At 40.1% G+C, this 72,089-nt stretch overlaps 1 protein-coding gene across 1 annotated transcript; it reads right to left on the minus strand.

Annotated features, from left to right (window-relative positions):
* Positions 1-19,649: 19,649 nt before the first annotated feature.
* Slc30a8 (solute carrier family 30 member 8) lies at positions 19,650-59,838 on the minus strand. The gene is made up of 8 exons (XM_006982397.4): positions 59,768-59,838; positions 48,264-48,460; positions 37,353-37,499; positions 32,592-32,745; positions 28,219-28,369; positions 25,217-25,322; positions 23,246-23,380; positions 19,650-21,683 (listed from the first exon to the last, which is right to left on the minus strand). Exons 1-8 carry the CDS (start codon positions 59,836-59,838, stop codon positions 21,538-21,540), a joined length of 1,107 nt encoding a protein of 368 aa, XP_006982459.1. The 3' UTR covers positions 19,650-21,537.
* Between the last annotated feature and the right edge of the window lie 12,251 nt (positions 59,839-72,089).

Consider the following 72,089-nt stretch of genomic DNA (forward strand, 5'->3'; position numbering starts at 1 on the left):
TAGAAAGAAAAATACTTAATTGGTGCTGGCTTACAGGTTCAGAGATATAGTCCATTATCACCATGATAGGGAGAATGGCAACACACAGGCATTCAAAGGAGCCAAGAGTTCTACATCTACATCCATAGGCAGCAGGAAGAGAGAGTGACACAGGGCCTGGCTTGAGCATTTGAAATCCCAAAGCCCACCCCCAGTATGACCTCCAACAGGGCCACACCTACTCCAGCAAGGCCACATCTGCTAATGCCACACCTGAGCATTCAAATATGAGTCTATGGGGGCCATTCTTTTTCAAGCCACCACACTGTTTTAAACTATTTCTCTGAGGTATTAATCACATCAACAAAAAGTGTATGTAATGAGTTTATGACTGCTATTGGAGGGAGGATATATTTTCTACAGGAGAATGATCTTTGGTAAGTTGATTATGAGCCAGTGGATGGCTCCACACCCGTGTGTATATGGGTAGCACAAATTGGATTCGATGTGTTATTTTAAAAAAGAAAGAAAGAAAAATGACAGAAAATTGGGAAAGAGTGCCCGGGGAGGGGGTGTATAGGAAGAGTTGGAGATGAAAATGATCAAAACACATATTATGCATGTATAAAATACTAAAAGAATTAATAGAATATTACATTAATGAAAAATGTGTCTGAGTACAAAATAGCTTGGGCTATTTTGATCATATTCTATGAACATTCTATGAACATGTATGCTTACATTTTGTGTTGAGAGAGGTTTCATTCCTTTTGTGTATATATATGTATATATATATATATATATACATTATATGTATATATAGTAGTAGGAGTCAAACTGCTAAGTCATATAGTACTGTAACTTTAACATTTGGAGAAATTGCCAAATTGTTTTCCAATGTGGCCATATCATCTTCTATTCCAAAAGGCAACATTACAAGTTTACATGTTTTTACATACTCATCAACCCTTAACTTTGTCTTTTCAATTATAGCCATCTTAATGTATTTGGTTTGGTAGCTCATTTGGAAAATCATAGTTTTGATTTTCATTTCACCAATGAATAATGTACCTACCAGCTAGTTTTTATGTTAATTTGATATAAGCTAGAGTCATTTTTGAAGAGGAAACCTCAATTGAGAAAATTTCTCCACCAGATTTTTCTGTGCAAGCCTATGCTACAGTTTCTTAGTTGAAGGTTTATGTGGGAGGGCCCAGCTCTCTTGGGCAGTGCTACTCCTGGACTGGTGGTCTTGGTTACTATAAGAATGCATGTTGAGCAAGCCATGAAGAGCAAGCCAGAATCAGGACTCCTCCATGGCCTCTGTGTAAATTCCTCCCTCTAGCTTCCTACCCTGACTTCCTTGGATAATGCATTGTGATGTAAAACTGTAAACCAAATAAACCCTTTCCTCCCCAAGTTGCTATGGTCATGGTGTTTTATCACAGCAACAGAAACCCTAACTAATAAAAGTAATTATGTTGAACACTTTTTTTATGTACTTACTACTATTTGTGTATCTTTAGAAAAAATGTCTACTCAAATTATTGGTCTATTTTTTAAACTGGGCTGTTTATGTTTTTATTGTTGAATTTTCAGAATTCTTTACATATTCTATATAAATGTTCCTTATCAGATGTATGGCTCACAAATCTTATCTCTTCTATGGGCTACAATACACAGTAATATGCTTAATAAATGGTAAAATTGGGTATTCTTGCATTATTCCCAATCTTAAAGAGAAAGCATTTAGTCTTCCACCTTTACCTCAATGGTAACTTGGTTTTTACACAGATGGCATTCATCCATTTGAGGAATTTACCTAGAATTATAATGTGCTGAATATTCTTATTCATGAAAAGGTGTCAATTTTGTCAAAGCATTTTTCTGTGATGGTGAGATGATCTCCAATTTAATTGAAGCAAACGTTATGAATCTGTTTTCTTGGAACCTATATTCTAATTTTACTGGGTCCCTCTGAGTGATTCTCCATCCTTCCCATTTCAATCTAATGTCAAAAGCCTTATGTATATAATAGAATCAATGGACTATATCCCATCCCCAGTGTGACTGAAAATGGAGCATGAGGGCTTTATCTTCTCCACTCCATTTGTTTTCCTTCATAATTTAAAAAAGAATATATATGAGGTTGACTTTGTCAAACAAAGGCATTTCAGTTTCTGGTTCAATAATGAGCTGCACAAAATTTGAATTTCTTATTTTTTAAGTAGAATATGTTGAAGCATATTCAAAAACTGAAAGGTTTTTTTTTTTTTAAGGATGTTTGATGGTTGCAGAACATAGCATGTCGGGGTTGCATTTTCATTTCTATGGCTAATGAACCTTGATAATATTGCATTATTCAACAGCTGGGAGGTTTTCTTCTAAAGCTATGTGGCCATCATCATTACCATTATGTGAATGGTATGTGAATAATATAATTGAATTTCTCAAATGAGGCACAATTCAGTATTTCTTGGGGGCAGTTAGGTTAGGAGACATGTGGGGAAAAATAACACCTGATATTACTTTATTTCCAGTGTGTTCCCCTCAGCCTCCATGTCATCATCTTGTAGTTTAGCACTACTGAGGAATTTTACTCCTATGGCACCACATAATGGAATTGAGAGCCCCCTTGTCCCTCCACATCATCTGCCATGTCGTGCTATTCACATAGCCATATGAGGGAGATAGGCTAAGGAGGAATACAGGATAGTTTTAGAGCCTATGTTGTAGAATAATACAACAGGCATGTATTATCCTACAACATGGGCTCCAACCTTACTTTTATTATGTATTTGTTTTGGGTAAGTCATAATCTCTGTTTCCCATCTTTCATCTAGAAGTCATTATACACATCATGTTTTATTGAGAGCTGAATGAGAAATATATTTGTCAAATTGGTGCCTGACACCTTGCTAGTTGGGTTTTTTTTTTTTTTGGATATGTATTACTAACATTTTGTTATTAAGATGGTCATCTGTGAGAAAGCAAGGTTGGACCCCATTTTTTCCCTCCAGCAGCTAGCTCAGTATCTCCTGTCCTTTGTCCAAGACTTTTGAAGAGGTATGCCAAGCTCAAGCTGTTATTGCCATATAGATAATTCAGTATTTACTGAATACTGGAGATGGCACAGCCCTGTAGAAAAACAAAAAGAGGTAGGGGCAGCCTCTCCAACCCTCAGTGGAGCAGAAAGCCTGGAGCTAGTTAGACAGGACTGAGAACTGCACATCCAAATAAGACCACGTGCATCATCTCAGCCCAGCTCCAGGGAAACCGAGGGGCTTGGGGCTGGACCAAGTTATTTGGCCTTCAATCAATTTAACATTCAGTATCCAAGTCCTCCTGTCTAAGATGCTCATTTCCCCTGAAGAGTCATGTGAGGTCCAGAAGCCCACATCAATCAGGCTGTTTGTTTTCTTCTGCCTCGTCTCACTTATGTCAGCTGGATTGATATCCAGGAAAATAGGAGACATTTCTTTCTAAATAAAGAAAACCCTGATTTGAATAAACACCCCCTGCCAAACACTCACTTTAAGAGGCTTCAACACACTTTGGAGCTTATGGCTTAGCTACCCTGCTAATACTACTCTTAGAATGCATGCCAGATTCCTTCTTTGCAAAAAAGAAAAAAAGTTGGCAGGATTTTTGAAGCCAACTGCACCTTCTAAAATCACTTGGTCCTTGACCTCTTACCTTCTTAAATTTTGTTCAAAGGTCAAAGATGTCCAGAACTATGGGAAAAACATTAGTGCAGAGGCTATTGCCCCCACAGGTTAATTAGGATTATATGCTAAATCAGAAAACACACTCTGTAATTGCTTTTTTTATTTTATTACATGACTACAGCCTAGGTAAATGGCATTTGGAGAAGTCTAACTGTGTCCATGCTCCTATGGTACGATAAGCAAGACCATCCTACCAAAATGTTGTCCTACAAACTTGACCGATTTTATGCAGGGTAAAAGTTCAGACCTGACCCCATGCTTCATGCTGGAATTACTTGACTTTGCAGACACAGTTCTGGTTACAATTGCTATGATCCTCTTCCATGAATTGGTATTTTCTCCCTTATTTCCATTGAAATTTCCTTCCAAACATTGAGATCAAATAGTGTCACAGGAACTTCTCAGGAAACAGCTCCTCACAGTCAGATAGATGAATAGAAAATCGTCTGAATAGGCTGACTCTTCAACCAAGCAAGCAGTCAGATGTATATTTTCAATATGTGTTGGTGGTTACTAGAGAGAATGGACATCTGTACTCCCAAAGAAAGAGGTAGAGTGGTTGTATAGTTTCTATAATATAGTACTGTGCACAGCATCATTGCTAAAACAAGGACAGTACCTGCTCATTATATGATGGTTGGCAGTTCGCAAAGGGCTTTCACCTCTGTAATCTCATTGGCCTCCATAGCAACTAAAGAAACTAATGAAGACCAAAGTTCTTATTTCCAACTGAGTTTTGCAGAGGAAGAATTTGCCATGACGGAACTGGTTGTGTTGGTACCTATTCTGTGGCACTTCCCATCACCTGTCCCCACATGCTCCAGCTACACCCTTCCCCTAAGAGTTTAATCAAAGATTAGTAAATACTGTCTGTGCTTTAGGACAAATTGTATAATTTTTCATTCAGAAAATCCTCCAATGATAGCTTAGAGCCCAGGAGCCATGATAGGTTCTGTGAGAGGGGAAAATCAGTAAGAGAAAATCATTACTTAGTAAGAAATAAAAATCTAGTTGAGAAAGTTAAAAAAAAGATATCATTATTTTTGAAGAGCTCAAAATCTTGTTTTTGAAGGAGTCAAAGTCAAAACAATAAATTTGATAAAATACCTACAACATGTTAAGGAAGGAAGAGGCCAGACGCCAGAGAAGATACAGAAATAGTTGATCTCTATCGGGGCCTTGAAAGGTAAATGGAAATCTGAAGTAACAAAAGGAAAGGAAGAGATGAAAAGGTATTCCAGAAAGAGAAAATGATCGAAGGCACAGATCCAGAGACAAGCATTTCCAATTGGTGAAAATGAGGCAGCTCAGTGAATCACGGAGATGAGATGAGAGAATGGAGTGACAGACGATGACCCCATAAAGGGAAATCCAATCTCAATCCAATCTGCTATGTAGCTTTTACTACTGAATCTCATCGACATCAGATCCTAGGAATGAGCCTTCCTATCTATGAAGGACCTTATAATATCACTATAACACTATTACATAATAATAATCAAATAATATAGTGAGTAATATGTGGCCCCTGAATGTCACATATTATGTGATGCTCAAACAGGAGGCATTGTGTACAAAAACTTCCGAAAAGAAACTGTGTCTGCAGGGACTGATTGACTGATTAGAATTTCAGTGCTGCGGAGAGATTGGAATGTTGCAGGTCCAGAGACTAATTATTCCCTTATCTTGGGCTAGTTCTAGCCTCTAGAACAACATTCCTTGCCCACCTGTGTGTCAGAACTAATATCCTGTGACTAATAGGTTAAAAACCTTTTGGAATCTGTTAGTTTAGCGCCAACCCAAAAGCTCAGAGAGCATCTTGGGACTGTAGGAAAGCTTCCCCCCACTTCTCTATAACTGCCTCTCTGATATACCCAGTCTTAGTTAGGGTTTTTACTGCTGTGAAGAGACACCATGATGACCATGGAAACTCTTACAAAGGAAAGCATTTAATTGGTCCTGGCTTACACTTTCAGAGCTTTAATCCACTATCATCATGGTGAGAAACATGACATCATACAGGCAGGCATGGTGCTGTAGAGGGAGCTGAGAGGTCTACATCTTGATCCACAGGCAGCAGAAGCAACTAGTACCACACTGGGTGTAGCTTCAGCATATGAGAATTCAAAGCCTACCCCTCCAGTGACACACTTCCTCCTACAAGGCCACACCTACTCTAACAGAGCCGTACCTCCTAATCGTGCCACTCTTTATAGGCCAAGCATTCAAACACCTGAGTCTATGGGGCCATATCTATTCAAACCACCACACCATCAACATATTTTAAACTTGCCTTGATTTATTGTTGCAGGAGAATTGTTCGTCCAGCCAATCTACTGTGTCAATAAAGCAACCTTAAATCTAGGACGGAGTCAGCAATTTGCTGACCTGGATTAGCCATAAAGTTCTTGGAGGGCTTTGCGGGTTGGCTAGAGAGGACAGGAAGAGACTCGGGAGGAGTTTGCAGGAAATTCCAGTGCTGGAGGATCCAGAAAACATGGAGAAAGGGTCAGCCCATCATTGTGTTTTCCTGGCATTTTCAGGTCTTATTCTCAATTTCTGCCTCCCAAGTTTTTATTATGCTGGAACAAATTAGGTAATCGTTTCATCTGGTAGCTGCAATGTATGACTTTCTTTGTTCTTCAAAACTATAAAAAGTTCACAAAACTGCTTCCAAGTTGGAACATGGAATTTGAGGTAACCTACATCTGTGTTTTCCAGGACCAGGGTCACTCAAAGTGGCTCCAAAATAGACCCATACTCCCTTTTTAAAAAACTAAATTTTCAGGAGAAAACAAGGTTTAAATCTGAAACAATGTTGAGATTCTCCTGAAGCCCACACCTGTCCCATGGTAGATGTACATAGAATACAGGCAGTTCTTCCTTGGTGACCACATGAAGAAAATGGATCCCTCTTGCAGACCCCAGATAGAAAGCCATGCCTAAAAAGGAAAAACAAAATAAAGAACTCCAAACCAGGGTTGGGCTTCTTGGACCATAACCCCATTTAAATGCTGGTTGTGACAAATTGCCGGAAAGCTCTTATGAGGAGATACATCTCAGGGTTGTGGGGATGGGATCCCCAGATGTCCATTCTACTTTTCAACTCTTCTTGTGGCTTCCTGTGGGCCATTTCCATGTGCAATGCTTTGCTTTCTCCACGTGGATCTTTTAATTATAAATACTAAATAGTACATACTTAGTGAGACATTTCATTACAAGAGGTTTGTGGGCCTTGGTAAATATTTAATGGGTTATTTGAAAACATATGTTTCCAAACAGCACCGCCTTAAAGACTTGCAGCACGGCCGGATCCTGCTGTGGTTTCCATCCATCAGAGAAAGGCTTTGCACTTACCACAAGGTCTCAGGGACAGTCTTTGCCTGCTGGATTTCACCTGTGTATCCAGACTGCTGCTCTTCTGCAGCTTTTGCTCTCAATGCTCGAACACGCTGTCTTCATTTTCTTTTCTCTGAGATAACAAGTTCTAACTTTGGTTTTTATACATGCTAGCCTCTCTCTTCTGCAAGTACCCTGAGGACTTGCTCCTTTTCCTCAGTCTCTTTATATGGCTGGACCTTCCTCATATTCAAGTTCAGCCCGTGTCACCTTTTTTCAATAGGACTCCCATGACCTTGTTATATGTGCAGCTGCCTTCCTGTGCTGTACTCCTGATCATTACCACATTACATGGCTCCATTTTATTCCCCCTGTCACTGCCCCCAAACTGCCTCACTTAGATCTTAATCGGTTTATTATTAGTGTCTGTACTGGTTACATTTTTATTGGTGTGATAAAACACCATGTCCCAGGCATCTTTTAGAAACATTTATTTGGACTTGTGGTTCCAGGGGGATGAGAGCCCATGATGGCAGAGTGGAGGAGACACAGCAGCTGCAGCTTAGAAGCTGGGAGTTCAGAAGTCAGAATTTCACACCCAAATAGTTCAGTTTCATGCGCCTCCCCAACAAGATCACACTTGAGGATCCCAAAACAGTGCTACCAACTGGAGACCAAGTATTCAAATAGCCAAGAGAGTGGGAGATTTCTCATTCAAAACTACCATAGTGTTGCTCACTAGACTGTAAATTGTCAGTGTAATGCCTGGATGTTCCAACTTAACACCAGGCTTTATGCAAAACTGGCACTCGTTAAGGTGTTCACTAAATAAACATGTTCACGAGAAAGCAAAGGCATGTTGGAGGTAAGTTAAGGTCTGTTCTCCACCGGCACCTGGATTTCTATTGGACTTTTCCAGGTGTGGTAGGAAATGGGTATATACAGTGCCATTTCCACTCCATTTTAGGGTATAGGGAACGTTGAGTCAGATTTACCCAAACATTATCCTCAGCCCCTTATCCTTCCTTCAACTCCACCATATTCTGCATCCCACATCTTCACTCTCCCTGTGAATTCTGTGAGTGGAAGAGAAAGTGTGTACTCTCATCCCATGTTCTAGGATAATGCCTTAGCGTAGCAAGCATTTTTAAAGTATGATCTCTGAATGAAATTTCCTTTTTTTGTATTTTATAATTTAATTTTACATATCAGCTATGGATTCCCCTGTTCTCCCTCCTCCCGCCCCCCTGCCACCTTCCCCTCCCAGCCCACCCCCGATTCCCATCTCCTCCAGGGCAAAGGCTCCCCTGAGGATTGAGTTCAACCTGGTAGACTCAGTCCAGGCAGGTCCAGTCCCCTCCTCCCAGGCTGAGCCAAGTGTCCCTGTATAAGCCCCAGGTTTCAAACAGCCAACTCATGCAATAAGCACAGGACCTGGTACCACTGCCTGGATGCCTCCCAAACAGATCGAGCTAATCAACTGTCTCACCTATTCAGAGGGCCTGATCCAGTTGGGGGCTCCTCAGCTATTGGTTCATAGTTTATGTGTTTCCATTCATTTGGCTATTTGTCCCTGTGCTTTATCCAACCTTGGTCTCAACAATTCTCGCTCATATAAACCTTCTTTCTCGCCAGTTGGACTCCTGGAGTTCCACCTGGGGCAATGAAATTTCTTATAAACCCATAAAATCTGTATAATAATTCCATCACTCTATTTTTAAGAACTTTATTTCTATCTTCTCCATCTCTTATTTATTTATATCAATTCCTTAAAACAGTTCTACATTCAATCTACTCTCCTTTTTTAGTTTTTTTATGAATGCTTCATTGAATACTCTGTAAGGAAACAATGGGCTTTTATACTATTTTCAGCCAATATACATTTTAAGGTTCTAGGATATTTTTCCATTATTTCATCATTTAATTCTTCAACTAAGACCATACATCTCTTAATTAGATAATATATATCTTCAATATGTTCTATCCTTGTCATCCACACATTCACAAGCAGCGATATATTTCAAACAGAAACAAGCAATCACGTCCTTAGGCTATGCTGTGTTCCAGCCACATTAGTTACCTAATGATTATAACAAACTTGTGGCGTAGATGCCATTAGCCCAATTTAACTCTGAGGAACTAAACTCTGTTTCAGAATCTGTCCAAAATCTTGCAGCTCAAAATAAAAATGTAAATCTAATGCATGGCGGAGTGAGTCTAAGGCTAGAGACCAAATGTAGATATCTGTGTTTACAATGAAACATGAAAGAATTAAAGTGACTCACTGTTTTATTTATAACAGAATAGTCTCCCAGGCAAGATGATTTCATTTTGAATAAGGCAATTCATTGAAAGCTACTTTCTGCTAAGGCCTTGTGCTAAGTGCTAACGTGCAAAACAAAATAGAAATTCATAGTATGAAAAAGAAAAAAAGATTAAAAAATCAAAACAACACCCCTGTGACAAACACAGCAGCAGGAAAAAGATTGAGAGGGATTGTTCTGATGCTAGTGATGAGGTTGCTCTGAGGTTAGTGATGATGGTGCTCTGATGTTAGTGCTCTGATGTTAGTGATGATGGTGCTCTGATGTTAGTGATGATGGTGCTCTGATGCTAGTGATGATGTTGCTCTGATGCTGGAGATGGTGTTGCTCTGATGCTGGTGATGAGGCTACTCTGATATTGGAGATGATGTTGCTCTGATGCTGGTGATGAGGCTGTTCTGATGCTAGAATGATTTGCACTGGGTCAGAAGTCAGAAATACATTAACTTGAAATTGGATGGTTAGGATTTATTGAGAACTTACTGTAAGAGGTGCATCTTGCTGAATGATTTATGCACAACTTCTCATTTAACAGTCACAACTACACCAAAGTGACTGTTTTTAGTTCTTTTTTTCAAGAATAAAATTGAAACAGAGACCATGAATCAGTTTGCTGGTCTTCACAAAGCATCAGTATTACAGGGGTTCCTGTACGACCATGCAAACAATTTTATATTTTATATAAAATATTGGCTGTAGACTAAAGAATGGAAAGGCAAAGAGGCAAGGAAACAACACTGAAACAGCACAGGCAAGAGGTGATGTTGCTATGGTTAAGGAATTAATAGGGCTCAGGAGCTTCAAGGATTAAACCCTAAGGGGCTACAGACCTTCCCTGAGGAGTGGCACTGTGTCTGGTGTCTCGGTCTGCAGAGCACTGCCATGGAGCTACAGTCCAGCACTTTCAAGAGAGATAGCAGCAAGTTGCTGCTCTTCTCTGGAGAGGGATGATTGAGACTGGCTCTGTGGATGTCGGGCCAACTTCAGAATGGAAATGAGAGGGAATGAGAAAGAACCCCACTGCCAGCATGAAAATGCTTTGCTAGATGGATTCCAAGCAGGAATCCAAACCAGAAGAGAGCTCTCTTGTCCTCAGTCCAGGCTTCTGGCTTCTGGCTTCTAGGGCCTGCTAGCAAGGAGCAGCCAGCTAAGGAGGAACGCAGTTAACACAGCCCTTCTCCAGGATCTTGAAGCTAAGCATAGATGAATGAGTAGGGAGTAGAGACAACAGGTTAGCAGCAGGCACACCCAGGCAATCATGCTTTCATTATGTCTCTTCACCCGCTATTTTTTCCAGATGATTATTTCATTCTTGATCTCCCTATTTCAAATTCTCAGTGTCTTCTTCATTGACACACTCAGTTGATAGACTTAGTTCCTGTTTCATAGACAACAAAAAACAAACACAATGAATCGATCCAAAAAGAGTGTTGGATTGAGTCCACCAAATGCCCCGTCTGCCAGCAGAATTCTGGTTGTGTGGCTGTTCTGTGCATAGTTGCTCCTTTAGAACTTAAGTCATCATTATGCACCAGATTTGGGCTTTCCTTCCTTACTGATGCATGCTATCTCAGTCATACTCTCCTCCCTCTCTTGCTCAGAAATCATGAGCTTCCTTGCATCTACCAGCTCCTGTTTGGTTAGGTTGGGACTGTGCGGTTAGTGTGGCCAATGGACTCAGCAGACATGAAAAATGTCAGTTTGAAGATAATCTAATTTAAAACTGTAAGATGAAGTTGACACGAATGTTTCTCTATCTTCCCTCTGACCTCATGCTGCAACTTAGAAGAGAGCAGAGCCCCTCCCTATACATCCCTGATTGTGTGGAGACATCAAGAGTGCTATTTCTTTAACTTCGGCTCAAACTCACATAAACAGCTCTTTATTTCTCAACTGTTGGTTTATTAAGCTTCTTGTCTCAGACAAAACTCCTCATCTTGTCATCTTGTCCAACCTACACACACACACACACACACACACACACACTCACTCATTCACCTCTTGATTTTTCCAGCTCTATTTCTGAGTGGTATCCAAGAACTAACATTCAAAAATAAACACTCATATCATTGCCTGCTTTTGCTCCTAACAATGCAGACATTGACTTTTAGTAATTGAAGGAGGAAAATGAAGTGAAAGACTTCCATGTTTGGGAGTAAACAGGAAGAAGACATCAGGAAATGTGGCTGGTTCCATGATTTGATTACAGCTGAGCAATTCTATTAGGTAATATATTTCACAGGGGAGGATCAGTGCAGGTGTGTTTATTTCTCAGAGTTGATGCCTAGCACATAAATATGAGGCTTTTTAGGACCCCTAGAGTCTAGAAATTCAGTAGTTTCTAATCTAGGGTAGGAATAGGAATCTTTGGGATGAATATCAATTTTTCTAAAGCACTACCGTGATCCCTGCCATTGTGTTTGGCTTGTATTTTATCTGTATTAGAAAGATGAGGTAAACAAATGAACTAATTGAGTGAATGAAAACTCTCAGGGCTCAGGGTTAGATTTTTTTTCCAACTCCACATTTCTAACATGTCTCTGTTGTTGTACAGATGTTTCTACTGAGGTAAATGACAACCACCTTCAAAGGATGAGTAGTCAATTCTAGGACACTTGAAAAAAGTACCAAAATAATAGCAATAAGGAGAGGAGGAAAAATAATTGTATGTTCTCATCACCCAGTGTCTCCATGTGAAGACATGTGAAAGATGTGATCAAATGTGAGATGCTGAAAATACCCTCTGTTGCCTCCTGTGTAGAAAGGACTGGAAATTCAATGGAGGGGGCGGGACTGCTTCTTGTTGATAAGCTACTACAGCTGAGAAATATGAACTATCCTTTCCCATGCAAACTGATTCAAGATGCTGAATTCTATAACATCCTCCACCACACCAAAAGAGGCCTTATCCTTCAAGGTCATTATTGGTCAAAATACTGCTCTAAGGAAACGCCGATATGTAGTATTCAGTTTTCCATTGTAACATTTTGCCATGCCACAGGCAATTTTAAGTGGAAGTAGGGCAGTAAGAGGTTGTTCTTCAGTTCTCTCAAATATTCTCATAAAACATGGGAGAGTGCATAAAAACAGGAAATTAATTTAGTAAGTCCCTTTTTGAAGATGAGGTTAACCTTCAAACATGGACCAATTCACATGTCAGCCTTGTTCCATTATACAGGCTAACTTGCTGTGGTTTAATATCTTCAGCATAACTGATATCCTTTAGCTATAATATCTATAATATCTCCAACCACACCTAAGCATTACAAATCTAGGAAAGTAGTATTTTATGGTACAATTGGACTGTGAGCAGTAGCCATGTCATTTTGATGGCTATAAATAGGACAATTATATTGTTAGCAATCATCTATGCTTTTGAAGAAAGGAAATGCAGGACAATTCTATTGATATAATATCTCCAGGGCTTCACTAATACTCCTAAAAGGGTTATACTTTGACATCTCTTATTTCTTCGTAGCTTTTACATTTGAAGTTGTTTCTAACAACTGTCAAGAATTACCACATGACCTCTGACCCCAATCTTCCTCTGCAACTGGATTTTGATACCTTTGACCCGGATGAGTTTAAAAATGAACTCTATTCTTCAATCAATATCCATTTCCCTAAGTCAATCAGTTTATCAAATAGGCTCTTTCTACCAATAAAAGATTGAGAGCTGCAAAGAAATTTTCATAGCAGGATTCCTTGTTGGAATGGAAAGGATTTTCACCATGACTTTGGTTATTTAAAAAAAAAAAGAAAGAAAGAAAAATTAACCTGAATGCTCTTCTTCTAAATTTATTCTAAACAACATATATTAACATTTTAAAATAGAACTTAAACAGGTGCCCAGTAACAGAGTGGCAAGCGTTAAGTGTGAAATTCAAAAGTTAAGAAACTAAACCACATATGGTCAGTGTTTTTTCTTTAAAACATCCGCCTGTAATGGCCTGTTAAGTGGCCCCATCACTGTCAAGTCAAGAAAAACTTGTAAAACTTGGGAAGTGGGTTCTCACAGACAACATTTGTTTTGTGCTTCTAATGATGGCTGTAATTAGTCATTTAAACAGATTGCCCTGTGATCCAAAACTGGGGGAGCAGGGGGATGAACTGAGAGAATAATTTCCTGAAGGCATTTTTTAAAGCTTAATATGAAAAACAAGGCCTTTCTCTTTCTCTGTGGAGGGATCTTTGGATCATGCTTCATTATGTGGAAACGGTTCTGGAGAACAACCAAGACTCTATAAAATAGATGTGACTGAGGGTAGACCTTTTTCTGTGTGTCACCAGAATGCTGGAAAGGTTTTTGTTGGCGAGAGGACAGAAAAGTGATCTAATATTGCAATTGGCTAGTTAGGAAGTAGAAGGAGATGATGTACTTGGTGAGAATGGATTGAAACAGAGCCTGCGAGAGATGGCTCGCTGTCTAGGAGTGCAAGTGTGAGAATCTGATTCCATACCCCATCACCCAAGGAAAAAGCAAGATGTGGCTGCCTGGCCTTGTAACCCCAGTTACCATAGTGGGTGGAGACAGGAGGCTCTGGGGTGTGCTGAATGCCAGTCTAAGTTCACTGAGAGAATCTGTCTCAAAAGAGTAAGGCAAAGAGTGATAGAGCAGGATGCACAGTGCCCTCGCTTAGCCTCCAAAAAGTATTCAAGGTCAAGAACAATGGCATGCACATATGCACATTCGGTGAACACACACACACACACACACATACACACACACACACTACAAAATATAAATAAATAAACATTCATAGAAATGGTTTTTAAAAGGAATGAGGAGTTGGGACAGAGATGGGGGAAAAAAGAGGATGATTTTAATAAGACTTAAGAAAGCTATCACTAGAGTTGGTCAGTTCTGGCTGTCTCTCGACCATTGCCAGCAGTCTTTTGTGGGGGTATCTTTATGGATTTCTGTGGGCCTCTTTAGCACTTTGTTTCTTCCTTTTCTCATGTGGTCTTCATTTACCATGGTCTCCTATTCCTTGTTCTCCCTCTCTGTTCTTGATCCAGCTGGGATCTCCCACTCTCTTTCCCTCGACCCTCGCCCTTCATTGCTCCCACTCATGTCCAGGTTGTTCATGTAGATCTCAGCCATTTCTACGTCATTGGGCTATCCTCGTGTCTTTCTTGGGGTCCTGTTTTCCAGGTAGCCTCACTGGTGATGTGAGTAGCAGTCCAGTCATCCTTGTTCCACATTTAGTATCCTCCTATGTGTGGTAGATGGCCAAACACCCTAATAGTTGTGCCAGAAACCCCATCCAAGGACTGAGGAATCTGGATGCAGACATCCACGGCTAGGCCCTGGGTGGAGCGCCAGGAGTCTAGCGAGAAAGAGGAGGGTTTATATGAGCAAGAATTGTTGAAACCAAAGTTAGATAAAGCACAGGGACAAATAGCCAAACGAATGGAAACACATGAACTGTGAACCAAAGGCTGAGGCACCCCCAACTGGATCAGGCCCTCTAGGTGAGACAGTTGATCTGTTTGGGAGGCATCTAGGCAGTGGTACCGGGTCCTGTGCTTATTGCATGAGTTGGCTGTTTGAAACCTGCAGCTTATGTAGGGACACTTGGCTCAGCCTGGGAGGAGGGGACTGGACCTGCCTGGACTGAGTCTACCAGGTCCATCTCAGTCCTCAGGGGAGGCTTTGCCCTGGAGGAGGTGGGAATGGGGAGTGGGCTGGGGGGAAGGGGAGGAGGCAGGAAGGGGGAGAACAAGGGAATCTGTGGCTGTTATGTAGAACTGAATGGTATTGTAAAAGAAAAGAAAAGAAAAAAGAAAAGAAAAGAAAAGAAAAGAAAAGAAAAGAAAAGAAAAGAAAAGAAAAGAAAAGAAAAGAAAAGAAAAGAAAAGAAAAGAAAGCTATCACTGCCCTCTTGGAACTGGACAGTTGCACCTCTTGCTAATAAATGTCCCTTGAGAGACTAATTCAGTTTCTACTTCAAAGATGAGAGTAGAAATTTTCAGGGGCTGACAGGAAGAGATTGGGCTGATTTAATTAGTTCATGACTTCCTCAGCAGGAAGCATTCTCTCAGAAAACGCCTTTATCTCAGCAAGTCTCAATTACTCCTTCTTATGGAAAGGCTGTTTAATTTTCACCAACCACTTTGCCTGTCTGTGGTGGTGTATGTGGTGATGACTGAAGAGCTTCTAAAGAGCTGGATGATTTAAAGCTGTGTTTGTTGTTTGTTCCGTGTGTGTGTGTGTGTGTGTGTGTGTGTGTGTGTGTGTGTGTACGCATGCATTCTCACATCCTCACCTTCATATGTGATTGATAATAGCTAATATGTCCTGAATGATGACTGAACACTTCACACAGGTCTAACTCTTCTAACTGTCCCAATGTTTTAGCTACTCAGACACCTAGAGAGGAAGGTTTGGCCACTCAGGAAATGGAGAGTCAGAGTATTTAAGGAACTAGCTTGAGAGTTGACCAGGCTAAAGAAGATAAAGGGCTAAGATCCAAACTTAGGTGACCTAGCTTTCAGATCGATGATGTTCCATGCAGAAACTTTCTTTTAGTCATGTCCTTCAGAATTTCCATTTTCCATCTGAAACTAAACATATGGAACACATACATTTCTCTTATGAGCCCTACCATCACCACAGAGCCCTAGCTGAGTCTCAACTCTGTGCTGGATGAGGGAGAAGCACATTAAGGATGGAGATGGCAGAGCAGCTGACCTGATTTCAGTACTCAGAAGAATGAGGCACGCTGCTTTGATAGAAATGACGTTTTGAGAGCTGGAGGAATAAAATGCCTCAAAGCAAGAAACCTATACTGTTCCACTCCCTTCAGTGGCTCAGAATTCTGACTATGCTAAGGAAGGGGCAAAAGGTGAGCCCAAACTTCAGAACGCCCAGATGACATGCAAATATGCTTGCCAACATCTGCTTTTTCATCTTAGTAGCTTTAAAATTGTAACTTTAAGTTGTCTTGCAGTTTCCCATCCATCATTGGAGTGAGTTGATTTAAAGACGTGGAATTTCCAAGAAATAGACACTTTATAGGGTTAACTGGAAGCCATGAGACAATTCCTTTGGTAGACATATCACCCTCTCACCTCCATGATTGCCTTGCATATGGTGCATTTTTATATAAAATAAAATCTTACCATGATTTGAAAATGCACTCAAACCACTGAGTTTGCCAGGCCATTTCATCATTAGTACTCTTACCTGCACAAAATGTGAAAATAAAGAACCATTCCATAGCTCTTGAGACATAGGAAGCAAATTAGCATGATCCAAAACATTGGGGAAGCCAGATGTGGCCAGAGACATGAGAAACCTGAGAAGATGCCTGGATGTGCTCATTGAAGAGGGGAATACATCGATTTGTCTTCACAGAGCAGGGCCAGATATCAGCAGAATGCTTAGTAGCCTGTCGGTGGAGCTGACTGATCTGAAGAGATGTGACCTCCTATGTCAAAGTCAAAGTGTTCTTGGCCTTCAAAATTCCAGAAAAAAATACAAATATAAATGAAAAAGCAAAGGCAAGGCCCACCGCTAGCCTCAGAGGCATTGCCTCAACAATCATTAATGCCTTCTGAGTTACGAGCATCCCGCTGGAGGCTGGCAGTGACATTTGGATCATCTAAGACTGGACTGCTGCTATTCTGTACACAATAATCACCATAAAGTTGCAAAGTTATATGATGTCAAGAATCACAGAGTTGAGAGAGTCCTTTCCCATAAGCTCGCAGCTTTTTAAATAGAAGAATAACAGAATAACACATGTGTCTTTTTCACTTTTGTGCCTTTGTCTAGAATGGTCTGTTCTTAGCTGCTTGGAAGCCCATTATACAATTCAAAGTCCAGCATGGCTGTTCCCATGATGGCATAATAAATCCTGACGCTCACTCAGCAACGCTCCCCATTCCCTTTCATGCCTTACTTCATCCTATAACGTGAGAATCTGCTGTAGTAATCTAAGTATGTGTCTGACACACCTCCTCTGTGGCTTCCAGTTTGTGCCTCTTCTTTAGCTTCGTCTCTAGATGATTTACATAAATGCCAAAGTAGAAGTGATAAACCATGGCTACTGACTTGTGATTTCCAAGACATTGGCCTGCACGCTTTGATTTTAATTGAATTGCCAGACAAAGTGTGAGTTAGCACTGTGGGTTAGAAGCATATACTATGACTAATTCTTCTTTATAACCCGATTGTCAAGCACAATGCCTGTTGCAAAGCAAGTGTTCAGAGCAGACATGTGGAGTCAATGAAGTCAATGCAGCTTGATTTCTCCTTTTAGGTTAATTATCATTTTGACAACTTGGAGAATCAACTTTCAAGTTTTTGTATGCTCTTCTTGGAAATCTCTAGGTTACAAACACATTCAATGGTGGATCCCAAGATATAAACACTCTGGTAGACAAAAATACTCTTTTTTGAGTAGCATCTCTTTGAAATTTTCATGAATTAATAGCCTGTTAATAAATAGGTTAGAATTTAAAACTAGAAGGATTTACTGTCAAGAAAAAGGAATAATAATTAGAAAAATATTTTGTATATTTATACACATGTCCAAATTCAGACTAGAAAAAATGATCTATTTTAAGGACTGTGACCAATTTTCTAATAACTTCCTGTACATTTACACCTCCATAAATTAACATATTCAAATGGAGCATGTGTCCTCTCCTTATTAGAGTAAGCTCCAGTGTTTAGAATTATATGATATTATACAATCAAGAACTTGGAATAATATAGACCTTTCTAGCCAATTGTCCTTCCTGAGGAGGTCATGGGAGAAGACCTATAAATAACAGAATACAAATCAAAATGCCACTTGATTAATTAATATTTGAGTCAGTATCCTATAACTTGAAGAAATGTTTTGAGTGCTAGAATATGAAATAAGCCATCCATTTTTCTGTCATTTAAACAAGTCTCGAGATGAGCTTATTCAATCTCCCTATGCAAATAATGGAATGAGAGAGAAAGATGAATGGGCACATTTGCAGAGAACCTGTTCTTACCTACTCAACTCTGTGCTCACCAGAGTTGAAAGAAAGGGAGTGATCCATGCCTGGGGCTAGTTCTCAGAGACATACTCTACCTAGTTTATGCACCAAGGGGAATAGAGAGGAAGATATGAGCCCAAGTTTCTCTGGCTTTGATATACCATAACTTTGGATCTCTCTCTCTCTCTCTCTCTCTCTCTCTCTCTCTCTCTCTCTCTCTCTCTCTCTCTCTCTCTCTCTCTCTGTGTGTGTGTGTGTGTGTGTGTGTGTGTGTGTGTGTGTGTGTGTGTGCGCGCGCGCGCTACATCCACAATTAACAAATGCAACTAGGTCCTGGGGATGGTACTAAACACACTACCAAGCACAGGACAACATTCCTCACAACAAAGAATGACTCAGCCACAAGTAAGAACAGTACTGTTAGAAATGTGTTTGAGTTTGCCAAGAAAGAGACCACCATCCCAATCAAAGTCTCTCAACAACGCAAAACTTTACTGTTGATCAAGAGGGTACCCTGCTCACTAAAGCAGGGGAGGAAGCACATGGTGAATTCAATTTTTAATCCTAATGCAGGTGGCAGCTGTGCTTTTTCCTCATTGGCTGGCATCTGATCTCACAGTCTTCCCCCTTAGAAACTTAGCCCAAAAGAAATGGAGGGTAGAGGGATCGACCATTTTAATCAGATAGAGTAGCAGGGCCTTTGTACATACAAAGATTTTGCCAGATTTGGGGGAGGGGATTAAAACATTTGCATAAAAGTCTTACAAGGCGGGGAGATAAAAAAAAAACTTTATAGTAGTTGGCAGAAAATCTCGTTTTTAGTATTTATTACAGTGCCGAGAGTCAGAGACAGTGAGGTAGACTGCTGCCCACAGGAAGGACCCTGTTCTTAACATTCATTAGTCCATGAAGCTCAGATGTGAATATCTTCATAACCATAGAAACTTCACTTTCCAATGAGGAATCTGAAGTTCAGAGAAACAGGACGAGTTCCAGGTTAGAGATGTGGAAGAAAGCAGAGAGAGACGGAAGCCATGTTTTCTAACTCACACATGCCCTCCACCCCACGGCCGTCTCTCCCTCCACCCACACCTCTGCAGCTCCTCTCCTGCACAGCTCTGTTGTTCACCGCACGACCCAGATCCATCTTTCATCAAATCACAACCTTTTCAATCTGCTCTTTTCTCTTCTCTTCGCCAGATTTTTATTCAGAGTCCAGCTCAGTGCTGTCTGAACAGCAGAGCATGGATAGGATACATCAAGGAACCACTGTCAGAGCTTTACTTTTCAAACCCCACATTTTATTCATCATATTCTTATGAATAATACAAACTAATAATTGGTGCACACATATGCAGTAATGACCAACTGTTGGAACAGATTATTTTGTCAAAGTAAGAGAGAGGGGGTGGATGGAGAGAACAAGAGTACACAGGAAAATACGTTCAAAGTGAAAGCATAGGTAGGCATAAGGGGAGGGCAGATCTTGCATTCTGACTTGGCTTCTTTCTCTCTCCGGCTTCCTTCATTTCACAGTCTTTAATTCACCTGTATAGTGCACCATGGGCAACAAGGGCCTCCCTCAAGTTCTTCAGGGTGCTTACTCACTGATTTGATTCTTCTAGAACCTGGCTCCTCCTACATCCCACCTAACTAGCACGTATTTGTTGTTGTTGTTGTTCCCATCTCAGCTGAGATGCTGGTTTCTCTGAGCAATTTTTCATTGACCTGCCTCAATCTCACAGCCTCTCTTTGTGTCACTGGCTAGTTCTTCTAGCGTTTCTCAGTTGTCTTCATCTACACACAGTCTGTCTCCACCACAAAAGGAAAAAAAAGAACGCTGTATGGGCAAGTGTTACGTCAGCTTCATTCACTGATGACAGTTTGAACAACCCCACTAAAACTAACACTGAAAGCTAATGCTCCTGGTGGACTCATGAGGCAGAAGCCTACCCTGACTGTGGTTTGGGGTGGTGGAACCTTGGGGAGGTGATGTCCAATGAGAATACAAAGATGGGGCACTAATTAAGTGGGACTGTGGCTTTGTACAAAGAGGGGCAAGAAGTAAGCCAGGATGTTCGGTCCTCACATCCTGTGATGTTCTGCCCTGCCCAGGGACTCTATAAATGTCTATTACCATCCCCCAAAGCCACTGCTCATGAAGAGGCTTCCCAGCCTCCAGAGCCATAGGCCGCATAAACTTTCCTTTTCAGTTACCTGGTGTAATTCAATTACAGAAGTAAAAAAGAAAGCTATTCCCCAGTCCTCATCCTAAGTCTGGTATCAAAAAATATCTTTTGAACGAGTGAAAAAATAACATTTTAAAATTACCTATCCTCTTTGATTTTTGGTTTTATCTATATTAATAGTATTAAGTTGAAATTCTAAAAGTTATACTGTTAGAAAATGCAGTACAGATTGAACAACAGTGATTTATAAATATTGCGCAAAACTGGACATTTATCTTAATTCTTTGACTTAAGTCCTTTCCCTGTAACCTGAATAAGAAGCATCCTGTTCCGTGCCTCCTCATTTTCTTGCATTATTAAATTACAATTTATGAAAACATTCAAAAGCTAGCAATTTCAGAGCTTTTTCCTTCTCCCATACCGTTTGCAGAGAGAACTAAAATAGAATTCAGTAGCTTACACATAGAGCACTGCAGTAGTGTAAAATATAATTCAGTAGCTTACACATACAGCATCGTAATTTACATGCAAGGTTAAAAGAGGGAATTACACCATTTCATAAATAATGAATGCCTGTTTGGAGATAGTGGAAGAGTCGAGTTCTAATGCCTCAAGATTCTGACCAAATATTTGTGTCTCATGCTGAAGATCCCTGGAAAGGCATTCCTGAATTCAGGTATACCCATTATTGTAGGGAAGTGAACCATTTATTACCTGTGGTTGCAAACATCTGCTATTTCATCTCCCAGTTAGGATTAATCTCTGTATATATTCCTATGATTGGAAACAACTACTGATTATGATCTAATCCAAGAAACTGATGAATCTTGTGCATCTTCATTCATGGTGGGTGTGGATAAATAAAAAGGAAGAACATGCATGCTACATTGCCATGATTTGCTCATATCTATTCCACTGGTTGCCTCACTGCCTGTTACTGAAACTTTGCAGCAGTTTCTCATGGCCTGTGAGACACAGGAAGCTGGTGGTGTGGCCGAGCTAGTCCTGTGGGTCTTCACAGAAAAGGCAGCTGGGATCCTGGTCTGATGCAGATTCTATTTGGATGGTGAGGGAGTGCAGATCAAAGCTAGTGCTGAGGGCTCGAGCAATCCCTGTCCGGACTGACTGGCTGTCCTGGCTAGCAGCTGTTGATGAAGAAACACAGGAATATTAATGCAGATAATACATTCTTTCTCTCTCTCTCTCTCTCTCTCTCTCTCTCTCTCTCTCTCTCTCTCTCTCTCTCTCTCTCTCTCTCTTCTCTCTCTCTCTCTCTTTCTCTTCTCTCTCTCTCTTTCTCTTCTCTCTCTCTCTCTTTCTCTTCTCTCTCTCCCCCCCCCTCTCTCTCTCTCTCTCACACACACACACACACACACACACACACACACACACACACACACACGAGGGAGAGAGAAAGATGCAGGAACTGATTGATTTCAGCTGCAAGGGTTCGGTGCCTGATGGGTGCTAAATGCTAAAGAAGCATTTGGCTCTAGCACTTAGCTCTGTTCACACAGACAAGGCAGGGGAACGTGAGTGCAGTAAAGTGCCCCTCACTCTGCGTACTCATCCTACTCAATTACCTCTGCAGTATGGCATTCATAAAAGCTTCATATGGAAGGAGCGACAAGGCTTGGAAAGAAGCAGGACCAGACTGAGCTATTGTGTCTTACTGGGCGCTGCTCACCAGCCCCCACAAATCCCCCTTTTGTGGCCCTCGGATTTAATTAGAATTTATATCAAGACAAGTGGCAGGAACAAGGAAATATTTAGAGCTCCCCCAGACCTTCCCTAGAGCATCCACCTTCACTGCCCTCCTTTTTCCTGCCTTAAATAATATCAGAAGGCTGCAAAGTCGCTCCCCCCCCCCCGCCCGGGTAACCTGATTGTTTGCTATATTCTTCCCCTTGGGGTGAGAGATTGGTAGGGAGGATGCTGTAAGTTTCCTGAAGTCATATCTGAGCCCCTTGGAGAGGATGGGGACATCTGACAAAGCACAGCCTTCAAAAGACTGTCACTGATATCCCCGTCCCTTGCCTCTAAGTAACTTCTTCAGTCATCTTTTAACAGCCTAACATAGTACCCCTGGCCTGAGCTTTCTCCTAAGAGAATGAAAAACCTCCTACCTCCCATTTCCCCCAGTCTGAAAACTTATCGTGGACTTAATCCCCTTCCACTTGAAAAAAGCAGGCTTGAGTCTATTCTATGAAGTTGTTGCATGGACAATGGGTGGCTGACCATCTTTCAACACATCGATTAGCCTGTGGGAATTTCAAAGCTGAGCTTCTATTTCCCTTCTTTTGTGTTCAGGGTCAGAAAACCATCTTTTACACAGAAGATACTCCATTGAGATTTTATTTTTGTTGTCGAATTCATTCCTATTATTTAGACTGAGATGGCGCCCAGACAAACAGGTGGAGTCATTTTTTTTTCTGAGGCCAAGGGCTTGAAGTTGGGGAGATATTTTAGCCGTTTGTACTGTCTCTCTACCCTATGCAATCAGCCCAGAGGATGCCATTGGGATCATTGTTGCTATGACAACATTGATAAGTGGGTTGGTTTTCAGAGACGCTGGGTAGAGCAACACATTTTTACAGTTGTTTTGACAGACAATAGATAGTAAGGGCAGCTCTAAAAGGAAGAGAAATGACTGAGGTCTCAGGGTATGGAGTGAATCTTGCCCGGGGTGTTTACAAAACTCACTGACCTGTAGCAACATGAACAGAGAGAATCACTTGGTTCACTGTAAGCGACCAGATGTGCAGATTGTGCACAGACATCACACCATCAACTGCGAGGATGAGCTCTTTCACGCTGTTGTAACTCAGGCCCTTTGGAACACCTGTCAAAGGAAGAGTATGACCCTCTTGTTACTTATCTGAATGCGCTTGCTTGTGAAGGCTAAGTCAGCTGCACAGTTCAGCAGAACACCAACTTGCATCGAGTCCCTTCTTTGATTTTTTTTTCCTCAAATGTTTAAAAATCAGACTCTGTCAAAGGGTTTGTTACAAATCTCAAGTCCACAGAGAAAATACAGAATTTACTAGGCAACATCTAGCAATAGTAATCATCCTAACAGTGCTTTTATCTTTGCACAGTCTCTACAAAACATAATGAAACAACATGGGGTTTGGTATTATAAATCTTGGATTTACATTCTAACTACAATTATTGTGAATTTCCTCAAATTGTGATGCTTCCCTGATCATATGCATAGTAAAATATGGCCAGTAAGAGCAATGCATGCATCATGAATGATGTGGGGACTTCATGGAACAAGCCTGTTCTTTGTAAATTATAATGCTATGCAATGTCGGTTGTCCAATAAGTCACCCCAGGAACTGTGCTAAAAGGAAATGCTAACATTACAATGATAGCTTATCACTTGGTTTGCAAATTCCCCATTGTTTCGGCTGCCCAAGTCAGCATTCAACATCTGGGTCACAGACTATCATAAATTGACCGTCATAACTTGACCGTCACTCTTCTTTCTAAATGAATCATGTAGAACACATGGGAAGATGGGAAGACCACCAGCCAATCAGTTTGGTTTTTATTTTTTTCAAATTTATTTTTGACAGGTTCTCACTATGTAATCCTAGATGGCCTGAATGTATTATATAGTCCAGGCTAGTCTTGAACTTGTAACAGTTCTCCTGCCTGTATCTCCCAACTGCTGGGCCTTCAGGCATCTGCCGCAATGCCTGGCTAATTACCTGTTCTTTGGGACTGAACTAGTCTCGGCATGTCACCCCTAATGACAGAGATGCAGTCTGGGAAGCTCAGAAAACAGCCGTACCCCAACTGTGTTATGCCAGATGTAAAGAAAATCACCAAAATACAGAATAGAGGAAGGAAATGTGCCCAGCAAGCTTTAGTCATGAGCTACTTTCTTGACCATGAGAGTGACTACTGTCATCTATTTTTGATTAACTGGAAGACTCATGGAGCCAGGTAAAGCAGAAGAATGTATGGGTCACACTGGTTATGTGCGATGAGGTTAATTAGCAAAAATCTGCTTTGGGCTAAGAACAAGCTTGAAAAATCATTTCCCCAGCTTCCTACTGGCCTCTCTTCCTCAGCCATGTTAAAGTCCCATGCCTCTTCTGTTGTAACACAAGCTGTTCTATTCTTTCTCATGGTTTAGACAATTCTCCTTTCACTCATGTGTAGCTCCTCCCCGATTTTAGCTCCTCCCCGATTAGGAGAGGGCCAATCACTGCTTTGCTCAGCTTTGTAAGTCGAATTTTAAGGACATGATCGCACAGGGTTCACCAAGCACTTACTGAACAAATAAATGTCATCACAGTGTCCCTGTACTTCGAGGTACATGAGACCAAAGTGTTCAACTATAATGCTAAGAGAAAGACTCCACTTGTATTTCTTAGATATTTTGCCAGTATACTTGGGGACATATTTATAATTTTTTCAATATTTTCCTCTAATGTTGTATTTAGTATTATCCTTGGTATCTTTACATTGCAAGACAGAATTTAACACATACGTATGCTGTTTCTATTTGTTTCATATAAGAAAAAAAATCAGATATTAAAAATCCTTATCACCCTAATTTTGCCCTATAATACAAATCAACAGAGAACATGCTTGCAGTCATCCCTTTATGATCAAAGGGGAAAGGGAACATCAGTCTTAGGAAAAATGGTGAAAGCATCCCTACCTTCCATGAGTAAGATGGAGAAGTCTTTTAAGATCATGATGGTACTGACCAAAACCAGGATGGAAAAGATAAATGTGCACACCGGATCAGCAATTTTGTAGTCTGGCTGGAAAACACGGCAGCTTCGGTTAACTGAGTTCAGACTTTCTGTCAAGAAACCCAGCTAATAAATTAAGTGAACCTCTCTGAGTCCTTCTTTTCCTACTACCCATTTACCTTCCTCAAAGGCAGAATGCTGTTCCTGGGGACTCTGTCACAGAAGGAGCTTTAAATTTCTAGTGACTAATGAATGGAGGCTTCTAAAAATGTGCTCACAATAACTTAAGAATTAAATTTAAGTGTTCTCTTAAAAGACCCTGATTTAAAGTTTCTCAAATTAATGTGAGAACACTGTAGTCATGAAATATGTGAAAAGGTGGTCACACTAGCCAATGCTATTCAACCTTAACCATGAGTTAAGCATGAGTCTTGATTCTTGAGCCCTCCCCCATATATATAAAATCTTCCTCTCTTTCTCTTTCCCTCCCTCCATGAATTGATATCCTTGATACTGGAGTGAAATATGTGCTATTCTGATTGCAGTGCTGTAGTGAAGCTCACGGACACAGAAAGGTCTGAGCTCCACTTCCCTTGGGAAATGTAGCATCAACCTAACCCTTGTGTGGGGACTCGAGTTAATTTTTTTTGAAGTTGTTACATGGGATTTTATTAGTTACACAACAAAGAAAGCCATAATCAAAGTATTTACCAACTACATGGTGGAGGCCATGGACAGGCAGTTAGAGCAAAGCTGGGAAGATCCCACTATAGGTTTCAGGTGCTATCTGATGACATTCTAAGGTTTGGGATTGCTGAAAACTAGTGGTCTGTTAAGAATGCATTGCAAGCCGGGCGGTGGTGGCGCACGCCTTTAATCCCAGCACTCGGGAGGCAGAGCCAGGCGGATCTCTGTGAGTTCGAGGCCAGCCTGGGCTACCAAGTGAGCTCCAGGAAAGGCGCAAAGCTACGCAGAGAAACCCTGTCTCGAAAAACCAAAAAAAAAAAAAAAAAAAAAAAAAAAAAAAAAAAAAAAAAAAAAAAAAAAAAAAAAAAAAAAAAAAAAAGAATGCATTGCAAATTTGTTTTTTTATTAGTTGAAATAGATTGTTTAATACAATCTATTCCGATTATTGGTTCCTGTCCCCCAACTCCTCTCAGATCCTTCCCACTTCCTCACCTACCCAAATCCACACCCTTTCTTTCTCCCTCTCATTAGGATACACATAGGTACCTAAAATAATAATAATGACAATAATAATTGATAAAAACAACAATAATAAAAGATAAAATAAAACAAACAGAATAGGCCAAGACAAACAGAAGAAAAAGAGCCAAGAAAAAGCTCAAGAAACATAAATAGATGCAGACACACACATACACACACACACACACACACACAAACACACACACACACACACAAATCCCATAAAACACAAAAACAGAAGTCATAATATATATACAAATGATCTGTAAGATTTTTTTAAAAAGTGCCCTGACAAAGCATTATGAGACAAAGAATCTCCAACAACGCCACTGATTTCATTTTGTTGTGGCATCTACTCCTGGGCATGGGGCCTGCCCTTCAGAATGGTGAAACTCCATTGGAGAAACTAACTTTTCATGTATGAGTTGCTTACCAATTGGAAATAGCTTCTGGGTTGGGGATGGGGCTTGTGTCCTGTCCCCTTCTGAGCACTGGGACCACACCAGGCCTAGATCTGAGCAGGATGTGTGCATGCTGCCACAGTCTGAGTTCATGTGTACACGGGTCCCATTGGGTTTAGAAGGCTTTGTTTCCTTGGTATTCTCCATCCCTTCTGGCAAACTCAAACTGTTAATCTTCATGATTTTAAACTGTCTTTGCCTTTGACTTGAAGCTTTTATTTTACTTTAAAAGTTTTTATTTATTTACTGACTTGAAGTTTTCAAGGTGTATTTTCTCTATCTGAGTTCAGAATTCTTTTACTTCCACTTATGTATTTGAACATTTTAGGAAAAAAAACCACTATTCTCTCCAAAATGAAAAATCATGATAGCATGATGGAAAAAGGCAGAGCTGAATGCTGTTTTGGGCCCCACGCTCTCTGTCCCAAACACACGTCTCTGTTGGTAAGTATTTACATGTTTAGGATAGGAGACCTTTCTCCTTTCTCATTTTGACCCAGAGCTTTGCTTTGGGGAAAAAGAAGCTCCTCCCACACTGAGAACAATGCAAATAGGTCCATGAATCAGGTGTTCTATCCTTTCCCAGCCACGCAGTAGGCACAAGTCCCAAACTCAGTAAACCAGACACCCTCCCATAAAATGTGATTCTCAGAATGCTGGAGAGATGGCTAGCGGGTTAGGAGGGAGTGCTGCTCTTGCAGAGAACCTGAGGTCACTTCCCAGCACTCACATCAGGCTCCAGAAAATCCAAATCCTCTGATCACTGTGGGTACTGGCACTCATGTGTACATACTCACTCAGAGACACATTATTGGACTAATTTATAAAATAAACATAAATAGATCTTTAAGAAATATGACTCTCGGCAGTGACAAGAACAGGAGAAATATTTGATGAGACACATTTATTTCAGCATGATACCCATTGATTCCAAACTGTGCCCTTATTTCTACCTTGATTTTTGTCTCTGAGTTCATTCCATACTTTCAGCCAATTAGTATAATTTAAATAAACCAGAGATCTCATCCATTGCTTACATCTAAATACCCCGAGTTGTTCATGGTTCCATTGATTTATATCGTAACACCATGTCAAAAGGAACTTTCTTGAAAGACTCAAAGCCCAACAGATAAAGACAGCTCTTTAGAATCTGAGGTATACTAAGGATTCAGTATTTGTTAGTTTTAACTTTGTAAAGTGATTTGTGCAGGTAAACACAAGCTGCTAATATTGGTGGTGTTTGAGTCTTAATTTTGATGCTACCTCATCCATAGAATTACTATGATTACTAAACATACCTTAAAGTAGATAACGAGAGCACTAATTAGCACACTGATGCTCTGAAATACATCCCCAAGAGCGTGCACAAAAGCTGCTCTGACACTGGCATTAGCTTGTACATCCTTGTGGTTGTGGCCAAGGTGCCGTTGGTGCAGGATTGCAGTTAGTCTGAAAGAGATAACAATGTTCCTGACACACATACAATAAGCCTTTAAAAGCCTACACAGCAGAATGGATGAGTCACCAGTAGCATTTATTATCTAAACTATCAGGTAATTAAAGTATCAGTGCCTTATGGTGTACCATGTTGGACTTATATTTGATTGTAAGTATATCTTAGAACTTTTAAAAACTCCTATGGTGATATTTTATTTGTACTGAAATGTGATTTTATTTGTATGTTAATAAATAAAGTTGCCTGGGGGTCAGAGCTAATAGTAAGCCATAGCGGAGCTGGGCATTCGTGGTGCACGCCTTTAATCCCAGCACTTGGTAGGCAGAGCTAGGTAGATCTCTGTGTGGTCAAGGATACAGCCAGCATTAGAGACACACACCTTTAATCTCAATACCAACCATAGAAGACCTGGAGGTCTGTACAGACAGACAGTGACGACAAGGCAGTCATGTGGTTGGGTTTACAACCAATGAGAAGGCAGAACAGAAAGTCTATATAAAGACAAACACACAGGAATTAGGTCTCTCGGCTGAAGAAGATCGCTGAAGCAGGAAGGGTAAGGCTCTTAGCTCTGACCTCTTGGGCTTTTATCTTTACATTGGCTTTGTGTTTCTTATTTAATAAGACAGTTACTTCTACAAACTCCCAAAAGGAAATATTTCAAATATTCACCTCTGTTTTCCTGGAGAATTCACCAACATAATGCTACACTGTTCCACACTAAAATTGAAAAGCATTACTGCTCTCATGAAAACCAAACATTGGTCCAATTAGATGGCTGTTGGTTGCCCCCAACATGTAAATGCCACTATTGCAACCCTGAGTATACCTTGCTGGGCTTATCATTATGGTTCCTAAGGCTTTATAGCTGGCTCAGACTATTGGTGTTATCTCCCTTGGCAGCTTGTATAGAACCTTCAAATTCTATGAGAGTTAGTCCACCGCGAGGAGGCTTCCAGGTCAATACTAGCTCAGTTCCTCCTGTATACAAAGCACATGATGTCTTCAGCAATAATATCTTCAAGTTCTGGGAGGCAAGCAAGGATAGCAATAGCTTATATTTTTGAGGAATCTCTTGATCTCCCTTGACCAGCACTCAAAAGGAGGTTTCTCATGTCTGATACTGGTGTTTTGTTATACAGTCTATGGCTTTCAGAGGGAATTTATCAGTCTACGTGTCTATATATTTATGTGCTCATGTGTATGCCAGTGCTTGTGTGTGTGCCTGCTCATGTGTGCATGTACTTGTGGATACCAGAGAACCACCTTGGTTCAGGAGCTATCCACCCTGTTCTTGAGACAAGGTCTCATTATTGTGAGACTCAAGGATTTGGCTAGGCAAGCTGACCAAAGGACCCCTGCCTTTGTTTCTCCAGCATTGAGATTACAAACCACTATGCCAAACATTTTCTTGTGGCTTCTAGGGGTCAAATTCAGGAACCCATGCTTGTGATGCAAGTACATTACTGACTGAGCTATCTATCCTGCTCCCAATGTTAGAATCTTTAATTTTTTAATTGTGTTTAATTTGGTTTATTTGAGTGATTATTTGAAATCTGAATAATTTTCTAATGGCCAATAAAGAGAATACTAGGTCTGCATATATACTTATTCATACAGTGACTGAAATCATCTGATCTAGTATAAAGAACTTGTATATGTACACACACATATTGCAACATATTGCAAAATTTAGCCTGACTCTTTCAAGCAAACTGAAAAAGACATCACGTATGGGCAAAGTATCTGTTAAATCTCAGGCCATCACCAAAAGCAGAATCACAGATATCCATCAAGATTTGATCATTCCATAATGCAGTTTTCAGATTGTCAGTATTTGGATAAAAATTCACTGTCAACTATGAGTTACCATTCCACACGCCCCAGATGGCCTGATAGGCTGGCAGTCTATGGATCTTCTAGATCTGTTATTTATGTTCATCACATTGTCATTCATTCTTTTACTTGTTTTATTTTAAGATGATGGGGAACACATATTTAGGCACTGTTGTTTGTACCACAAACTGGGCATGATATCTCCCTAGCATACATGTATGGCACAGATAGCAGGGATCACACACACACACACACACACACACACACACACACACACACACACACATTTATGCTCATGTCTACTAAAAATAGCCACTATAGTTGTACCAGAAGAGGAATTTGGTTTAGATACACACAGCAACTGGGCTGAATTCACAAATTATGCAGAAAAACATTTCCTTTAGGGCTCTGTCTACAACTTTATCAAAGACTCTTCACAGTTGTTCTTGGAACTTTCTGTCCTGGTTTGGGGTTCCCAAAGAGCAGATTTACTCCCAAATTTCAATTCTGATATCTCTGCATATTTCAACAATACAACATCTAGCAGCCCTTGAAACTTACATACTCAGTTCCTGGAGGAAACGTTCTAGTCATTCTGTCCCTTTATCCATAAATCACCACCTGCTCACTTTCTTAGGGAAGGCCGGGCAACCAAGCAGGCTGTCGTTCTAAGTATGAAAAGTACTTGCAATGGTCAGGGCAATGCTGAAAAGCAGCTACAGTAAAAAGAAAATCTGGATGGTATCTATAGTAAAGATCAAGATCTACCCTTAAGGGCCCAGATTTAATGTAGTAGTTGGCTGGGTTGATCTGCCATCTTTGCATACCTACATGAAGTGTGACTCTTTGGAATAATACTTTTGTTCTCTCTACTGCCTCCCGGACATACTGTTCTCCTTATGTGAAGAGGGTACTATTTACCCCCAGTGAGCAGGACACATGTTCTGAGTGTTTATCTCCTAGAGAAGACAGACTCACATTCATCTGTCTGCATTCTTTCTTCGAAAGTGAAGCTAGTTTCAAGTTAACTCCTAGAAGATAGGATCTAGGCAATGTCAGAAGATCATTAAATACCATCTTTAACTTTCAGTTCAGATATTGTGCATATAAACTATGAAGTAAAAATGGAGATGTCTAAATATGACTCATATAATAGCCTGAGGGAACATTTTCAAACCATACAAGTTAGTGTACCTACCAATTGCAAAGATCCCATCATGCCTTCGCTTAAAAAAATGCTGTGTCCTTTCTATTTCTTCAAGCACTGTCAAGTCTTTGATGTCAACTCTCCCTTGTGAAATGTATCAGTCTGTCTTGGAAAACTTGGTGCTAGAGGTGTTTAAAACTTTGAAGTTGTGTGTGTGTGTGTGTGTGTGTGTGTGTGTGTGTGTGTGTGTGTGTGTGTGTGTGTGAATTTTCACATAAAATTTACCTGTTAAATATCCTTGATTTGACTATTCAAAATGCTCCAACGTTCAGAATCTTGAACTTGAAACATATTCCAAAGTTTCAGGTTTCAGGACATTTTAGATTTTTGGATCAGGAATGCTCAATCTGTATAATATTTTCATTTTACTGAATTACTAAATTACCAAAATGCTTTAGGAGCTTAAAACAACATGAATTCATTATCTTAGAGTTTTGGAGATGAGAAGTCTGATGTAGGTTTGGGAGACTGAATTCTTTCTGAAGGCATTTGTGGAGGGATTTCTTTTTCCCTAACAACTTTTTATGTAGTAGCATGTTGTAAGGCTAAAATAGAGTTTGATGGAAGGAAAACCCCCATTTTTGATTTGGTTGAAATATACAAAGGTGATGGCCACTTTATGAATATACAGCAAGAGAGACCTTAAACACAGAATCCACACTACAGTCGATAATTTCTGAGGTCTCTGTCAATTCATCAGTCTGAGAATTCATAATCTACTTACCTAATGAAAGTTTAACCATTTGGAAGCCACATCGCATGGGTCATTAACAACATAAGAAAGTAGAGAGGATGGAAACTCTATTCCAAATACATGGATCTAGATTCAAATCCTAAATCCTCACTACCTAGTTAAAATAACTGAGCTTCCCTTTCATATTTGGTGGGGTTGAAAGACCACAAAATTCAATTTGATATATACATCACAAGATCCTTTCCCACCCTCTGGCATGTTGGAAGCTTTCAAATATGGTAGCTAGTGGAAATCATTGTTTTAAAACTCCTTAATCTATAGTGATCGACACTATTTTCAATCTTACTGGCACTCAAATACCATGTCAGAACTTTGGCATCTTCACAGACACAGGAGATTTTTTTTTTTCATTTTAAAAATATTTCTCTAGATAGGACTGAAGATAAGCCAAATAGACACTTAGCATGGGATGACTTACACAATGTTGGCTGCCACTGCACAGCCTGAAACAATGATCATGATGCTTGCTTGGATCTGGTAATCAGGATACACCAGGCGCTCACAGGCAAGGTACACCAGCACACCAGTCACCACCCAGATGCAAAGGACAGACAGCAGGGCACCAAGGATCTCTGGGAGTCAAATTCACAGAAAGTAACATGAATATCACACTCACATCCCCAACTCCCCACAAAAGAGTCAGAGACTCTTTGATCCTCCTGCCTATGAACATGACCTCAAACTGTTGTTTTTTTGTTTTTTTTTTTTTCAGGGACTCATGAAGCAGAAGTATGAATGGATTTGAGAGCTGAGATGAGGCACTTTAGCACGGTATCCATAAAACACGAACATCAGAATTCATTATGCTCCCTGTTACTGAGTCATTTTCAGCAAATTTTTAGAACATATTAATTGCTGCCTGCCCTCCCTGTTCTCCTTGGGGATTTTAATTTACACAGGTGCTAAAATGATGGAAACTTATTAGAGCATGAAATAATGAGATATGACGAGTAAAATGTGTTTAGAAACTCTTCATTTCACCATAAAACATTTACAACTTGCCAGCACTGGCACCTTTAGAGGAACAAGCTAGTAAAAACGGAAGGCTTCAGAGTGTACTTTACGAAAATGGGTTTCATTTGCCAACCGGACATATTGTAAACACAGGGGCGAACTCAAGGGGTTCTCTGCACTCCAACTGCTTTTTAAGAGCAACTGCAAGGAAAAGAAGCATCAAAATGGAAACATTTGCATTAATATTTGAAGATAAGAGCGATCTCAATGTGCTTGTTTAAGAAAGAAAGTACTTTAGCTCACATGAACCTTCCTTAATACCTTTCCCTGTCCTCTCACTCAGCCTCGTAGATAGATTTTAAAAACCCACAAGGGTCTAGAAATACCCTGTGAGCCACTGGTCAGGCAAATTCTATTATGCTAGTCTCTGCTCTCTGCCCTGGTCTCATTGTGTTGCTATGACAAACACCAACTTATGGGAGGCATGGGTCTATTTGGCTTAACTTCCAGGCCACAGTCCATCACTGAGGGAAGTCAAGTCCAGAACTCCAGCAAGAACTTGAACTAGGAAGAAGGGAGGAATGCTACTTTATAGCTTATGTTTGGCTAGCTTTCTTATACAGAGTAAAACCAGCAGCTTAGGGAATGGTGCCACCCACATTAGGCAGGGCCCTCCCACAGCAATCAAGAATATCCTCCACAGACATGCCCACAGACCAATCTACTCTGGGCAATCTCTCAGCTGGGAGTCCCTTCTACAACACTCCCTTCACCTTATTCCTACATATTAGGTCCTATTAAGGCAGAATCATGTACTATTCCTCACTGTGTGGCTATCACTTCCTGGACTTTAGCCATTTATGTACGATCTTCACTATTTTGACACGTTCATGTGCCACTTATTGATCTTAGTCATTTTGCATTTTTCTCACAACTCACTTTTTATGCTTAGATTCTTCCTAAAGTTATCCATGAAATTACAAGTTTGATGTGCTACTGTATGTTTCATGCATAATAGAATGCATATGTGATTATTGCCCGTGCAACACTCAAAACATCTGATGGTCTATCCACGGAACATTTTCACACTCTGGGAAGTATTAATTCAGAGATTTAGGACTTGACTTCAGGTATCAGACCCACATGGTATACCTATGACTGTCTATCTGGATTTATACAGATGAGAGTTTCTTTATCTATAAGGTAGAGTTTTAAAATAGCATATGGATACAAGTTGGCATGTATTGTGGCTTGAATTATGTCCCTCAAAGATTTGCATGTAAAAAAAATGTAATTCATTGGTTGGTAATTCATATTGTCACTTTATTTGGAAATGAGGTCTTTGCACCCGACTAGTTAAGATGCAATCATTTTGGTATAGGATGTTCCTATAATCAAATATGGCTGGTTTACTTATTCTAAGGGGAAGTGTGGAAATAGACATGTATACAGAGAGAGTACAAGACAATATGAAGATCAAAGCAGAGATATTTAAGCCAAGGAACAGCAAAGACTGGCAGCAAGCCATCAGCAGGTCTGAGAGAGTTATGGAACTGGTCTTCACTGACAGACCTCAGAAGAAAACAACTCTACTCATGCCTTTATCTCATACTTTTGTTTTTCTAGACCTCTGAGAGAGTAAATGTCTCTCTGAGCTGTCCAGTGGGAACCTTGCTGTTAAACGTGGTTCAGGGAAACATACACCATTAAACAAACTCTCAAGAATTACTATTTAATTAGTTAGATTGTTTAAAGTTCCCTTTGCTGAACTTAATGAGAATCAGGCTAAAAAAAATTTCTGCTTAGCTGGAAACAGAGACTGAATTCACAGATGGTGAGTAGTATGGTTCCTATCCACCGGGGGATCTAAATCAAGATATTCAAGTTGAGCGTGTCCCATCCTAAGCCCTTGTTTAAAAATGTCTAGTGAGAGAAGAGCTAGGTGAATAAAGCCCTCATACCAAGCTCAGGGATCAACAGGCAGATCTAAACATTAGGTAGGGATCCAAAATCAACTAGCTATAAAAGAAACATGTGAGGAAACATGGGCAAGTGCTACCATGGTTTCCAAGAAACCAGCTAAGCAAGGCCAGCAGATTGGCCAGACTGGGCTGTAGATTCACATGGCCCACCTACGTCTCTAGGTAGTGCTTCACATGGTAGCCACCAATCATGTACAGCCATTTAACTAGACATACAATTAAAAATTGTCAATATGCCATACTAGTTACATTTAAAGTTCTCAATGTTTATATCATGCACTGTATTTCAAAATATTTTACCTAATAGCAGAGAGTTTTATTGAATATTCTTGGCCTTTTAGAATACTAGGGCTCATAGATTTCCATCATCAAGGGGACATAGTCTAAGCCAGTGATTCTCAACATTCCTAATGATGTGGCCCTTTAATACAGTTCCTCATGTTGTAGTGGCCCCCGATCATAAAATTATTTTTCAATGGTACTACATAACTGTAGTTTTTCTACTGTGATGTAAATATCTGCAGTGCAAAATATCTGATATGTGATCCCTGTGAAAGGGTTGTTCAAGCCCCTCAAAGGAGTAGAGAACCACAGAGGTTAAGAACCACTGGTCTAAACAATGATGGAAAATTCTGAGTCTACTCTCTCTCTCTTAAAAAGAAAACACTCTAGAGAAACATAACTGTTCTAATAATACCAGACGGTGTTGAATACATATAAAAATTTGTACTGACAAAGGCTGAGATCTCAACCAAACTCACATGGCTTCCAAGTGTCCAGGGACGGATACAAGAGTTCTCTAAACTCATTCTCACAAACTTTCTGATGCTGTTCATTTCTCATCTTTCTGGATGTTGAAGGGAAACCAATCCAGAACACCTGCACTGATAAACTGCTTCGTATAAAGACAGAGTTTCCTAGTATTCTAACTTCAAAAACCAATAGTTCACATTGTCAGTGAACAAGCTGTGGTTTGTGGCAACCAACATCTTTCACTGTGAAGGTTGGCCGTCAGGGTTACCCGTGCATTGCCATTAGATCTCCTTTGCCTTGGCTTCACAGCCAGTGCGAAATCATAGAGCTGTAACTATGTATTTCCAAGACTGGCACAAAACATTTCAACAGAAACTCCTCCAGCTAATATATAAACTCCTCCTGCAGAGAGGGGACATCCATCTGTGATGTATGTGGATGGGTGAGGGGGATACTGTAAAAAGAATCCATAGTAAACACTTTCCAGAGACTGACTGCATCCTGGGCAAGAGCAGGCAGTCACTCAGAAAAAGAAACAGCTCTGAGAAAGGACGAAAGAGTGGATTTTATGTCCTCCTCTTCTTTCTCATCATCAGCATTTTCTTCCACTTTATTGTTGCTGGTGATTAAGTGAACATGTATTCAGCTGTGCCATGCATTCTCTGAATGGCTGTCCCAGTGCATTTTCTGCTGCTATAATAAAATACTACAGGCTAAGTAATTTATAATGAAAGGACTGTTTTTCCCTCCCACTTCTGGATGCTGGCAAGTACAAGACCAAGGTTCTTGAAGTTGGCAAACATTTCTATGCCACATCATAGCACGAGAGACAAGCAAGCAAGCATGTGTGAGGCAAGGGAAAGAGATTATTGTGACCTCACCCTTCCTATCAGAATTCCGCTCCCACGATAACAGCATTGACCCACTAATGAGAGCACAGCTCTCATGACTTCATGAAGTCCCATCTCAACACCTTGCCAACAGTCATTAAATTCCAACATGAGAATCCGAAGGCAGCGTTCCAGCCATAGGAATGACTAAATGCTGTGTGTAACTGAGAAAGCCCCATATCTCAGGCCTGACTCCCTGGGGAGAAGTCCTTCACTCCCGCCACTCTCTTGGACTCTGTGACTCTAGTTTGTAACGTGGCAGAAGCTTCTTTGCCTTTTTCATCTCTCTCAAGGATGCAGAGTAACTGAAAGAACATTTCCTAGTTGCTGCTACACAGAGACCCTGGGGATGGTGCAGCTGCTAACATGATACACATATTCTTGTTGTCCCATAGGAGGGAAGGTACTTCGATGAATCTTGCTGTCAGCTGAATTAATGTTGAGAGCACACATTCCCACATGGTTATTTTATCCTGAGCACCAAACTTGTGGCCCGGTGGGAATTTTTGAACAGGGCTTTGCACTTTACCTTCCTTTTTTTAGCGCCTGTTTGACTCCGCATCACTGTGCATTCATTAATGCACAATCATAGACCTTTACCTGCTCGGTACCACCCAAAGGTCAGCCGCTTGGAGGGAGGCCGTGATGACAACCATAAGGAAAAGAGACTGAGCAGGAAACTAGTCAGGTCAATTAAGAGATGAGCAGCATCAGTGAGGACAGCAAGACTCCCAGCAATGTATCCACCTGCGAAATGCATAATAGCACACAGGGTTGAAGGTCCAGAATGCAATTCCACTCATATACATATTAAACATTGTTGACTCACACAACTGGAGAAGAAAAAAAAGTTATCCAAATAAAATTAATCCACTTCTTTTTCCCAATTTGAAAAATAACTGTGACCTTAAAAGTAGATAAAATTGAACATGTAAAAATGAATGTTAGGCCATTTCTAAGGCTGTGGAAACACAGAGATAGGAATTATGAGGCCAATAGAGACAGCATCTCAATTAGGCTAGGCAGGAAGCCTCAGAAATAGGCCTACAAGTATATACGGTTGTGGAGCTAGATTCTCAAGGTCTCATAATCCAGGTTGTACGTAGACTAGACCTTCTATCTGGAAAACAGTGTTGCATCAGCCCACAGACTGGTTATCTATTTGTAATTTTACCGTCGTCTTTTCTGCTTCCCTTTGTTCCGTTGAATTATACTACCCAGCTGCACTGGAGATTCGTGTTATAAATAGCGGGAGAGCAGAGCTGAAAGGGGAAACGGAGGCACGGTGCCGTGGACAGGGCAAAAGCGATCCCACGAAACATAGGGTAGAGAACCACGGGCACGTGAGCCCACCTAGCTTTTCTGGGCATTTGTGACATCTCTGTCTCTTCCCTCTAGCTCTCCTTTGAAAAGACCTCCAGCCTCTGAAGAGAAATGAAAGGAAAACTGTGTCCTATCCTTCCCGAGCAGGGCTTCTTGTTGGAGAGCAATAACCTTTATTGCTCGTACCACCTCTTCCCAGCAAAGAGCGTGTGCTGACTGATGAGCTGTTCCCCGCGGCTGTTTATTGCCTTGCGTACTCCAAGGCGGCAGAGACTGTCAGTCACCAGACCCTCCATCATCAGACTCACCTTGTCTCGCCTAATGATTAAAAAAAATTACAGAGATGGCTCATAATTGCAATAATCCCCACAGACTGGTGGCTCGAGCTGTACTTAATAACTGGTTTGTCAAAGTTTAATGGTCTGAAGCAAAGGAGTCTTCAAGCTTGTTACTGAGCTGTCGGCGCAAAACGCGAAATGATTCATTAGCCAAAAGGCAACATTTTGCTAACAAATCAGCTGTCCTTCCAATTATCCTCTAATGTTCCTCGATCCGCCAAACGCGGTCCTCATAATAAAGCTGTGTTAATAATGCATTATTTCTTGCCTGGAGAATGACTACATGCAGATAAGCAGCATGCTGCAATTTCAGCCATGAATGATGAGGATTCTATGCGCCACGCTGAAATTGCCCACTAAATCCAAGGAAGAAAGTCTTGGAGAAATTCCTTAGCAGGCTAAGCTAGACAGGAAGCAACTGGAAACGAAGGGGGCTTGCTTTAGAAGAAACATGTTAATGTGGAGACCTGGGACCCCACAGTCATTTCCCAGCCATCACAGCTGGTAATAAGAACTATCCAGAACATTGTGAGCACTGCTGAATGGAGCATGTGCCTTTGCATCTGAAAGCATGGGGTATTATTAACCATTAATTCAACTATCCAGCCAGCGTTTATTGAGCCCTTGCTGTGTGTGGTAGCATGGGCAAAGTACACAAAGATAAACAAATTACAACCCCTGTCTTCAGTGATCTCTAACACGGCACTGAAGACTTCCTTCTGGGCTGGGAATAGAGAGCCTGGCAGTACTGAGGAACTTTCAAAGAAGTACTGAGAGTTAACAAGAAAATAATGAGGTTTCATGAATAAATAGGAACATGGAGAAAGAAATAAAGAATATGCCACTTTTCCATAAAAACAGGAGATGCAGCAGATCAGAGGCCTATAGGAAATGAGACCCCAATGCTGGACTAGAGACAAAGGGACTATTCCATGTCAAGCAAGGGAAGCTGAAGGTTAACCTATGGGCTGAGGAGATCTGCTTAGGATTTTTAGGCAAGGCCAAGGCACGTTTTGGTTTATGTTGAGAGAGATCTTGGCCAGCAATTTAGAGGCTGACTTGGAGAGACATGAAGCTGGTGGTTAATACAAATGAATCTGGAATGATTATATGATGTAAACTCAATGATCTTTCTCATATGTGTATACTAGCTTTTAGCATGTGGAGGTGTGGGGGGTGTGTGGGTGTGGGTGTCTGTCTGTCTGTCTGTAAAAATGGGTGTAAGTGTGCACAAGCTATGAAACTAGAAAGAAGACCATGAGATTAGAAGAAAAGAATTATTGAGGAAGGGGAAGAGGGCAATACAACACAAGACAAGAAAGTTGAAGGGATGAGATAGAGATAGAAGGGTCTAAGTGGGGAATAGGAACAGGAAGGTGAAGTGGGGGCAGGAATCAATAACAAGAACAAAATGCTTCAGAATACCATAATGAAACTTAATACATTGTGTGCTAATTAAAAAGACCCACACAACAGTAATTGCTGAAGGGAACTATGGTGAATGGATGGAGCAGAGTGTTGTCACTTCTATTTTCAGTCATGGCAAGATGTGTGCAGAATGAGCTTAGATCAAGGCAACACAAGCCCAGAGAGGTCTCAGCCCTGGAAACAGATCACTTGAGGTCCATGCAGTGAAGGAGACCTTTGAACACTGAGCCTGCATCTTCTAGACACAGACCCCCTCAGATTTAAACAGATGGCTTTGAATTCCTGTGGCATTTTCCATGGAAGAAGAGAAATGTTGGAGGTGCTGAGAATATAACTGTTCACCTAATGATATTAGTTTTGGGGGGGGCTTGAATGAGAATGGCCCTTATAGGTTCACATATTTGAATGCTTGCTCCCCAGTTGGTGGAACTGCTAGAGAAGGAATAGGAGGTATGACTTTGTTGGAGGAGATGTATCCCTGAAGGTGGACTTTGAGATTCCAAAAGTCTACACCACCACCCCCATTCCCAGGTAGCTCTCTCTGCCCTCATACTTGTGTCTCAAGATGTGAGGTCTCAACTACAAATCCAGCATCACCTGCTTGCCCGCTGCTGTGCTCTTTGCCATGATGCTCATGAATGAAAACCCTCTGAAACTGTCATCCCCAAGGAAACTCATTCTTCTACAAATTGCCTTGGCCATGTGTCTTATCATGGCAACAAAAAAGTAGCCAAGACAGCTTTGTATCCACTACTGAGCTACACCATTGTATGCTGTTAATTCATATTCAAGAATGACTTAGCATCTGACAGAGGGCTGATCTCCAAAATATATAAAGAACTCAAGAAACTAGATATCAAAATACCTAAAAATTCAATTAAAAAATGGCCTACAGAGCTTAACGGAGAATTCTCAACAGAAGAATCTCAAATGGCCAAAACACATTTAAGAAATTGTTCAACATCTTTAGTCATCAGGGAAATACAAATTAAGTCAAAACAACTCTGAGATACCATCTTACATCTGTCAGAATGGCTAAGATCTAAAACACTGATGATAGCTTGTGTTGGAAAGGATGTGGAGCAAGGGGAACACTCCTCCACTATTGGTGGGAGTGCAAACTTATACAGCCACTTTGGAAATCAGTATGGCAACTTCTCAGAAAACTGGGAATCAATCTACCTCAAGACCCAGTGATACCACTCTTGGGCATATACCCAAGGGATGCTCCATCATACCACAAGAACACTTGCTCAACTATGTTCATAGCACCATTATTTGCAATAGCCAGAACCTGGAAACAACCTAGATGCCCATTAACTGAAGAATGGATAAAAAAAAAAAATGTGGTACATATACACAGTGGAGTATTACTCAGCTGCAAATAACAATGACATCATAAAATTACCAGGCAAATAGATGGAACTAGAAAATATCATCCTGAGTGAGGTAACCCAGACTCAGAAAGACAAACATGGTATGTACTGACTCATAAGTGGATACTAGATGTAAAGTAAAGGATAATCAGACTATAACCCACAGCTCCAGAGAAGCTACCTAACAAGGAGGACCCTAAAGGGACATATGGATTGCCCTAAGAAGGGGAAATAGATGAGATCTCCATGAGTAAACTGGGGTGGGGGGAGAAATAGAGGGTAAGGGATGGGAGATGAGAACATAAGGGAATGGGATGGTCAAGTTGGAATAGGGACGGAGTGGGAGAGCAATGAAAGAGATCTCTCGATAGAGGGAGACATCATGGGGATAAGGAGAAACCTGGTACTAGGGAAGTTCCCAGGAATCCACAAGGATGACCCCAGCTTAGACTGCTAGCAGTAGTGGAGAGGGTGCCTGAGATGGCTTACCCCAGTAATTAGATTGGTGACTACCCTAACTGTCATCATGGAGCCTTCATCCAATAACTGATGAAAGCAGATACAGAGGTCTATAGCCAAGCACCAGGCTGAGCCCCAGGAGTCCAGTAGAAGAGAGGGAAGAGGAATTCTATGAGCAAGGGATATCAAGATCATGATGGGGAATCCTACAGAGACAACCAAACCAAGCTAGTGGGAACTCATGAACTTTAGACCAACAACTGTGGAGCCTCCACAGGACTGGACTGGGCCCTTTGCATAAACAAGACAGTTATATAGCTTTATCTGCATAAAGGGCCCCCTGGCAGTTGGATCAGGTTCTATCCCTGGTGCATGAGCTATCTTTTTGGATTCCATTACCTATGGTGGGACACCTTGCACAGCCATGATGAAGGGGAAGGAGCTTGGACCTACCTCAACTGAATGTACCAGGCTCTGCTGACTCTCTATGGGAGGCCTTACATTTTCGGGGGAGGGGATGGGGGTGGGTTAGGGGAGGAAGGCTGGGGGGTGGGAGGAGGGAAGAGAGGGAGATCTGTGGTTGGTATGTAAAATGAATAAAAATGTCTTAAAGAAAAAAGTATATTGGAACATCAAAAAAAGAATGACTTAGCTATTATATGGGTGGCATTTTATTATACTGTACTATTTAATACGGTGTGTCAAAACCTTGAGTTAATATTTAGCAAGTATTTAAAACATACTACAGTTTTCATGGTCCTGTTTTAAAATTTTCCTAACAGCAGAAACCACAAAAAAAATTCCTGTGACCTGAATTGGGGTGGCAGGCACAGGAGAAATTGGATGGGGAAATGGAGGGGCCAGTGTGATATAGATTTCATGCTCGTGTATCAAGTTCTCAAAGGGTAAACTTTTTAAATAAAAAATATTTGTGACCTGGGTTGCTACGGTAACTACAGAATAAAGCAAATAAAAAAAACTACTAATCAAACATGCGGGTGTCTCACATTACAGCTACATCTTTCTCTTATAAGGGAAGGCTCTCACTCTCAAATTCGTGTCCTCTTGAGCCTGCTCCAGCTCTGCATCACTGCCAGGCAATATCATCTCTCCCATCCTTATGCAACCCTGAATGTGGTACCTCAGATGCCTCTCCCTGCCTAACTATCAATTGCTTCTAGCAATGACACACTTGAGCTTATTTCCCTGAGTTCTCAGCATCTACCTTTCATCTTTTCAAATAGAGATATGAGTTCGTATCTGCAATATAACTCCCCTTGATGGCCTTCGCACAAAGAAGAATATTTTCAAGCTGCCAAAAGCAGTCCCAGTTTGACAGCTCCAGAGGCCCAAGAGTGGGCTTGTTGTGCCCATCCCCTTCATTCCTTGGTTCTTCCACCACTCTGATGAGCACACTGTGGCAGTAATCTCCCTCAACGCAGCCCAATGGTCCCCGATTCTCTCCTAATCTAAGCACAGTGGCAAAGCTAGCTCTCCAAAGGACCTGGTTCCCTGGATGAGCCCCCAATTACCATTCTGCCTTAGGAATTCTCTTTCAGATCTAAGTCATAAAAAGCTTAATCTAAATTAGCTCAAACAACAGAAAGATTTTAAGTCATTGGCTCGTATAAATGAAAGTGAATATGGGGATAACTGAGCAGGTGTGTCCTAAGTCTAAGGATCAAAAGATGTTACTAAGGCAGATTATTGAAGGCAGATAAGATACAGGTGGGGCTCTGGAAGCTCTGGGACTATATCATTCCACATTAATATGGAAAGAGAGTATGTTTTTATTCAGCCTCTTTATACAAAGACCAGAGACTGTGAGTATCAGGTCCTCAGGCCAGGAGGACTTGGCTTGCAGCCATGATGGACAGTGAGAAGGCAAGCTGAACGGAACTGTTAGCCTCCTTGAAGCCGTTGTGCCTACATCTCTAAGGGCATTATTCCCTGTCCTGCTTCAGACATACCCATAGAGACATCTGAAGGTAGGGCCTGATAGTTGCCACCTCTCAGACTACAGGAATAAATAATGAGCTGCTTGGTTGTGCTTTTGCTAGTTTTATTTCTTCATTTATAAAATTTTTAATTAAAACACAATTGCATCACTTTCAGCCATCTATCAAAAAGACTTTCTCATTTCATTTGGGAACTGTTGGAGCCCATTTAGGCTTTACCCAGCAGGTGAGCCCGGTACCAGGTGTCTGAGATGGTTAGCACTTGGCTGTGCTGGGGGGAGGTGTTTTGCTCCACCCCTTGGCATTCCTTTAAATACCCTAGGGCAGAGACAGTGAGGGCCTAATGGATTAGGATCCAGGCCCACCCGAAGCTATCCTGTATTTTCTATCTGTTTCTCTCCCCTCTTTACTTCTATCTAATATTTCCTGCTGCTCCTACTCAAGAGTACTCTGGGGATAACTGGAGATGGGATGGCCCCTCACTGATTTTTCCAGATTTGCTTCTACCAGGTAGGAGTCTAAGCCTCCACTGTGCTTAGACTAGGAGAGAATCGGGGGCCATTGGGCTGCATTGAGGGAGGTTACTGTCACAGTGCGCTCATCAGAGTGGTGGAAGAACCAAGGAATGAAGGGGATGGGCACAACAAGCCCACTCTTGGGCCTCTGGAGCTGTCAAACTGGGACTGCTTTTGGCAGCTTGAAAATATTCTTCTTTGTGTGAAGGCCATCAAGGAACCTCTTTGAGGCCTTGCTCAGAATCCATATCCTGAAGAAGGACCTTCCAGATTCTTCTAAGAGGTCTTGATAATAATCCTTTCTTTATATGACTTCAGGGAATAGGTGTGCTATGGACTGGGATCTTGAGTGATGCCTAGAACTTTGGAGAATGGAACATAGAGAAGACTTTTGTATTTAAGTAAAAAGACAAAAGTTACCAGGACCCTAAAGCATAAGGATTATTTTGCAGAGAATGAATAATCTCTCTGAGTTAGAACTGAATAATCATGTAAAATGTGGCAAAAGAAAAAGTATTAACAATTTATATGGCAGACTGCTTGTGGAATATCTGAAAATCCAAGGAAAGAATCATCTTTTCTTTTGTCCTAGATATCAGAAACTTCCAATACATTGATCACTCTTCATTTGGGAGAGCAGAGTGGGATTGAGCATAGAAGCGGCTTCTGAACCAGTTCTTCCAGCTGCACAGGATCTTATCAGTTTAGCCCCATGCTCAACAAGATTTCAAGCAAAAGAAAAATGCTGAAGAATTTTAAAGACAGATGTAGCATGATAAGAGCCTTGTTTAGAACAATCAGCTTGATAAAGATACAGCTCAAAACTTGGCAAGTATCAGTCAGTATCTGTTGTACTCCTTTACTGGTGAAATCACTTCTGAGTTTAAGGGTAGAACTCATGCAATTGGATATGTCAGAATAAGGGAGACAGAAGGACTCCATGTGGATAGCCGCCCATGCCTGCCTCGCATAAAACATTTTGAAACAAAATGGCAACTAGCGAATTAAGGATAGTAGAGGTATGGCTGAACAAAATGAAGGTTACAAGGGACACAACTTCGCGCTACACAAGATAGAAAAGCCGACAGCCTTGCCTCTGAGATCAGAAGCAAACCAAGGAATTCACTTTAGCCACTTGTATTGGGCGTGCTCTGGAGGCCTTAACCAGAGCCAGTAAACAAGACAAAGAAACAGAAAGCATCCCAATAGGAAAGGAAGGAGTGAAATTTTCTATTTGTAGAATACTTCATCAATTTATACATCTAAATATGCTGCAGGAATATGTGTATGTGCATACATGTATGTAGATATGTTATCTGTGTGTGTGTGTGTGTGTGTGTGTGTGTGTGTGTGTACACGCATGCACATGCATTTTTGTGAGACGTTGGTGGATTTTAAGAGGGTATTTTAGATTGGAACTGCCTATGGCCTACAGCAAATTATTTTGCCACTCCATCAATCTTTCAATCTCTTGTATAGAAATTGGGCGGTACTGATTATCTTTATAAAGTTTTGATAAAATGATGTGTATCAAATCTGTGGTTGTTTTGGATTTAATAGATGTAAAGTTTTATCTGATTTTCAAAAACTGTAAAAATCTAAATACAAGAAGACTCCACCACTAGAAGAAACACAGCTTATTCTGGTAGCTAGAAAATACAGTGCAAAAAAGAGCTAGGTAGAGCCTGTTTTCCTCTATTCTCCTCTTTTTTACTCATTTAGACCTCCCTTTAGGTAACCAGATGAAAAGTAAGCTCCTAAGACATCAGTAACAGTGTCACAGGTAGCAGAGGTAACAGAATTGGAAAGGTTTTGATTCCATGTGTAGGTAACCTACAGTATTCTTTTAAGTGTTTGGAGGAAAATAAGACAACACTACATTCCAAAACCTTCAATCTGAGGAACTCAAATAGAAGACCATCATATCTCATTGTATAACAAGAATTTTGAAATTTTCCATTAAATAAATGGTTTTAAAAAATAGAGAGAAGAGAAAAAAGTACTGAAGAAGTGGAAACTTGCCGGGCGTGGTGGCACACGCCTTTAATCCCAGCACTCGGGAGGCAGAGGCAGGCGGATCTTTGTGAGTTCGAGGCCAGCCTGGGCTACCAAGTGAGCTCCAGGAAAGGCGCAAAGCTACACAGAGAAACCCTGTCTCGAAAAAACCAAAAAAAAAAAAAAAAAAAAAAAAAAAAAGAAGTGGAAACTTTGCATTTGTCAATAAATGAGGAAAAAGTTAAAATACATATCAAAAGAATACCTAAAAAGTTCTCTAGAGCCAGATCCCAGAGTGCTCTCTGAAAAGGAAGAGACAATTACAAACCATATGGTTTATTTATTAAAACGAAATTATTAAAATTCAGCTTTCTATATAAGCATGCTCAATTGTGACTGAAAAAAAATCTTAGGAAAACACCAAATCAGAAAACTACAACTAAATTTCAAGTATTAATAAATATTTATATTTTTCTATTAACTTACATGCAAATAAAATCATAATTAGATTGAGTGAGAACAGAATGTCTTGTGTTTAATATTAAAAAAGAGAAATGAATAATATTTATATATTTCTGCTAAATAGAGAGGAGACAACAGATATTATAATATTTAAATCTACATTAATTGTGTTACTGCCAGAAAATAGGAACTCAGATCCATGAGCAACCTTAGAAACACACTTTGCTAATTATAAAAGGTTAACTCATGATAAGAATATATTGAATATGAATGGAAAAATTATTATGTTATGATACTGGAAACTTTCTTAGTTGTTTAGAAAGGAGATTTTAGTCCTTGTAGAATGCAAAAAAAAATCTAATTTTACATTGATGTACAAGTTACATGCAAAAGCTGAGGAAAATGTACTAAAAGGCTTTTATTCTCTCAATAGGTGAAGATTTCCAAGTTAAAAACAAAAACAATCAATCACCTCAGAGTGAAAGTTCCATAGTTATCTATACTTAAGACCTAAATTGCCTGTAGAAAATTTAAAGCTCCTCAAGTTAAAACACAAATTAAAAGGCAACCAACAAATTAAAATCATAGCTATAAACAATATAGCCCAGGCTTAACACCCCAATATATAAGTTCTCAGAGAGCAATAAAATAATTTGAAAAATCCTCAACTAGGAAGACAATAAAAGGAAAGGAGGTGATGTACAGCAGGAGTAAACACAGTCCACTCATAAGTGTGTGAAATAGTCTAATAATTAAAGCAATGACTACTAAAGCATTTATACATTTGTTGATATATATATATATATATATATATATATATATATATATATCAACAACTTTGGGGGAGTGCGTGGGTGCATGTGCACCTGTGGAGGCCAGGATAGGGTTCAGAGTGTTTTTACAGGTAGTTGTGAGTTATCCAACATGGATGCTGGGAACTGAACTCGGGTCCTCTGAAAGAGCAGCAAGTGCTCTTAACCACCAAACTATCTCTCCAGTCCCAACAAAGATTTTTAAAGAGTTGGATGAAAAATCATTTTCATGAGGAGCTTCCATACAGATGAATCATTTCAAGTGTCTGGATATAGGTTTGACAGATAATTCAAGAAGTCAGAAAAATATTCATGTCTTTCAACCAATTATTTCTATTATTTCCATTTTTAGAATCCCTTTCAAGGGATTAACTAGAAGGATAGGCAGAATTTTATCAAGATCTTCTTCATTGGACAGTCCAGAAGCAGGAAAAATCACCCTAATTTTCTAACAATAGAGAAATGCTTATATGATATACAATTTTGTTTGGGCATAAACATATTTTTAAATAGTATTTGATAGGATAGATAAGAGCATTCAGCATGGTCCCAATTACATCTTAAAAAAAAAAACTGCATGAGGTATGCACAAAAGATGCACTATAGGAAATACCCCATGGTGTTATTAGAGGTTATCGTCTGAATGTGACATAATAATGGATTTTGTTTTTCTTCTATTTTTCAACCTGACTACTGTGTGCCTACTGTCATGCTATACATGCAGAAAGTATTAACTACTTCTTTTAAAGAACAACCTAGTTATCCTTCCTTTTAAAGAACAACCTAGTTATCCTTTCTATCGCGATGCAGGGGGTTGTCTGTCAGTTTTCCTGGGCAGTACTTACCGACCATCTCTGCCATCATAAAGATGAAGCATATCGCTGAAGCAGCACAGAGTCTCCACTTGGCATGCACGTGCTTGTTCGACCTGTTCTCTGTGGCCTTGAAGCTGCTGTGGCAGTGATAGATGCCTCCTGCCTCTGGCGGCTCTGGCCTGTCTCCAGGACACTGATCTTTATGCACAGGTTTCTGTCGAAGTTCTCTGTTGAGGAGGAGGATTTTGACAGGAGCAAGGAGTGAACGTGGTTGCAAATACACACCTCCCTGGCAGCCCTATCCACTCTCAATGTGGCTCTCAGGACATTTGCAAACTAGCAAAAGAGTTATATAATTCGGAGCTCTATTGACATTTCCTTCTGAATTCACAACTGCTACCAATCACCACTTTTGTTGAGTTAAGGGAATAGAAGGGAAAAAAATAGAAATACTTAAAGGCAAGTCTTAATTGTTTCATTATTAAAAAGACTCTGGATATGGACAAAACCCACCACCACCACCATCATCATCAGGATAGATTGTAAGGTTTAGCAAATACACATCAGTAGATGCTACTACTTGTTTAGTATTGAGGGTCCATGAGGACTGTCAGATACCTGATCACCCATTACCTCTACCAAATACCCACTATTATAATGAAAGCTAGATCTTGCTTGTGCATCCCAAAATAGTAACTATCGCTCCTGCTCCAACACAAAGCTTAATTTGGGGACTTCCATGGGATCATAGAGAAACTATCGATAAAATTTAACTCAACTGCATAGTTTCTTGACTGGAATAAGTAAGTTTCAGAGAGGTAATGTGGTTTTCTAAGGTTAAAGAGGCAGAAACAGATGATGCAAAACCTCAGTTTTCCCACTGTGCCACAGACTAGCTGTCTGAATATCAGTGCGCCTAATTTGCTGGTGCAGATGACACTGTCCATGGAGTTTGAACTAACAGGATTTTTTAATTCAATAAACTTATTTGAAAACACTAATTAGGTACTCAGAACTAAGAACTTTACCTTCCTCGCTTTGAGAGTTAAAATTTTAAATGAGCTTCTATCTGAGGGCTTATTTTATTTGGATTATCACCATCTGAAATTAAAAGTCTGATGATTTTGACTTAGCTAATAAGTATTAGAATCACTCTAATTATTGTCATATTTGAATTTTTCTGAAAAAAATATATACATATAGTTATGGAAAAGCTAGAATTACAAAAAAAAGCATAAAGCAGAGAAAAAGTGGTGGTAACCATACCCCCCAAGATACAATTATTGATATTTTATTGGATAGTGTTGCACATATAAATATACATTTTTGTACAACGAGAGTCAATATTGGTTAGAATGTTTTGAGTTGTCTGTACAGAAAACAAAAATTGTATTGAAAAGTTAATACATGAGAATTGTTGGTTCTGCTACTGGAAACACCTAAAGGAACCCAGGCAGGCATCCAGCACTATTCAGACAAGGCTCCAGAGCCATTTCTCTCCTTTTAAGCTCTTCTTTACCCTCAGACTGAGCTTCCTCCTGACCTGGAAGGGTTGTCAGGGTGTATCAGGCTATGTCCATGGGTTTTCATATGCACGTAGAGAAGTTATCTGCCTTGGCTTGAGTCTGAAAGCCCCCTCCCCCCCCCCGCCGGAGCTCATATGCTTGAAATCATGATCACCAGCCTCTATAACTGTTTTGGAGGTTTAAAGTATGGGATTTGGCTACAGAAGTGGGCTCTAGGACCAGCCTATGAATTTTATAACTCCTCCTTGATTTTGGTCTCTTTCTCTGTGCTTTCTGGTAAAACTAAGATATGAGAGCCCCTGCCTGGTACATGCTCCCATCACAAGGAAGCTGCTTTGCCATGTTGTGACAGACAGAAATCTCTGGAAACCATGACCACAGCTGAATCTTTCCTTCCTTAAGTCGCTTTTGTTGGGTGTTTGCCACAGAAATGAGGAAGCTAATATAATATTCTCTCTCAAAATTGACCCGAGTCTGAAGGCAAACCAATTTTGTCAAATGAGACCCATCTACTATAACCAGGGGACTATTAGCTTAGAGCTCGTTACATTTAGCTGCCTAACCCAACCATGCTGCTCCTAGAACTGAGAATAGGACAATTCTACACCACCACCATCCCTCCCCAATCAACTTGGTACAGTGTGGTACACTGTTTGAAGAACAAAATATTTCCTTTAAGTATCTTATCAAGAAGGCATAACTAATCCAAGATTCATAGGTATATGCCTATGTTTTCTTTTAGATGATTTATAACTGTATAATTTCAGCACCTACCTTAATGCCTATGATTCATTTCAGTGAAGTTTTTTTTTTTTTAGTATGGTGTCAGAAATATATACAAATTAATCATTCTGCATGTGAATAATTAGTTGTCCCAAAAACATTTGTTGAAAAAAAAAATCTTCTGGAAAGAAAATTTACCCATCCAATTAATTTATATGTATATTTATGCTACTATCACATGTTGTGAATTTAACTGTATATTTACCTTTTTTCTGTGTTTTTATTCTATATTGTTTTTACCCTATATTAATCTTCTTTTATCTCTCTCTTCTACTGAAATCCTTCTTCCCCTTCCTACTTTTGTCTTCTTTTTGTATGTAACATTTTTGTGTGTGTGAGTTACCTGGATGAACAGAAAAAATATTCTCTCTAGTGTAATAGTGGCATAACAATTATGGAGATAACAAAGTGCTTTCAGATCAACTTTTTGTTAAGTTTTGAAAGCAGAATATGTGACACTTTGCAAAGTGGGTACCAGGGACTGGGATATTGTTGTGATAGGCCTGACCTTATATCTTTTTGACAAAATGTGGACTTTGGGACTGTGGATTAGAAAGGCAGTTGAATGCTTTAAGTGGGGCTTAATGGGCCATCCTAGCAGGAGCATGGAAGACAGTGGAGCCAAGGATGGTTTAAACCGTGGGGGCCCAGCTGAAGAGGTTTCAGAAGAGAAAAATACTAGAATATGGCCTAGTCAAATTCTTGTGATATTTTGGCAACGTTTGCCCAGCTGAAGAGGTTTCAGAAGAGAAAAATACTAGAATATGGCCTAGTCAAATTCTTGTGATATTTTGGCAACGTTTGCCCTTGTCCAAAAAGTCTGCCTAGGGCTAAATTAAAGAGTTATGTATTAATATCTTTGGCACAGGAGCTTTCTACACAACCTAGTATTGAATGTGTTGCTTGGTTATTAAGTGACCATGCTTATGCAGATCTATTATGAAATGGAGCAAGCTGAGCAAGGAAAAATACAAAATGTACAGTTTGAGGAGAAAGGGGGCACTAAGAAGTGTAAACAGAGTAAAGAAAATCCCACTGCTAAATGGAATAAAGGGAGTTGTGACATCAGGGCAAGATGCCACCCAGCTAAGCTTCCAACTTGTGAAAAGGAATTAAAAAGAAAGTTTACAGCCGGCGTAGCCTTTAATCCCAGCACTGGGGAGGCAGAGTCAAGAGGATCTCTGAGTTCAAGGCCAGTCTGACCTACAGAGCAAGTTCCCGGACAGCCAAGTTTAGCCAATAAAGGAAACCACTGAAGACACAGAGCTGGTCTCTGTGATGTATGTGAACAAGGAGGCCATATTGCAGCCCCAGCAAGCAGTAGCACTAGGCAACTCTAACATGGGGTTCTGGATTTAGCATCAAGGATACAATAAAGGAGTGCAGAATCTCCCTCCATGACTAAGAAAAGCCACTGAGGCCAGGCATGTATCAGGGGTATCCTTCATGGAGGCCTAGAGAGATCATTACAAGAAGCTGTAAAGGAAAAGCTGGAATTGCCTTGGAGACCCCAAGATGTTGGAGATGCCACAGTTGTGGGGTACCTGCCAAGGAGAGCCACTACCAGGAAGTGGAACCAGCCCAAGAGAAAGAAATGTGTTGTAGTCCACAAAGCTGAATGGAGTTGGAGATCTGAAGAGCATTTTGACATCTGACATAGAGATGCAGAGTTTGGACTTTTCCCAGCTGATTTTTGGTCTTGCTTTGGTCCAGTATTTCCTCCCTTTACTCTCTTCTGTAATGGTTAAGAGGTTTGCCATGAGTCTCTGAAGAGATTTTTAACTTTGGGCTTTTAAACAATGTTGAAACTGTTGTAGAATATGGAGACCTTTGAAGTTGGACTAAATGCATTTTGCACTATGATAGGGATATAAGCCTATGAGGGCCAGGGAGTGGAATATTGTAGTTTGAATGAAAATGGCCTGTATGGGCTCATAGGGAGTAGCATTATTTGAAAGGATTAGGACATATGGCCTTGTTGAAATAGATGTGACTTTTTGGAAGAAGTGTGTTACTGGGGGTAGGCTCTGATATTTCAGTTCAAGCAAGGCCCAATGGCTCCCTCTCTATTTCTGCTGCCTATTCAGATGTAGAACTCTTAGCTACCTCTCCAGAACCATGTCTGCCTGTGCGCCACCTTTCTTTCCACCATGACAATAATGGACTAACTCTCTGAAACTATATGCTTTTCTTTATGAGTTGCCATAGTCATAGTGCCTCTTCAGGGCAATAGAAACCCTAAGACAGACCTCCACATTTTTTTCAAGAGCATTGTTCCATTCTAAGCCCCTTCTGTTACCATAGAAATTGTGGAGTCTACTTGTTAACTTCTCTTAAAAAGACATCTTATGTTTTGTGTTGATCACATTAAATTCCCATATCAGTTTTTGAAATTTGACATCTTAATAGTATTAACTCTTCCACTGTACCAACATGGGGTAGTTCTCACTGAATTGTATAATTTCTACAATGTTTTGTAAATTTTAGTATAAAATTGAGCATTTTATTTATTTGATTATTATTTTTCTTTATTTTTAATTTATGAGTATGGGTGTTTTGCTTGCGTGTATGCCCATGTACCACATGTATGTAGTGTCTGCAAAGGCCAAAAGAAGGGATTGGATCCCCTGGAACTAGAATTGCAGATGGTTGTCAGCCACCATGTGGGTGTTGGAAATCAAACCCAGGTCCTCTGAAAGAACCAATGCTCTTAACCAATGAGGCATCTCTTCATCTCTTTTTAAATTAATTCTTAAGCATTATACTCTTTGTATGCCACTGTAAGGAGAATTGCTTTCTTAACTTTGTTTTCATGTATTTTTGCTATTCCTATACAAAAATGCTGTTACTTGTACATGTATTGTTTACCACTGCTTTACTGAACTTACTAAATCTAAGGTTTCTCAGTGTATTCTTTAGCATTTTTATATGTAAAATATATTATCATTTGCAAATCGATTTTTCCTTTCTAATCTGATGTCGCTCATTTTGTTTTCTTGCATGAAAGTTTTGGCTAGAATACCCAGTGCAATGTTAACTAGAAGCAGTAAGCCTGGGCATTGTGATTTTGTACCTCATCTGAAATACAATCAGACTTTTTCATAATTATGACATTCCATTTTAGGGTGTCAGGAGATTCTCTTTGGGAATGAAGAGATGGCCCAGGGTGGTGAGTGCTTAGGACTTTTGCAGAAGAACTGGATTTCAGCTCTGAGCACAGACATGAGGGTTCAACTACCTACCACATCAGGAATCTCATAACTACCTGTAAGTCCAGCCCCAGAGAACCTAGCACCCTCTTCTGGCCTCTCCAGGCATGCACACTCAAGTGCGCATGTGTGCATGCAAGTGTGTACAGGCACACACTCACAAACATATGCACACACAAAAGTAAAATAAATCTTTTAGTATGAAATGTCAAGGTATAAATCTATTTGCTTGTTTCTTTTTTTTATTAATTAGTTAGTTATTTAATTAATTAAGGTTTTTGCAAGACAGGGTCTCTCTATGTAGCCCTGGGTGTCCCAGAACTCACTATGTAAACCAGACTGACCTCAAACTCATAGAGATTCACCTACCTCTGGCTCCAAAGTGCTGGCATTAAAGATGTGCACCATCATACCCTGCTGCTTGCTTCTTCTTATACTTCACTAAGTGTGGTTCTTCTTCCCTCGGGATCATTGGCCACTGGTCCACGAGGGTGGAAGGGGTAGAAGCAGGGAACAGAGTTCGGATGGCATGGGTACAACAGAGATAGATAGCCCTCTGGAATATGACTTCAGTGAATCAGCACAACTTTATTCACAGAGTATAGGAAATATATAGGGTTGGGGAGCCTGGGGACAGACCCTAATTTGCATGAAGTAGCATGCTCCTGTCATAAGGCTTTGTATGTGGCAGTAGGGTCCTATAGCAAAGCTCCTAGTACAAGTCTTAGTTACTATATGTGCAGCAAGGGGAAGGCTTCTAACAGAAAACTATACCAAGGGTCACGCTAGAGATAAGTCAGGCATCCAGGCTTAGAGACAGCTTTCAGATAAGGTCAGTCCTCCCAGGCCTAGAGACATTCTCCAGATAAGGACAGGTAGAGAGCAGGAAGTTTCGTTGGGGAGGAAGTCTCTCCTGTTGCCAAGTTTTGGAAAGAGCTGCCAGGCCATGATAGGCTGCAACCTCTGACCATCAAGGCCTCCCAACAACTAAGTATAAAAGAACTACAAACTAACATACACCAAATTGGAGGATATTGCTTAAAGATGTTTACATTGATTTCTCTCTCTTTCTGGTACTACTATTTTGTATGAATTAGTGAATTTTGCAATGTGCCACATTTCTCTAATGATCTGTTCATTTCCTTTTAACTTTTTTCCTTACTTGCATTACGTTGGGTACATGATAATTATTGTTTTATTGTTAAGAACACTGAATTTTTGTTTTGTCAGCTAATGTCAATATCAAGGGTCTGTTATTCAGCCCTTCTAGTGATTTTTTTTTTATTTTTCTTATTGTAACTTTCCACCCTAGAAGTTGCATTTTGATGTTATAATTTCTATTTCTTTATGAGTATCCCCTATTTGTGGATTGCCATCCAGTCTCTCATTAAACATTCTTTAAACATAATTACATCTTGTTCTTTTGACATATTATTATATTATAGTAGCTGCTATTAAAACGTTTGAATTTTAAGGCCAACATTTAGACCCTTTTTAAGGCGCTTCCTATTAATGGATTTTTTTTTTACTCTTTGTACATTTTTCCCTGTTTCTTTGTATCTCATGATGTTGTTGAAATATTTAAAATATTTATTGTCATAATGCTAGATACTGATCTTATGTGAATTTTTTTGTAGTTTTTTTCTTATTTCTTTTGTTTGTTTGTTTGTTTTGTTTTTGTTTGTTTGTTTTTTCAAGACAGGGTTTCTCTGTGTAGTTTTGGTGCCTGTCCTGGATCTTGCTCTGTAGACCTCTGGCTTCGAACTCACAGAGATCCACCCGGCTCTGCCTCCCGAGTGGATTAAAGGCATGTGCCTTTGGTGACTTGGCTTATCCATTTCAGCAGCATCCATTTCCTCTGGTTTTTCATGCCTGTGAATCCCCTGCGTTCCTTGAGGAGCCCCATCCTTGTACATGTGTATCTTTACCCTCTCCTCACCCTTCAAGTGTGGTGGTCATGTCAGTTGCCCTTTCTTTGCCTGTTTCTCTCCATGGCCTCACCATTAAGTCTCTGGTTGTTCTGTCTATACGAGTTTCTCCCCCAGACTTTGGGCTCCAAATATTGCCTCCCAATTGCTCTAATATACAAATTACTCCATAATGCAGGGGGTTCAATTAAATGTTGGGCCTGTGTTAGTTTGCTTGAACTGAAGAAAGCATCACAGCATGGATAACTTAACACAATGGAAATTTATCTTCTCACAGAACTGGGGTTTAGAACTTCATGGTCAGTTTGCTCATAAATATCTGCACCAGTCACGTTCTTATTGGCTTAATTATGGCTGCCTTCGTATACCCTCTCATGGCTTTTCCTCATTGTACACACAAAGGAGGAAATGAGCTCTTTGGCTTAGCCTATGTGACTACTATCTCTGTAATGACATTTAAACTTGGTTACATCCTTAGAAGCCATATATTTTTAATAAACCCACACTGGGCCTTCAAGTGTCAACATGTGAATTTGGGGCGTGGGGAATGCAAACATCCAGCTCATCACACACCTCTTTGCAGGGTCACTGTCTGGTGCCAGGCTGTGGTTAGCATCAACTCCAGACGGGATCTGTACCTCTGACATCTCTGGCGGTTGCCACCTAACTTTTAGCTGCTCTTTCACTAGTTTATTGCTCTCATGAAGCATCAAGCCCAGTTCCTCATTTCTCAACAGAAAAAAAAGAACTCTATTGTTTTCATCCATGTTCTTCTTCTTGAAAACAGTCAGTCTCTCACTCCTTCCCGAGACACATGTTTTGTGAACATATTATTCATGTGCTGCATGTGCCCTGAGGACGACTCCAGAGACAGCAAAAATACAAAACCTGCCAGTTAAGTGTTTGTTAAGAGCACTGGAGAGAGAGCTCAGTCAGCAAAGCGCCTGCCAGGTAAGGAGAAGGGCCTGAGTTCAGCCCTCAGAAACCATATACAAAGCCAGTTGAGTGGCATGTGCTTGGAATCCCAACAGTAGACAAGCAGAGACTCACTGACCAGCCAGCCTGACCTACATACCAAGTTCCAGGCCAGCGAAAATGGAGGGAAGTATCTGAGGAATGTCCTCCACATGCACACACATCAGCACACACACACACACACACACACACACACACACACACACACACACACACACACACACACACACACACAGTTTTTGAAAAGATTCTAGCATCTTATCTCTACCATCTATCACTATTCTTGCTTCCACTGCACTTCTTTTTTTGGTTTGGTTTGGTTTGGTTTGGTTTGGTTTGGTTTGGTTTGGTTTGGTTAGATTTGGTTTGGTTTGGTTAGATTTGGTTTGGTTTGGTTAGATTTGGTTTGGTTTGGTTTGAAGACAGGGTTTCCCTGTGTAACCCTACTTGTCCTAAAACTCCCTCTGTAGACCAGGCTGGCCTCAAACTTAAGAGATCCACCTGGCTCTGCCTCCCAAGTGCTGGCATTAAAGGCGTGCGCCGCCGCCGCCGCCACCACCACCAGGCTCTACTGCGCTTCCTAACAATGGAACAAGAGTTACAAAGGAAGAAGGTACACCCTAGTGACCACGGCCCTGACAAAGCTCAATATTCCTCTGTCCTATGGCGAAGTATGTAAAAAGATAACACCCAGCAATATCTGTCATGTTAACATCTAGGCCTTGAGGCTTGCTATAGCCTGTTACCATGGTAACAGTGATACTGCTCTGGGCTTGGGCTATTTGACAGCTATCAACTTCCAGTCTTGTGCTGTCTCTATCCTGAACTTCCATGTCAAGAATCTCAGGCTTATGTAAACAGAGATAAAAAGAACAAAGGCTCTAGTCAAAAGTCAGCCCAAAGACTCCAGGTATGTGAGGAAATGCACCTTGGAGCTCCTCTTTTAGACACCAGAAGGAAATGGACTCCTGAGCTAACCAGAAGAAGGTCGTGCCTAAGTCTTCACAAATAGAACTGTGTGTTATAAGCCACCAACTGTGAAAACAGTTTATTGCAAACCAACGGCTATAGGAAACAATCCTTCTGTGGAATTAGACAAGGTTTCCTTCAAAATTCAGTATCTCGACAGCACATCACTATTTAAACAGGAATCCTGTGGTGGGTAAAAGGAATCCTCAGAGAGGGAGAAGAAAAAGTTTGTTAAGAGGCAAGGCTCAGAAATGAAAGAAGATGCAGGAGCAAGGGGATTGGAAGACGTGGAGAAAGACTAAGAAATCTACAAGGTACACATTGTCTTGGGAGCAATTAGATTAGGTTTTGAGGCCATGTAGTGTGTGGGTGCAGGAGAGGAAAGACAGTAAACTGACCCACTAAGAGTATGGATACTCTCAACTTTCAACTCAGCCATCTGACCTTACAAAGGCATGCCCTCCTTTTAGCATCCTTTTTTTTCCCCCAGTGGAAAATGGAGAGATTAGGATTTTTAAAAATCTGTTCAAGAATAAATCTTTATATTTGAAAAGAAAACACTAAATGATTTCTTATAATCTCTAAATTTTGGAAACCATATCTCATTCACCCTATGAGGTGAACAAGATCATTACTATAAACTGCTGGCTGATTGTATTACAGAATTCTAATAACCTATTTTAATAGGAATTATTGTTACTTCAATAACATAGAAGTATTCCTAGGGCTAACATCATGCTGTCCAATGTTTCTACCCGACCCCATATGAGGCTTTATTTTTAGTACTTATGAGGTCAGTAATTGACACCTCAAATTCTCTAAGAAAATAATTCTTTTAATATGTGATGATAGATGTTCATCTTGTATGCTACTCGTTTGTAAAACCAAGTTATAAATATTCTTTAGGGAAAGTCCCCTTTTCAGTTTTAATATATTTGATGTGATCAAATATAACATTGCTTTTAGATCATTAATTTGGGCCTACAAAATAAATGAAAATATTACATGCATTATTAATAAGTAAATTTTCTCTTAAAATCTACTCTGAGTCTATTTCAAGTTTTCACTTATCCACTTAACTCCTACTTGGATAGGTCTTCCCATATATACTGAGCTCTTTCTTACATACATCTTTCTTCACAATGCATACTTACATCTTTCTTTATTTTTCAATGATCTCATTATGATCCAATTTCCCCTCACTTTACTTTTTTTTTCAGGGCTTGGAATTGAACCCAGGGCTTTTGCTAGACACACGCTATCATTCTATCTCATTGCCTTACTCTCTATACAGCTTTCCCTTAAATCTATTGTGATTCTATTTTGTTTTGTTGAATCCTTATTCTATCGTTTCTGGAATTTTTTGCTCTCATCCTCAAACCCAGGTAAACCATAGCTTCTCTTAATGTTTTCTCTTAAAATTCTCATTCAATGTCCCCAGCATTATTCTGTATCTATTCTGTAATAATTCTTATACAAAACTCATATTAGTCTCTTAGTTTTAAATAAATAGACATCTAGGACTAGAAATATTTTCTTTTCAATGATATACACATCACATAAGATAGGTGTGTTCAATCAATAATTGTTTAAAATGAAAATCAAAGAATATATTACACATGATGCCAGTGAAGACAATAAAAGAAACTGAAAATATGGAAACATTAAATTCAGCTACATTTATTATAGGTACATCTACTGATATAAAATAATCCATTCACTAGTTAATCTTGAGATGAATATAACCTGGTTTTGAACCATCGTTGAAAAGTATTATTTTTTTCCTAAATATAATTTTGACAGTTTAGTCTCTAACTTAAAAACAGGAAAATGTGAAGAAAAGCAACAGCAAACGATTAGACTGTCCTTGCCTGCTTTCTGTAATAAAAACCACAGGAGGAAAACAATGCCTTGATGAAGGTTTCTTTTATGAACTTACAGTGTTTTAGGAATCACACCAACTACACAGACTACAGTATGTTTCAGGATAGGAATCACACAGATCAGACAACCTCTTCTGAGATGCTCCAAAATGACCCCAATTTGCAAAGTAGAAATTTACCATTTCAAAGCAATCATATATGTCATCTTCGTGTGTACTCGAGTCACAGAAAATGGCAATGCAGACGTAAGTGTCTCGTTACCTGTCTAGAGTGAAGGTGTACCTCTTGGTGGCTTGGTCATTCACAAGGTAAGTTCTCTCAAGAAACTCCATGGCAGCTGAGACAGGAGTTGTGACTGTTGCTGCTGACGTTTGACTCCCTGCTCCCTTTTGAAAGGAAAGGAGCGCCGGGATTCCTATATTCACACAGTTGCCTAAGAAAATAGACCAAAAGCTTCCAGTATTGAGTTAACAGGCCTCCTACATCAGTGTTGGTGGTGGGTCTGTGTAAATTTGTCTTCTTGGAAGATAATCTGGACTCTTTCTATCACCCACAGAAACTGCTTTTCTGGGAGATTTGAAGGTGGAACCATAAGAAGTCTCTTCGTGTGTGTGTGTGTGTGTGTGTGTGTGTGTGTGTGTGTGCTGTGCTGTGTTTGTGTACCCATGCACATAATGTGTGATCTCACTGTGCTTTCTAAGGGGTGGAGTTGCTCAGGGATTACCTGCTAATGCTGATGTGGGGCTCGGACCTTCAGCGCACACCTGAGTGAACTGCAAATAACCACCCTTCTGTCTTTCTCTACACTAACCTCATTTTATTTTCTTTTTGTTTGGTTCTCCCCACAAACATTTCCCCTGGGATTTAGCTCAGAGACAACCTCTAAGTGGATGTCAGGATTTTAACTCTCTTCTCCTAGGACCATTTTTGGGTTTCACTTCTGAAGTGGGGAACAAAGGTCATTAGCCACTGATATCTATGAGCTGAACCCATTCTGGATATGGCCATCTTTGAGAGCCCTTGACAAGCTCTCTGCTAGGTAAATCACATCCCTCACAGTAAAGTACATCCACCCTCAGCTGAGTGTAGAAGACCCAGCCCAGGCTGCAGCATCAGGTACATCAGTCACAGTAGATCAGGAATGGAGCCTTCTGTGTTGTTCCCAAAAGAACTTCAAAGTCACAAAATTCCAAGGATTGACACCTTCCTCAGTTGCCCATGGCCTTCCTTCCCACAGATGAGAAGGAACAGGAGCCTGGTCAAACAACAGTCACTTGAATACAGACCAAAGATCTACAAAGACTTAGTGGAGAAGACTGTGAGGCAGAGCAGAGAAGAAGAAAGTGCCCCAAACCACTTTGTCCTTGTTGCCTTCTCCCTTTTGATTCCATCTGCTGAAAACTAAGCAAGGTTTAGCCAGAATAACTTCTCAGCCTAGTGTTATGGGGGTATGCCATTTTGTCAAGCAGAGATCACTCTCAATGCCCTAATAGAATCAATGTTATCCTTTACAAGGAGAATAGGATGTCAGTGGCACTGGAAGTCAACCATGAGAAACAAGCCGCCCTTGTCTGAGGTCTATCACATCAGTGAGGAGCCATACATTCGGCAAGCTACAAAACTTCAAATATTCTCATTTGTAATATAAATTCTAAGGGCTCTGCATAGAACACTATTGTCTTTGCTCTGACCATGAAGACTCAAAGCAATAGCTCTAGGGAGGCAATCTGTCCTTGTTGGAGAAGGCATAGATCTCAGAAGCTAATGCCAGCAGACTAAAAACCAAAGTATTTCCTTCTCACGTACCCTAAGTTACCTGAGAAAAATATCAAGTTATTCTTAGAGACAAATTAGACAAAAGCAGAAAACAACTCCTAATCCATCTCGATGGCACAGGACTGTGCTCTGTTGCAGGGATCATTCGTGAGCAATTTCTGGCACAGAGGAGAGGAATCGAACCCAGAAGGATGGATGCTGAAAATACAGGCAAGCAAGTACAAATCCAGCTGAGACTCACTAAGAATGAGACAAAGGGAAGGAGAGACAACACTGGGATACAGAAAGGAGAATGCTGGCTATGGAAACCATAGAAAAGAGCAGCCCTCAAGTTTGAGACTGGTCCATAAGTTTTGTCATTAGTTTAGACATGGAGGCACAGGCATATTTAGAAGTGCTCATGATTCTGTGAGTACAGAGGTCACATAATCTTGCAATGTGGATTGCCTGTGGGCAAGCACAGGTAGTGTTGGTATAGGATAAGGTGAAGAAGAGATGAGAAAATAGGGGACAGGGATCAAACAAAATAAGACAAGAAAATATGGATTGATTCCATCTAATTATAAATTTAACTAAAAGAAATTACCCTGGTCATAGGCTCTGTACTGAAATTTCATATGTTGGGATCTTATTAAATATGCATAGCTATAAAATATGTATGGACACATGTAATATATTTAAAATTAAAAATTAAATGTCTATATTTTTAAAGTATTGAGAAATTAGATACCATTTTCATCAAATATTTATAAATTTCTAAGTGTTATTCTTGAAGATAATTACTGCACATCAAAGTATCTCGTGTAAATAGCTTTAGGGCAGAGAATAGTGGATTGTAGCAAATAAAACTTCCATGTTAGAAACAGAATTAAGTTTTGTGACCATAAATGGAAGTACAGCCAAGTTATGATCAAGAGTTGCCTTTATGTGCGGCTGGAGAGACGGCTCAGTGGTCAACAGGGCTTGCTATGCATGCAAGCCAGAGGACCTGAATCAAAGCCAGGTGCGGTGGCACTCCTGTGATTTAAGCATTAGAGGGCAGAGATGAGGGGATCTTGGGAGCTCTATGTTCAGCCAACCCACCGTCTATGGTGAATTTAAGGTAAGGTTCAGTGAATACAGTGGAGGGAGCTAGAGGAGAACACCTTACGTTTTCCACCAGCCTCTGCATGTGTGAGTATGGGTAAACCTGTCTGCACATGCACCCATTTACATACACCATGTACACATGGAAACAGTATTAAAAAATTTAAAAGGCTGATGTAAAGTATTCTCACGTTTATCACCACTTTATAAACCCATTTTAATTGCACTATCATCTTCCTTCCCAATATTTAGTCGGCGCAATGCTTAGGAAAAGTTTTATACCCTCTCCTAGCTAATGTGGGTCGCTCTGTCGTGAACTGCCCATGGAGGGTAAATAGTCCTCATTGGATACCACAGGAAACGCAGGGAATAAATTAGAAAAGCAACTCATATCAGAAGAGAAAATCCCCCTCTTGTTGACATTTGGCTTTGGTGGGCATTCCACTGTTCATCTCAGTTTCCTAGGCAACCAGCTTCCCAAGCACCCTGAATTACAGGTTGTCCTCTCCACCCACCCTCCATCATAAGCTCACTGCAACTGAAGGGGCAAAATGCAATTTACAAGAGTTACCTCTGAGAATAAATATTCTGTCAGCCACAGAATAACACGGAGATAACAGCTTTGGCTTCCTGGAGCTGGCTGTTTTCAGCACCAGTTTCTTATTAGGATTTTACAAACAATAACTATTCCTTACACACAAAAAAACATTCCTACAAGATTTTATAACATCTTATTTGCTGAGTAGGGTGGCATATATGCTGTAAGACACATATAAAGATCCAAAAACAACCATGGGAGTCAGGCTTTTCCTCTATCATCTGGGTCCCAGGGATCAAATTCAGATTGTCAGTCTTGGGGGCATGCACCCTTACCTGCTGAGCCATCTCACTAGTACAACACAGCATCCTACTTACATATTGTTTTATATTTCATTTACAGAAAATATGTATGTTTCTATGAAATGCTGCTAGGATCACCCCAGACACAGCGCTACCAATTTCTGACAATTTGTGTTCCCCTAAATAAATTTATATTTCAAAAACATTTGCTGATGCTATTGCTTGCATATAACTGTCATCTAGAAGGGGGTACAAAAGCAATCTTGTTTTCAGTCATATATTTGGTTTTTCATCATGTTTGGCTCTTTCATATTTTGTGGACAAGAAGAGGGGTATTCGTTTAATACCTGAGCTTGCAAATTAGAGAGGTTCAGTTTCAATTTCTGATGTCTGCACTTCCTTAAATGTGTGGCCTTGAACAAATTGTGTAGCCTCTGTATTTTTTCAGGTTTTTGTCTATAAAATGGGAACATTAATAAAGTTCACCACATAGTGTTTTTCTGAAGCAAAAAAGAGAAAAGTAACTAATACAATATATATATATATATATATATATATATATATATATATATATATATATATTCCGTATAATTTCCCTATGCTAGGGAATTAATATATATTTAGTTTAATTCCCTAGCATAGGACAACGATCTCTAACATATAGCCACACTGCTGTGTACTCAGTCACATTCAAGTACGATGGCCCAGTCTTAGTAAAAGGCTGTTATCTATGAATGGAAGTAACCATGAGGAAGGTAGTGGCCACTGGAAAGAGCCTGGGGCCTTGAAATCAGCATCAGTTTAGATTTTTCAAAGGCTCTAAATTCAACTGTCTCAGTTTAGACATTCATGTCTGCCTCATACTGCCCCTATCCCAGTAAAATGCCATTTCGTATCGGCCCTCCATTACAATGTTTTCTTCAACAAGGCAGGAAATCCAGTCTACTGTGGTCCAGATTTCCATGTTCCCACACAGACGATAACAGTCTTTCTTATTTCCGAATTGAATAGCATTTCCACAGCAAGGCTATTACCACTGTGTAAGTTTTTCAAAAGTTCTAATATTAAAACAAAAACATTGAAATTTTGATTGAGTTGTATTATAAACAGCATTATTAAACTTTTATTTTTATCTAAAGTAAACACATACAAAGCATCAATAATTTCAAATATTTCATATATTACTGCCAAATGAACTGAAAACCATCCAATTTTATTTTTTTCCCTTGATAAATTAGGGCCATATAACTTTTTCCTTTAACAATTTTCATTTTTAAAGATGTTGAGCATTAGAAACATGTCAGCAGAAGATCCAATTTGTATTTATTGAGAAAAGATATGATAAAATATTGATACTAAAACAATAAAAGAAACACTTTATTAAGTCTCATAGATCCAAATAAATAATAGAAAAGTAAACTAGAATGTGTTGGAAAATATTGGGTCTAGATGGTTGACACGCTTATGCTGACTATATTGTATCAGTTATTCTGTATGGAACAGTTGCTGTGCAAATTTGAGCTAGTTGACCCTTAAAATCATCCTCTAGGTCAGGTCGCTTTTGTCTTACAAATTTCATAGCAATTGTTTTGAGCCTTTCTAATTCCACAAGTACTTATGTCTCTCTCCTTTATTTTATATATGCAAACAAGGGGTCGTGCAATGACCAAAGCTGTGATTTGGGCTCATTACAATACAGAAGGCAGTCAAATATATCCTCTGATGTTGCTCTTCCTTGACTATAAGTGTACAAAACAGCCACTCAAAGCTAAAGCCCTAAATTTCTTAAATTAGAAATCACAGCAATACAACTCTCCCGTCCATACATGGAATGCAGTATTAGAACTGCATGAGCACTGTTTATTGACTGTTCTTGGGTGGTTTGCGAGGCCTGTGACTTGTCTTAAGGAGAATTTTCACAGAGCCCCCAGATGAGCCACAAGAGAGCAGAGCTCATCTTCTCCTGTGAATTCCAAAGCCTGGATTTGTGTGGCTTCTGGCTGCCAGGAGACAGACAAAGGGCTGCCTCCGAGGTCCTCTGGCAAAAGCAGAGGCATTGCTTTTCAATGCATGCATGGAGGGATGGCATTGTCTTCTCCCCTCCACAGCACAACCACAAGGCTTTACAACTAATGCGTCTCTTCTGGTATTAGTGAATTTGCTTCCAGTGAGTTTACCGTTTCAAGTGATGCTAATCCAATTGTGGCAGATCTCACCACTATTGTCAGAGGATGAGTTCTTTGAATTTGCATCCGAGAAAGAGAAGTGAGGCTTTGTGGTATTAGCTTCTCCAACACTAAGCTCTATCCAATCACTCAGATGCTGATCAATGACCAAAGGACGGGAGATTCCATTTCTTTGGAGTCAGCTAACTCTAGAAAAGAAAACTGCTAATTTAATTAGAACAAGAAGACACAAAGCATTATTGGAAACAATGTGTAAGCAACAGATTTCCTAAAGGCTTATGTAGCTAGGCTTACAGTCCCCTCGGCATCCAGAATCTATAGCAACGAGTATGTCCTCTGATTTACCATAAAACATGTGACACTCCTTCATTCTCACAATGAGAGCATCAAAAAAGTTTGTAATACAAGCTGGCCAAAAGTTTTAAGTCTTAACATTTTGGGTTTTGGTTTGCTTCTTTTTGAGGGGGTTTCAAAGTCAGTATATAGCCCCCGCTGGCCTCAGAAACTTAGATTGCAAGTATGTGCAGGTATTCAGAAGTATATCATATTAGGGTTTTTGTTTTTTTTTTTTTTTCTTTTTTTTTCTTTTTTTTTGTGGTGCTGGGACCCAACCCAGGGCTTGCACACAAATATTCTACCACTGAGCTACAACTTTAGCTCAAATGTTTTTATCATTGACAATTGTTCTGAAAATTTAGTATTTTATTCTTTGTGATTAGCATATAGTAAGTCATTAACAAATGTTTGCTGATTGAATAATGGAAAGATGTTTGAACTAAACTGTTAGAAAAATAACATCTAAGATGTAGTGATAATGCTCTCTTATTTAAAATACTACTTATGAAATGTAAATCAATGTAAAAACTTGTTTATTTGAATGGGATTTGGCCTAAAATTCACTTCTTAGACAGAAGTTAATTTCTAAGATGTGTTTTCAGAGGTCCCTTGAATGTCCATTAAGAGAAAAGAAGTGGAAATAAATCCTATAGTTAATGTAATGTTCCAATGAGCACTATTCTTGTATCACTTCTTTGAAGCATCATAATTACAGACATTGTTGTCAACAAATGAGGAAAGTTATTCTTGATCCATTTTATAACATATAAACCTTTCTGCATAACTTTTAAATAAGGAATAGGCTCACAACTAAAGTGAGTATATACTAACCAGTCTGTGTTTGGACACAATAGGTCTACTGTCCACATAAATACCCCCTTCAAATGGCTGAGTGGCCAGATTAAAAGTTTTAGAAGATTCCTATAAACCATGTGGTCATTGGCTGCTGGTTCAAACTCTTTGTTAGACAGATACCATATTCTAGTTTCTAACCAGTGATGTATTAAACTGCTGAGAATAGTTCTTCTTAGGACTAGCATATCTGATAGGCAAGGTTAGTCCATCCACCTCCTTAGTTCATATTCCCAAGGCAATAAGCATGATCTCATGATGAATTCTTTCAGTTGGTAAGTCTGGAGGATGTGTGTTGTAATTCTTTTTTTTGTTGTTGTTGTTTTTGTTTGTTTGTTTGTTTGGTTGGTTTTTCGAGACAGGGTTTCTCTGCGTAGCTTTGTGCCTTTCCTAGAGCTCACTTGGTAGCCCAGGCTGGCTTCGAACTCACAGAGATCCGCCTGGCTCTGCCTCCCCAGTGCTGGGATGAAAGGCGTGCGCCACCACCGCCCGGCTTAATTCTTTTTAAGTGTAGTAATCAATGCAAATTTGTTCCAATTTCCTACCAGTGAGAAGACAATGACCATAGCCCCCTAAGAAGGCATTCCTCCATAAAACTAATCACCTTCCTCCTTCATGCTGAATAAAACATATTCTAATTATTTGTTGTGTTAAGTATCCAGATTATATCTTAATAAGTCATTTATTGTCAAATAAATTTAACTTTTTAAAAAGTAGCACATAGATACAGCCAAGTATGTTCAAAATATGGAAAGGTATCTCCTTGGAATCAAAAGTTAAGGTGACTGGGAATAAGTCAGCCTTTAAAAGGTGCTCTGAATATCTTCACAGAATTATTAGTACATCTGTAGGCACACACTCATCTTTTAAAAGCAGGTTTGGCGAATTCTGAAGCTCCTGTGTGCTGACTGTTAAAATGGTGACTATGCAGTCTATTTGTTTCCCCAAATACTTCGGAGGCTCCCAGTCCTGTTCCCTCCTGGACAATGAAGGTGAGACATTCTTCCCATTGCTCCATACGTCCCCGTGCATGAGCAAGGGCTAACCTGTTTCCACTTTATGTCTTCTTTACTAGCAAACTGCACAAGTGAAGTCCACAAAAGTTATTTGTTGCTGGGGAAAAAGTAAATGAAAAACTCAAGGAAGAGCCTTAGGGAAAAAACTCAGCTCACTGCTCAACCCCAAAACAACCACTCCATCTTCACCTTCCTCGCCCTCCTAACTCCTAAGGAAATTCACACAGCTAAAGATTGAGCTCTGAGCACACACTAAGGCTGAGCAGTCTAGACACATATACCTTCTCCCGAGAATTTTTAAGAGGGAATTGCCCTTGAAAAGCAATGCATCCAGTAGTTATATCGCATAGCAATCACAAGCCTGTCACTCAAATGCCAGCATTTTATCCATAAAGTCTATAATATTCATTCACAAAATCAGAGCAAAGAGTGAAGGTCCCAACAAATAAATATCACCGGTCTGAGTACCTCCAATGTCAGTGTTAGATATCATGAACTCCTATTTTAACCCCTCAGGCTATTAAACTCAACTCTATCAATCAAAAAGGATGTCAGACATCATACATTATCTTACAGCCTCAGTTCTGCATGGCTTAGGGAAATCTCGCCGCCTGAGATGACAGACATTGAAACTTAAAACAACACTATCCTTCAGCGTGACATGACTTAAAATGAAGCCTTCACATTGTCACACACATGCAAATATTTCCCTATCTTTTAGAAAATGTCACAAGAAGGTGAATCTTCTCTGGCTTAGTCTAATTGTGGGAGTGATGACAGTTCTCAAGACATAATTTCTCTTCTAACACCCTTAGGGCAAAATTAGCCTGCATCTCTGTGTTGAGGATCTCATTTACTTGGGGGTTTTAGTTATTCTTCCTCAGCATGGTGTTTACAAACACTCAGCAACTTATTATTCAGCCGAGGAGAGGAAATGGGAAGGCTACCAAACAGAAAGCAATTTAGCTAAGACATTAAGTAATGTGAAAAGACTAATTAGAAGTGTGAGCTGGCCATCACTCTCCTTTAAGAACATCCACAAGAGACTCCATCCTACCAAGTTCCAGAAATAAATGTGGCACACATGATAATTAGACTTTAGAGATGCTGAGCCAATGAAGAGGGTTGTAGTGGTGACTTCAGTGTGATCAATAAGAATCCAAGGGCTAAGTCTGCGGCTCCATTTTGTTTCAAGTACTGAGCACTGAACCCAGAACTTATGAATACTAGGCAGGCATTCTACCATTTGCCTACATCCCCAGACACTTCTAAAGGAAAGTGTGGCATATCATTGTTTGCAGATAATTCCTGTGATACTGACTACCTTCTTTACAAAACAGGCATTCAAGAGAGTAAGGTTCAGAAATGCATGAATTGTGGACCAATAAGCTGAGGAGCCCCCATGGTACTAGACTAGGCCCTCTGGATAGATGAGACAGTTGTTTAGCTTGAACTGTTTAGGGAAGACCCAGGCAGCAGGATTGGGACCCATCCCTCGTGCATGAGCTGTTTTTTTTGGAGCCCAGTGCCTATGGTGGGACACTTTGCAAAGCCTTGGAAAAGGAGGGGCTTGGACCTGCCTCAACTGAATGTACCAAGCTCTGTTGACTTCCCATGGGAGGCCTTGCCTTGGAGGAGGTGGGAATGGGGAGTGTGGGGAGGGAGAATGCTGGGGGGCAGGAGGAGGGAGGAGGAGGGAATCTGTGGTTGGTATGTAAAATGAATGGAAAATCTCTTAATAATAATAATAAAAGAGAGAGTAAGGTTCTGTTAGGTTGAAATATCACTGCTGGGTAACTCCTCATAGCATGTCTTCTTCTAGAATACTCCCTTTCTAACAATGCAGAAGGATGCTGCCTCTACCTCCTGCAAGGTCCATCCTCACATCTTTCTGTGAGAAGGAAACAGTGAGACCAGCCATTTCCAGTTTCTTCTTCATACAGCACTCAACTAAGATGGTCACCTGTGGATGACAGTAATCCAAACGCAATAAATAAAACCCCTGGGAACATGACCAGTTCTCTACAGCTTCTTAGAAAGACACCGTTACTCCTTGCAAAGTCTCCATGACTATCTCCGCTACACCTGTTTGTTGTTTATTGTATTTTGTTTAATTACTTATTTGCCTCCCCACTTACCAACCCACAAAAATCTGAGCTCTTGCTAGGCAGGAACTGGGCTATTTCCCCGCTGTTAGAACCCCAATTTTTAGTAAATAGTGTCTGACTTATCATGGGGGCAGAGTGTTTTTTTAGAAATAAATGGAAGGGTGGATGAAGAATAGACGTAATACTAGAAAGACATCACGACACAGTGATTCAGATTAAAGCCTCTGTACTCACAAAAGTTGAAGTCTTACCAACTGGACTTTAATCATCTTCCTGAATTTGTGTCATTACATGTAGGATGGGAGATACTTGGCTTTCTTCAACTTTAAATTTTTCTAAGCTTCTTACAAAAATTAAATATACCAATTTACAAAAGAATCATTTTACAAATAGCATTCTAATTAATTGTTAAATATTCAAAGGATATTCAAATGAACGTTTCAAATACATAACCAGTCTGGTATTGTTTAGGCAATGTTGTGTCATTAAGTATGGAACAAATCACCATACACTTTCAGATCTAGCTTTAGAATCAAGCAGCATGAAGAAAAACCTACATTAAACTACACTTTTCTATCTTTAAAACTTAATGATAAGTGGGAGTTGTCAGGGATATTAAGAATGAAATTATGCCGGGCGTTGGTGGCGCACGCCTTTCATCCCAGCACTCGGGAGGCAGAGGCAGGCGGATCTCTGTGAGTTCGAGGCCAGCCTGGGCTACCAAGTGAGTTCCAGGAAAGGCGCAAAGCTACACAGAGAAACCCTGTCTTGGAAAAAAAATGAAATTATATTGCTAACTGGCAGCTCTTGCTTATATGCTTTATTGAGAAGGAAAGACAGCTAGGAAAAGGAAAGTATAATTGATGTTCCTGTATTTTAGAAACAACAACAAAATAACTCTCTCATTGGCTAGATAAATTAATACATATCTAGGTCCTGCTTTCGTTATTTTTATTCTCAAAATTCAGGTATTCATAGCCTTATGTCTTTTAATAAAGCTTACATAATATGCTTATTCCTGTGCTACTTAAATTGTGCAGTAAACATGCATTTTAAAACATATATGGAAAGAGCCAATTTATTATTAGACATGAGAAGTTCTGCATTATTTCTCACTGGTGCAGAACTAATTGGCTTTTCTAGTCATCGCACAAATATTTATTTTTCCATTTTATCCTTTTCATAACTGCAGCTGAAATTAGTAATGGGCACAACCACCTGGCCAGTGCTGATGTGGGAAGCTTTTGATTTCCAAGTACCCGAGCCCCACTGACTTTCAAAGCCTAAAGAATTATTGCTCACAGAGAGCCTGTATTCCCCTCTACAGTGTCTCTTCAGACAATAAAAAATTTCCCAAGAACATCTCCATTTCAAAACAACAGCTGGTGACTCTTCTACTCCAGTTGAAAAAAAGTTTTAAAGGACATGTCTGACGGTCCAGAAGTAGCAATGAAAATTGATGATGCAGACTCCTAGTTCCTTCACTGACCCACATAAAAGTCTTGAAAAGGCAGGCTGCTTATACCTTCATGTGATAAATAAAATTATATATAAAAAACAGTAGAAAAACTGAAAAGGTATCAAAACTTACCAAAAGTCCTAGCCATATGTACTTTGGCTTTAGCCCTGAATTTCATAGACTACAGAAATTCACAGTCTTTTTTTTTTTTTTTTTTTTTTTTTTGGTTTTGGTTTTGGTTTTTTGAGACAGGGCTTCTCTGTGTAGCTTTGAAGCCTTTCCTGTATTCCTGTAACTCCCTCTGTAACCCAGGCTGGCCTCGAACTCACAGAGATCCCCCTGCCCCTGGCTCTCGAGTGCTGGGATTAAAGGAGTGCGCCACCACAGCCAGGCTCAACAGCCTTCATTAAATGTGTACTTTAACAACTTTCTTAGAAAACAGAAAGAACAAAGACTTGGTGTCTCCATCCAAGCACCCATGCAAGCTATTGTCATAAGCCAGGAAAGAAACTGCCCTCAACTCCTTCACAGAAGAAATCTCTGTCCACTGGGAATTGTTCAGTGTGGCTAATTTACAGAAGGCTGGAGGGAATAAGGCAAGAAGAGCTCACGTGCAGTCATGTGAACTGTTTTGTTCTTCCTTCTCATAGAATCAGAGCAAAGATTGAACTTACACATCCAGAGACTTATTGGTAACCTCCTTTCCTCCCTGTTTGTTAACTGTTAATGCTACGACCCAGCTGTCCATCAAAGCAGGTTTTTAAATCAAAAGTCTGCTCTTGTTACAAAGAATTCTGAGGCTAGAATTTAAATATTTAAATATTTGTTTTATTTAAAGACATTTAAGGAATTGCTCAACATCCCTAATTATCAGGGAAATGCAAATCAAAACAACTCTGAGATACCACCTTACGCCTGTCAGAA

The sequence above is a fragment of the Peromyscus maniculatus genome, chromosome 20, assembly GCF_049852395.1.
Source record: "Peromyscus maniculatus bairdii isolate BWxNUB_F1_BW_parent chromosome 20, HU_Pman_BW_mat_3.1, whole genome shotgun sequence".
Taxonomy (NCBI): Eukaryota; Metazoa; Chordata; class Mammalia; order Rodentia; family Cricetidae; genus Peromyscus; species Peromyscus maniculatus.

Excerpts from the sequence above, each read along its gene's own strand:
- Slc30a8 (XM_006982397.4), bottom strand. The coding sequence starts at position 59,838 with ATGGAGTTTCTTGAGAGAACTTACCTTGTGAATGACCAAGCCACCAAG. Across the intron at positions 25,323-28,218 it reads CTCTCGTTATCTACTTTAAG|CCAGACTACAAAATTGCTGA; the intron begins GTATGTTTAGTA and ends CGTGTTTTCCAG. Across the intron at positions 21,684-23,245 it reads CTCTGTTCATGTTGCTACAG|CTGCTAGCCAGGACAGCCAG; the intron begins GTCAGTGAGTTT and ends CTTCATCAACAG.